Below are 72,089 nucleotides of genomic sequence, written 5' to 3' on the forward strand. Positions count from 1 at the left end.
GGCTCCGTTGTCCTCCACTATCTGAATTTGCTCAGATTCACGTCCATTCAATCAATGATACCATCCAACCACCTTATCCTCTGCTTCTCCCTTCTCTTTTGCCTTCAGTCTTTCCCAGCATCAGGGTCTTTTCCAATAAGTCAACTCTTCACATCAGGTGGCCAAAGTTTTGGAGTTTCAGCTTCAGCATCAGTCCTACCAATGAATATTCAGGACTGATTTTCTTTAGGATTGACTGATTTGCTCTCCTTGCAGTCCAAGGGACTCACAAGTGTCTTCTCCAATACCACAGTTCAAAAGCATCAATTCTTCGGCACTCAACCTTCTTTATGGTCCAACTCTCACATCTGTACATGAGTACTGGAAAAATCATAGCTTTGACTATACAGACCTTTGTCAGTAAAGTGATGTTTCTGCTTTTTAATATGCTGTCTAGGTTGGTCATAGCTTTTCTTCCAAGGAGCAAGCATCTTTTAATTTCATGGTTGTAGTCACTGTCAACAATGATTTTGGAGCCCAATAAAATAAAATGCATCACTGCTTCCACTTGTTCCCCTTTTATTTCCCATGAAGTGATGGGACCAGATACCATGATCTTAGTTTTTTGAATGTTGTATTTCAAACCAGCTTCTTCACTCTCCTCTTTCACCCACATCAAGACCCTTTATTTACTCTTCATTTTCTACCACTGAAGTGGTATCATCTGCATACCTGAGGCTGTTGATATTTCTTCCAGAAATCTTGATTCCAGCTTGTGATTTATCCCACCCAGCATTCTGCATGATGTACTCAGCACAGAAGCTAAATAAGCAAGGTGACAATGCACAGCCTCATCATACTCCTTTCCTAATTTTGAACCAGTCCACTGTTCCATGTCCAGTTCTGACTATTGCTTCTTGACCTACACATAGATTTCTCAGTAGACAGCTAAGGTGGTCTGGTATTCCCGCCTCTTAAGAATTTTTCAGTTTGTTGTGTCCACACCATCAATGAAGCACAAGTAGATGTGGGCTTTTTTTTTTTTTTTTTTTTTAATTTCCTTGCTTTCTCCACGACACAATGAATATTGGCAGTTTGATTTCTGGTTCCCCTGCCTTTTCTAAATCCAGCTTGTACATGTGGAAACTTTCAGTTCACATATTGCTGATGCCTAACTTGAAGGATTTTGAGCATAACCTTGCTAGCATGTGAAATGAGGGCAACGGTACAGTCGTTTGAACATTCTTCGGTATTGCTCTTCTTCAGGACTGGAAAGAAAACTGAACTTTTCCATTCCTGTGGCCATTGCTAAGTTTTCCAAATTTGCTGACATATTGAGTGCAGCACTGTAACAGCATCATCTTTTAGGATTTTTCAATAGTTCAGCTGGAATTCCATCACCTCCACTAGCTTTATTCCTAGTAATGCTTCCTAAGGTTCACTTGACTTCACTCTCCAAGATTTTTGACTCTAGGTAAGTGACTACACCATTGTCGTCATTCAGGTCATTAAGAACTTTTCTGTGTTCCCATCTGTATTCTTGTCACCTCTTCCTAATCTCTTCTGCTCCTGTTAGGTCCTTACCATTTCTGTCCTTTGCTGCACCCATCTTTTTCCCATTCTATTGTTTTCCTCAATTTCTTTACATTGTTCACTTAAGAAGGCTTTCTTAACCATCCCTGCTCATTCTGCATTCAGTTGGGTATATCTTTCCCTTTCTCCCTTGCCTTTTGCTTCTCTTTCCTCAGCTTTTGTAAAGCCTCCTCAGACAACCACTTCACCTTCTTGCTTTTTTTTTTTTTTAATTTGGGATGGTTTTGGTCACTACATCCTTGACAATGTTACAAACCTCTGTTCACAGTTCTTCAAGCACTCTGTCTACCAGATTTAATCATTTAAATCTATTCATCACTTCCACTGTATTATCATAAGGAATTTTATTTAGGTCATACCTGAATGGCCAAGTGGTTTTCCCTACTTTCTTCAATTTAAGTCTGAATTTTGCAATAAGGAGTTCATGATCTGAGCCACAGTCAGCTCAAGGTCTTGTTTTTGCTAACTGTATTGAGCTTCTCCATCTTCGACTATGAAGCACAAAATCAATTTGAATTTGCTATTGATCATCTGGTGATGTCCATGTCTAGAGTTGTCTCTTGTACTGTTGGGAAAAGTTGTGTTTTTGATGACCAGTGTGTTCTCTTGACAAAACTGTTAACCTTGGCTCTGCTTCATTTTGTACTCCAAGTACAAACTTGCCTGTTATTCTGGTATCTCTTCACTTCCTATTTTTGCATTCCAATCCCCTACGAGGAAAAGACATCATTTTGGGTGTTAGTACTAGAAGATCTTCATAGAACCAGTCAACTGCTCCTTCTTCACCATCAATGATTGGGGCAAAGACTTGGGTTATTGTGATGTTGAATGGTTTATGTTGGAAACAAACTGAGATCATTCTGTCATTTTTGAGGTTGCACCCAAGTACTGCATTTCAGACTCTTTTGCTGACTATGAGGGCTACCCCATTTCTTCTAAGGGATTCTTGCCCACAGTAGTTGATATAATGGTCATTTTAATTAAATTCATCCATTTCCATCCATTTTACTTCACTGATTCTTATAATGTTGGTGTTCACTTTTCCCATCTTCTGCTTGACCATGTCCAATTTACATTGATTCATGAATCTAACATTTCCAGTTTCTATGCAATATTGGTCTTTATAGTATCAAATTTTACTTTCATCAGCAGACACTTCCACAACTGAACACTGTTTCCTCTTTGACCTAGCCACTTCATTCTTTCTGGAGGTATTAGTAATTGCCCTCTACTCAAATTTTGTCATTTTGGTCCTCATTAATAAAAAATAATTAAATATTCTGTTTTTTAAATAATAATCAAAATATTAGGGTAAATTTTGCAAGTGAAAGTGTGAAAGTGAAAGTTGCTCAGTTGGGCCCAAGTTTTTGCAACCCCATGGACTATACCCTGCCAGGCTTCTCTGTCCATGGACTTCTCCAGGCAAGAATACTGGAGTGAGTTGCCATTCCCTTCTCCAGGAGATCTTCCTAACTCAGGGACTGAATCTGGGTCTCCTACATTGCAGGAAGTCTTTACAGTCTGAGCCATCAGGGAAGCCCCAATTCTGTAAAATATGCTATTAATATCCAATAAATTAATCAATCAAATAAATACATGTATCTATTTATAGCCCTAAAGTAAGGAGTTGAATCTAGAAAAATAGAATGGATAAGACCCAAAGGTCTAATAAGGGAGAAAAATAAGAAAATATATCATTATAATACATTGTGTTAAATGCTTAAATAATGGTACATACAGTGAGATAATGAATTATTCACTGGAGAATTCTTGATTTTCTTTGTCATGACAAACGACTATGCTTGCAATTCATCGAAAAACTGAGTTATATTATTTGAGAACATGTTAATATATTAGGAATTTGAAGGAAAATCTCTACTATATTACTTTGTGTGTACATTCTGTATATATATAATCAATGCACTATTTCTTCTCAGTCTGGTTCTGGAAGTTATATAAATATACAATTGCTAAAACCCATGTTATATACTATTCCTTGAGTCTGACTTCAAGATATTCTTTCAATAACTAATATACAGACATACATATCAGGCAAATATAGTATATATATTATTATAGTGAGAATATTGATTATTTATTGAATGACCTTTATATACTATTTGGATATTCATTATAGGTTTCTACTAGTTTTGTTTTCAATTCACCTTCAAGTACATACAAGGAACACTGTGACAATCAAAAACTCATTAAGCAATTGAATATGGATTATGTAAGTTACAAAGCAGAATATTAATTAGATGGGTGTTGTAATTTTTTTTAACAGATTTGCCTTTTTAAAAAATTGAATCACTTAGAGGATTCTGTGTGATATCTGTTAACTTTCAAAATGTCCTTCTAGAGCAGTGAAAAGTAAGACTTGGAAAATTAGCAATGTACAGAGTTACACCATTCTTCTGGCTTGCTCCAAAGATTTATACTTCAAATTTATTATAGGGTATTTCACTTCAACTGATAGCATTTATCAACTAAAACAGGGCATCATTATCCCCATGCAATCCACAATCCTCCTACATTACTATGAGGAGTATAGGGTCACTGAGGAGCAAAGTCCAGACCCACAACTTTGGCATCACCATTAGTTTTAAATTCAGGGCAAGCATTTGATGTCTTCCTGGTCTTATGCTAACCAGGGAGCTGAGTGAGAGATGATATCACACTTATTTCAATGGAGCTTAAATTCTTATTTTTTTTTACCCACTCTAACCTTAATCACTACAGTTCATTAAATAATGGCCTTAAACTTTCTTCTATAAAGGAACTCTACCCCTGAAACTTGTTTCTCACAACATTGTCCACATGAAATATGTTTAATCAACATTATTGAGTAGCTGTATCAGTGAAAGTGGAGGATTGATATCAGCCCTGTGATACATTGGCACGCTGATTCTCCTCAGTTTCCCACATTGTGGATGCCCCTTACCTTGACAGTTGTAACCTTCCAAATACAGGATCTACTTAAGTATTCAAATTATCTGGAATCAAGATTGCCAGAAGAAATACCAATAACTTCAGATATGCAGATGACACTACCCATAGGGCAGAAAGTGAAGAAGAACTAAAGAGCCTCTTGATGAAAGTGAAAGAGAAGAGTGAAAAAGTTGACTTAAAGCTCAACGTTCAGAAAACTAAGATCATGGCATCTGGTCCCATCACTTCATGGCAACTAGATAGGGAAACAGTGGAAACAGAAGCTGACTTTATTTTTTTGGGCTCCAAAATCACTGCAGATGGTGATTGCAGCCATGAAATTCAAAGATGCCTACTCCTTGGAAGGAAAGTTATGACCAACCTAGACGGCATATTGAAAAGCAGAGACATTACTTTGCCAACAAAGGTCCATCTAGTCAAGACTATGGTTTTTCCGGTAATCATATATAGATGTGAGAGTTGGACTATAAAGAAAGTTAAGCGCCGAAGAATTGATGTTTCTGAACTGCAGTGTTGGAGAAGACTCTTAAGAGTCCCTTGGACTGCAAGGAGATCCAACCAGTGCATCCTAAAGGAAATCAATCCTGGGTGTTCATTGGAAGGGCTGATGTTGAAGCTGAAACTCCAATACTTTGGCCACCTGATGCAAAGAGCTGACTCATTTGAAAAGACCCTGATGCTGGGAAAGATTGAGGGCAGGAGGAGAAGGGGACGACAGAGGATGAGATGGTTGGATGGCATCACCAACTCAATGGACATGAGTTTGAGTGAACTCTGAGAGTTGGTGATGGACAAGGAGACCTGGCATGCTGTGGTTTATAGGGTCACAAAGAGTCAAACACAACTGAGTGACTGAACCGAACTGAAATTGTTCATTAATTTACCAAGCTAATATCAGTCTATGCTGGTCTTCAGCCAAAAAACACTTGCCAGTAGGTGGTTATAAAGTAAGATTTCTTAGGTCCAAATGACATCTATATTCTATTAAGGGCTTAGAGCTGCTCTGATGTGCCTGTAAACAAGACTATCGCCCCCAGGATCTGAGATGCAACACATGATGAGTTAAAGCTCTGCTCCATCCCCACATTCAATTTGGGGATCTTTCTGGATAAAAAGGCTATTAAGCCCAGAGATGTCATAGCCATCAAAGCATCAATATAAAAGTCATTTATTTTTAAGAAGCTTTACTTTATATGTTAACCTTTTCAGAGTTAGGTTCTAAATTCTCTAGGATCAATTAGAATTAATCCAAAGCATAATATTAGATTATGCTTCCCTTTTATTATTTATTTTTAATTCTCTTGCCAGAAACCGACAGGCATACCAAGTTTGCTGATGAACAGCCCTCCATAAAGAAAAACATTTTCTGCCTGTGATCATTACACAATGCAAATATTTTCCCTGAAAATCCTATAATGCATCATGCTAAACAGGAAAATGATATGGCCTTAGTGCGGTCAACAGTAAGTCCCAGGAAGAAAGCTCACCCTTTTCTTGATGACAGAACCACCAAGCTGGGTAAGAGGGACACCCTCCAATTCCATCTGCTGTGGCTTCTTTTCACTAGGGATTAATTGACTCAAACTGAATTAGCAGATACTCTCTGTGTAATTGCTTGGTGAGTTGACGATGATTTCAGGTCAACCACTGATCAACTTGTCAGAATGCCAAGGGAAGGTGATCACTGTTTTAGAAAACTGAATTGAAATTTTAAAACTAAATTTTACTGGTAACATAGAAGAAATGGAACTTAATCAAGGAAAACCTAAAATCATGGTATCCAGTCCCATCACTTCATGGTAAATAGAAGGGGAAACACTGGAAACAGTGACAGGCTTTATTTTTGGGGGGGCTCCAAAGTCACTGTAGATGGTGACTGTAGCCATGAAATTAAAAGACACTTACTCCTTGAAAGGAAAGTTATGAACAACCTAGACAGCATATTAAAAAACAGAGACGTTACTTTACCAACAAAGGTCCGTCTAGCCAAAGCTATGCTTTTTCCAGTAGTCATGTATAGATGTGAGAGTTGGACTATAAAGAAAGCTGAGTGCCGAAGAATTGACATTTTTGAACTGTGGTGTTGGAGAAGACTCTTGAGAGTCCCTTGGACAGCAAGGAGATCCAACCAGTCCATCTTAACGGAAATCGGTCCTGAATATTCATTGGAAGGACTGAAGCTGAAGCTGAAATTCCAATACATTGGCCACCTGATGTGAAGAACTGACTCACTGGAAAAGACCCTGATGCTGGGAAAGATTGAAGGCGGGAGGAGAAGGGGATGACAGAGGATGAGATGAGATGAGTTGGATGGCATCACCGATGCAATGGACATGAGTTTGAGTAGGCTCCAGGAGTTGGTGATGGACAGGGAAGCCTGACCTACTGCAGTCCACGGGGTCACAAAGAGTCAGACACGACTGAATGACTGAACTGAACTGAAGAAGCAAGCTCTAGGCCAGATCTAGCTCTGATGCAAGTATTTAAACACCAATGGCATTTCTGTCATCCATTTTTCATCCTCAGCAAGACAGGGATGGTTAAAAATATTATGTAAAGACTGTATGGCAGATTTTTGAATCAACAATTGTGAAGAAACAATGTGAATAATGAAATTAAAGATGTGACAGTTGATAAATTGGAAACAAGTTATTATGGAGCATGTGTACATTCAGGGTTCCTAAAGGGTTCTTAAAATAGAATTAATCCTTACAAGTCACTAATGTTTCTGTACTAGATTAATGTTACTATTCACAGAGGCTGATCATCCCCAAGGAAGTTCACAGTACATCAAACTAACACTGTTCACTAAAGGGCAATTATATTTGGTAGAAATAATCCCCTTGAAAGTAGAAAAAGAAAAGAAAATCAATCACTTCATGATTTAATGGACTACCCAACAGAAATACCAGCCATTACCAAATATGAACTATGGTAGTAATGATTAGAACACACTTTACTATGGAAAAAAACATTCACTTTGGATCACCTTCAATTCAAGCCTATTAAAATTTAATTCAAGCTCACTATACAATTAACAAATAGCAATTTTCAAAATTTAACACCAATTCTAGATATCCATTAATTATTTGATTATTGTCATTTAAGAAGTATTTATTTATTGCCTTTAATATGCTAGACACTTAGTCTCTTTTATATATACATTATAAAGTTGTTCTTGCTAAATCCAGATAGACTTTCTTCTGATCAATATCTGTCTTAATAAATAATGGCAGTCAAATCTTATGTTAACCAATTCAGGATATGCTGAGTGGAATGAAGAAATTGCATCAAATACATTCTTTTGTACCTATTAAGATCCTATCCTTATCTTTCATTTCACTGTTTCCCTATTCCCAAATCTTTACCTAATGTGCCCTATGCTGAAACATGGTCTTCACTTGCAGCTTTTACACCTTGCTTTACGCTACCCTTTTGCCTGTAAGATTAAGCATTTCCATGTCTACTAGTCAAAGTCTGTTCCTCCATCTAAGAACAACTGTTCTTCCACCTGTGTCAAATTCAAGTAAAATTAGTAGATGGTCTCAGTCAGATCCAATCTCTCCTTTTGGGAGCCTCTCATGTCACGTATTTCTATTATAGCACTTTTCATGGTCTCACATAGCTGAAAACTTATAAACATTTCTTCCTCATAGACACTGAGACTCTTTAATATTTTTTAATATTTATTTTATATTGGTGTAAAACTGATTGGCACTATTGTATTAGCTTTCAGTGTACCAAAAAGTGATTTGCACATGTATGAATACATGTACACATTCTTTTTCAAATTCTTTTCCCATTTAGGTTATGACAGAACATTGAGCAGAGTTCTTCTGCTATACAGTAGATTTTTGCTGGTTATCTATTTTAAAGATAGCAATCTGTACATATTGATTCTAAAGTTCCAATCTATCCCTCCCCTCACTCTCTTTTCCCCCTGGTAACCATAAGTTGATTCTCTAAGTCTATGAATCTGGAGATTCTTGAAAGAAGGGAATATATCTTTCTCTAGCCCAGGGACAGAAACCTATGTAGAAATTCTGAATTATAGAAATTAGTACAGAAATTTGCAAATCCATCTGGAAAGGACTTTATCATTCCTCATTATGATTTAAATTAGTGGCAATTTTGTCAGCCATATTCTATTTTTATGAAGGTTGTTACAGCATAATTAGTGGTTAATTAGAGAATGTGGAGTGCAAGACCCAGCTATGCCACTTATCCACATGAATGCCTGTGGAGAAATTCTTTAAGCTCCTTAAGGCTCTAGTTCCTCATGGGAAAATCGTAATGTTAACAATATGTATTTAATAGGACTTTTGTAAGAATTAAATGAGTTAAGTGTATAAAGAGCAAATTGTAGGTAGAATAGTTTTATATACACATATACTGTTACTAGACTGGAGTTCATGAGCATACATGAATGGAACTAGCACGGAAATCATGAGTACCCTCCAAAGAATAATTAACAATATGAAGACATTTCAGTGGATTTTGAACCTATCAATAAATAAATCTTTGAGAATTATCTGTACTACTTAAGACATCTGCAAAACTCTCGTTTCCCTTCTCTTTCACAAGGGAAAATCCAAAAATGAAAGTCCAGTTGGAGATTACATATTCCATATCAGGGTTTCTCTCTTCCTTTCTATGGGTGATAGAGATGTCTCTATCTCAAGTTAGAGATGTTCCAAGCAGTAACCTTTTAAGCTACAGTTGCAAATCAAAGGCAGGACTGTATTCACAGTTCTAGACAACACACCCATGGTATCTAGTGATAATGGAAACTCACACCCTCTTCCTCAGGCATTGGCAGATTGATTCTGATTCTGATTCTCATAGCTAGGCACCCTAGCTTCTCTCTGCAATATGATCAAATTTCAGTCAACAAAAAGGATATTTATTATTCATGTGCGTGCATGCATGCTAAGTTGTTTCAGTCATGTATGACTCTTTGCGACCCCATGGAGTGTAGCCCACCAGGCTCCTCTGTCTACAGGATTCTCCAGGTAAAAATATTGGAGAAAGTTGCCATGCCCTCCTCCAGGGGATCTTCTTGACCCAGGGATCGAACTGACATCTCTTGCGTCTCCTGCATTGGCAGGTGGGTTTTTTACCACTAGAGTCACCTGGGAACCCATTTATTATACAAAATGAGCAATAAAATTAGAGCAATTTTTATTTATTTCCATAATTCCTAGATGTATCATCGATGTGCATAAACTGCAAGGACACTTCAACAACATGGTGGTGAAGAAAGTCCAAATAATTTCAGAATTAGACACAAAAGACATAATGTTTCCATGTGCAAATAAGTCTCCCTCCTTCAATATTAAATCGTGTTTCAACATTTCCATAGTTACAGAAAGCTTGAGTGTTCTTGGAAAGGATTCTATGCACAGAAAGTTTTAAATGTTGTTTCTTTTAAACTGGGGGTCATTTGTCTTATTCTAGCAATACACAACTCTTTTCAGTGTTAAGAACCTTGATTTATGCCTGTGCATAAATCCCCTCCCTCATTTTCCTAATGAGTAAAGCCTGCTAGGAAATAGAACACATTTTGATTAATAGCGCTTTGATAGTTATCTCTTCTCCTATAGGAAGAAGCTTGCTAGTTGCCTCTTAGTTGCAAATCAGAAAAGGATACTTCAGTCATCAGGCCTCTCTGTGGTCTCTGAGGCAATTCAGTTCCAGTTAATTAGCATTTAATGAACCTCTACTCTCTTCCTGGCACTGTATCCAGTGAGGATAAGAACAGGAACAAGCATGGTACCTGACCTCAAAGGGCTTACAGCATGGTATTTCCTCAGTATCTACAAGGAATTGGCTCCAGGAGCCAGACAGATACTTAAATTTTCAGACGCTCAAGTCCCTTATATAAAATGGCATAGTTCTTGCTTACAACTAATGTACATCTGCCATATACTTAATTAATTAATTTTTTTTGCTTATAATTTTTATTGGAATATAATTGCTTCACAATGCTGTGTTCGTTTCTGTTGCATGATGAAGTCAATCAGCCCTACGCATACATACATCCCCTCCCTCTTGGGTCCCCCTTCCCCCATCCCCCTCCCACCTCTCTAGGTCATCACAGAGCATTGCGCTGAGCTTCCTATGCTTTATAGCAGGTTCCCACTAGCTACGTATTTCACACATGGTAGGGCCATATATTTTAAATCATCATCAGATTAGTTACAATCTTTAATGCATTGTAAATGTCATATAAATTTGCATGTGGCAATTTCAGGTTTTGCTTTTTTGGAACTTTCTGGAATTATTTGGGATATGTTCAATTTGTGGTTAGTTGAATCCCCAGAGGTGAAACCTACAGATATGGAGTGCCAACTGTATAGTCAAGGAGACAGACATACAGACACATAATTGAAGCAACACATAAAGTATTGCTTCTATGGCTTGTAGAGAGGATAGGGAAAGATGAGGCACAGGAGAGAAAGAAACACATTCTGCTGGGAAAGGGGATGTATAAAAGGATGAACTTCCATACCTGGAAATTTGTAGATGTAAATGTTGTCATGTTGGGGGGCGGGGGGAAGATGGGAGGGAGGTCTGAGAGGATATATCTATACATACAGCTGATTCACTTCATTGTACAGAAGAAACTAGCACAACATTATAAAGCAATTATACTCCAAGAAAAAGTGAAAATTAAAAAACGTGATCATATTAAACACAACATATTCCATATAGTCAAAGCTATGGTTTTTCCCGTAGTCATGTATGAATGTGAGGGTTGGACCATAAAGAAGACTGAGTGCCAAAGAACTGATGCTTTCGAACTGTGGTGCTGGAGGAGACTCTTGAGAGTCCCTTGGACTGCAAGGAGATCAAATCTGATGCTGGGAAAGACTGAGGGCAGGAGAAGAAAGATGTCAGAAAATGAGATGGTTGAATGGCATCACTGACTCAATGGACTCAATGGACATGAATTTGAGCAAACTCTGGGAAATAGTGAAGGACAGAGACGCCTGGCATGCTGCAGTCCATGGGGTCACAAAGAGTCAGGCAGGACTTGGTAACAACAATCTGTTGATGTCATATCTCCCCATAAAGTCTGCTCAAGTGTTTTCCAGGAGATCCCAGGTGACATCTCTTATATGCTCCCAATGTTTTTCTTTTATTAATTCTTGTCCTGCTTTCCTGTTCATGCTTGCTCTTAGTAAACCAGTTGAAGGATGTCCTCTTCAACCACCTGGAGCCTTCTGCCTCCCTCCCAACAGGCTAACCCTGATGCAACTGACATGCCCACCAGCAATGTGCTTCTTTCAGACCCCACTCTGGGGGAGACACACCATGTTCTGTGACCTTTTCCAATCTCCATATTGCAATTTCTTAGCTGCTTCTGATGCACTATTGCTTGTGCACAATTCTCCCAACATCCTACCTGATTTTTTCCCCTTTATAGTCTATCTGCAGCCTCTCCCTCTAATGGATTCAATAGTAGACACTGGCTGTGACATGCACTCTCTAATTTCTAGACATCTGAACATCACATTTTTTCCCTGTTGAGTGTCCTCTGCAACCGTCCTATCCCATGATTGTGTATGACAGTAACTAGATGTTATGCAGGGAATATTAGCTCACCAGTTCATGAAAAAGAGCCACGTAGGCTTCATCCCTGCTATAATTCCTAGAAGAGATAATGCCTGAATTTGAACTGACTAGACAGGAAAGGTAGAAAAGCCATTCCCTGTAGAGAGAACCACCTGGGCACAGCACAGAATGTGAGTTGGACAATGTAGTTTAGGTCAGTGAGAAGAGCAGTGTGGCTGGAGAGGGAGTAGGACCAGGTCACAGAAAGCCTTGAGTGCTCTGAATAGAGACAGCAACTTACTTGGGCTGACATTAGGGAACCATTAGCCCATGTTACCTGAAGGAAACAACATAGTCTTAACTGTACACAATGATTACTGTGATTTACAGGGGAAAGAAATGGAGGCTAAGACTACTAGAGAGACGGCTAGTATTTGGGAGATAACTGTGATCATTTACAGGAGAGGAAATACTAAAATGTAGTATGGGCTCTGGAGCAGAAGTTAGATTCCTAAAAGGTTATAGGCAATTAGAGGACAGTCAAAATTGCCAGATTTTGAGTTTGTCTAACATTGAAGGTGTTGGGTCCATTAGCCAAAACAGGAAATTGAGCTGTAAATGCAGGTTTGAGGGTAAAACTGAGAAATGGGGAGAATAAGAAGCCTGTGCAGATATGTTAAGCTTACGAAGCTCATGATACATTGTAAAGGGAAAACCTAAATTTGAATATTATTCCTTGAGCTTGATCCCAGGAGGCAGCTGCATCGAAGATTTAGATCTGAATCAGCAACATGTAGATGGTGGTTTAAATAAGATCAGTAGGTGATACTGCAAAGCTATTCAAAGCGTGAGTGAGAAGAGATGAAGGCCAAAGAGGAAAACTCAGGAACAAAAAGTAATTTCTTACACATATTTGCTAGACTAGTATATGGTCCTAAAACTCATTTGTCCTGTGTTCTCTGTCTTACTCATAAGATTAACTATTAGATTTATAGATATATTCTTTTGGTATGTTTTCTAATTTTTGTAAATATCATTTTTTCTATTTTTTGCCTTTTTGTCCCACAAAGAGGCCTGGTAAGTGCTGTGTTCTTACTTGTTCTAAAGATGAATGTTCTGTTCAGAAATGAAGCTGAAAACACTGTCCACAAGATTGGCTTTCTGGCAAACAAGAGCATGGTACCCTAGTGCCTGGTTCTTTTTTGCTTTATAAAAGCAGTGCCATGGGGGTAAATTTCAGCAGGCATGGCATTGGCCCAAGTTGTTTTACTGAAGTAAGAAATGGTCCTTCAGGGCACTTACCTTTGATCAAGGTATAAAATGTACTGATTAATGGTGTCAATTTGCAACAGTGGGTCGGGGGTGTTTGTACCAGCTTGATGACATGGGATTAATGATGACACTGAGATTAATGATTTAAGAAGCCCTTGCCAAAATCTGCCTTGAGGTCCCTGGTTCTGAAGTCCCTGATCCAAGAGAGCAAGTATGGCCTGAAGGAAGAAGCACATTTGAAACTCAAGGCAGGTTCTTCCCAGAACCTTTGCTTTGGGGTAACCTTTGACTGCAATGTATATCCTTATTTTAATGCTATTTCTAAATTATGTCATTTTCCTCCAATAAATCATAGATTTGTAAGCACTGTCATTTTGGGTCCTGAGAGTCTTCTAAAAAAGACTAAGTCTTCAAGAGACTTTAGAAATTGAACCCTGTCTACCATCATTAGAGCAGTGCCTCTAAGCCAAATTAATTAAGTAGTTGGATCCAAATAAGCATAGCACTTATCAGCAACTTAGTGGTCACTTAAAAAGATACAAACATTGAAAGTACAAATAAAATGTTCATTTCATTTTTCAATAACTACAATCAGTCACTAATGGTGCTATGTTATCAGATTGGACACTGTCACTCTCATTTCCTGTTTGGTGATGATATTCACACCATATTTTCTGGTTATCATAACAACCTCCTGAAGTCCAGTCACATAAGACATGACATCATCTAGAGGACAGTAGCTCAATCTAATGTTGAAACTGTGAACGACTTTGAGGTAGTAGTTTGGATCATGTCCAACAAATACTATTATTACACTCAAACATTGAAACTATCATGCAATGTTCATGTGAATTTGCTACAGTACTCTGGGGCGCTTCAGCACACATTATGGGAGCCACAATACAGAAGGATGATACTAAATGAATCCCTTGTTCATAGACAATCTTTCTATGATAGTCGACAGTTCTAGTATGGTGGTACCAATGTGATGGGGTTAGGATAAAAGAAAGACAGTATTTATTTTTTAAAAGGTCCTACTATTCATTTCCTAGAAAAAAAAATTAAAAGGTGGATGAAAACAGAAACTTAGATACACCTGAAAAAGAGCTTTTCTCATCAATAAGAAATCTTGCCACCTAAATAAAACAATGTTATTTCCATGCACTTTCTGCTCTGAAAAGCCTGTGGGTAGTCTCTCTACAATGCCTCGGTAGGATAAAGAAGCCAGATTTATCAGGAACAGGTGTTTTCAGCAGGAGAGAGGCATATCTCAACAGACTGGGGTTTCTCTTTGTGAAAATTTACCTTTGAAGATGGAGAAGGTAATTTTAGGTCTATAGATAGCTGATCTTTGAAAAGCCAATAGAGAAACTTTCTGAATGAGATTCTTTATTACATATTGCATGTCTGGTTCTTGCTCTTTGCTGTTCCTAAGGACAGCTATCAACTTTTTCTATTTATTCATTCATTCACTCGTTCAGTCATCAAACATTCATTGACTATCAGTTCTGTGCCAGGTGGACTGTTCCAGACACTGTAGAAAATTAAAGAATGGAATGTTGAAATGTAATACCCACAGGAATTTAGAAATTGGGTCATCCTCTACTTTTTAAATGTTATTTTTGATTTTGCAAGCCAGAAGGCATTTAAAAGACTAGTTGTCTCCAACAGAAGCTGAGAAAAGGAATATCCCAGTTCAGATGTTCTTTGTTCACTGAGGTGTTTCTGGACATAAATTCCCATTGTTTTGTTTCCAGCGGAGTCATATTTTCCTGTGGTCTTAAAAATGTATACAAGCCATATGTTCTGAGGATATCAGAGGTGACACAGTGAAAGAAGAGAAAACACTGAACTGTGGACTATTTCCCAATTTATCTATGGCAACATCATATTTATCTGTTCTACATATTAGACCTAAAAGAAGTTTTCAGACAAAGGCATTCTCTTAATAAAAGAAAAAAAAAAAAGTGTAAACTATCAACCCTTTTTTCTACTACCTTCTCTTCACAAAAAAAAAAAAAAAAAAAAAATTAGTCCCTAGCAGGGAAATTCCAAATAAATCAAATGACTCTAGACTTCCATGGTCTTGTTCATGTTTGTCAGCTGTTATGGATATACTGGGCTTCCCTGGTCATTTTATGGTAAAGAATCCACCTACTAATGCAGGAGCTACAGGAGACACAGGTTCAATCCCTGGGTTGGAAAGATCCCATGAGGTAGGACATGACAACCCACTCCAGTATTCTTGCTGGGATAATACCACCTACAGAAGAGCTTGGCAGGCTACAGTCCATGGGATCGCAGAGAGTCAAACATGACTGAAGTGAATGAGCATGCACATGGTTATGCTATTTATCATTTTGTATGTCTAAGCCAAAACACTTTTCTTTCTAGTTATTTGGAGGGAATTAATGTGAGCTTATTAACTGAAGCAACAGAGGATATAGTGAGATTACTTTCATCTCACAGGAGGGCATTCAGAGGAGTCTAACAACAAATTAATAGAGGAAAACTTCAGTCATAGTTGTTGGAGTTGAGGACTAATCAGTTGTCATTGCCTCTCTATCCCAGTTTTTAGCTCATTGAAAGAAATTAATCAGGAAGATAAAGACGAGTGTATCACTTCTATCACTCTCTAAAGCTAGCTTGGAGAATATGGATTTAAGTCTGTTAACTAGGTAGACTGTATGCTGCAGTCCATTGGGTCGCAAAGAGTCAGACACAACTGAACAACTAAACTGAACTGAATTGAACTAGGTAGACTTGTTAATACTACATCATTGAATGTTAATCACCCACCTCATTACAAGCACTGCTAGGAAACCACAGGCATCACCTGAAGGTCAGTTTACCACACAGCTAAAGGCAGACCAAAGCTCAAGCTCTCAGCATACAAGCATATTCCAAATTGAAAAGGGGGAGTGTCTGTGTTTCCAGTCTTTAATTTGAGCTCCCAGATGTACCGGGATGGCCAAAAAGTTTGTTCAGCTTCCCGTACCATCTTACAACAAACATACTTTTTGGCCAATCCAATATTAATCAGAAAGTGCTCCTTTTCTCCTAGATAGAGGTGAGTTAGGGAATAGGTTAAGAATCTAGTCGTGTATAGGAAAAATATTTTCCTGGGGGAAACCACAGGAGTGGAAATAAACAATCCAAACTGTGATTGAGGACTCAGAATGAGTACTTCCGAGTTTGTAGAGGAAGGAGTGTGTGTGTATGGAATGTGGGGACTGCTGGGTGAATTTACATTATCTATATCTGGATGTTCAGTTGGTCAGTGCCTGTGTGTGTATGGGCCCACACACAGTTGCTCAATCATATCTGACTCTGCGACCCCATGAACGGTAGCCTGCCTGGCTCTTCTGTCCATGGAAATTTCCTGGCAAGAATACTGGGCTGGGTTGGAGAATTTCATTCTCCAAGATGGTCTGTACTATGACATTAAAACCATCTCATTGAATGCCCCAGTTTTAACTCTTTAACAACTACAGGTAACTGGATCAGTTCACCAAGTAACATCTTTAGAAATGTGACCATGAATTTATTTCACAACAAAATTCTGAAAGATAGAGGGGAGGCAGGTTAATACCAGTATTAATGGATTCCAGTGCTTCCCCAAAGTATCTCCAGAATAAATTTGTGTCTGAATACACTGAATGAGAAAACATCCTGGGCATATCCATTTGATTAAAATAAAAAAGGGTAACCAAGGCTGTGTGAAATGTTAAAGCAAACTCTAGGGGAGGCAACAGAGGAGGAGGAAAGAAGGCTAGAATAATAATAGGAAGGGCCAGAGCTTATTCTTTCCCCACATCTTTGATAAAACTCAGGAATTTACCTCCTCATTTCTTATTTACAAAGAGCTCTTTTTTGAGAGAGAGGTTGTTTTTCTGTTTTTTGAATCATCATTGTATCTTTCTCACTACCTTGTCCCTCAGTATAATCTTTCTATTGATCCAGATAAACAACAATCTATAAAGAAATTCAAACCAGATTTACATTTTCTCTAATTCCAGCAAGATTTGTCTTCAGTCTCTAGAATAATGGATTCCAAAACCATATGCTATCCTCATAGAAATCCAAAGCCTGCTCTCCAGCTTGATTGCAAAGGCTGTCTAGGATTCTGAAGGTAGGTCCAGAGGTATCCTTGCATTCTCTGGAGTCCTCTATATGGTGAAGTGTGGGGCTGGGTACACCTTATATTAGAGAATGATACAAATTCAGACTCGGCCTTTGGCCCTAATGGTTAAGTCGTCTTAAGGGAAAATATGCTTCCTGCTGTTTAAGGTCCTGGTGACCCAGGAGGTGCTCAGCTTAAAGCATTAAATTGCCAAGAAATATAAAACTGGCAGCCAAGGGCCTTGGGGAAAAGAACCCACATGTCAGATACTGGAAGTATTAAGGGTTCTCCCAAACTTCACTGAAACCATCTCTTATTTGAATTGTTACATTTTTCACTGGGAGTAATTTCTCAGAAATCTGAATAAATGCACAGAGTCTCTACCAAACAGTCACTTAAATGATCAAAATGTCACCTTTCTTTTTAAATGTGGGAGATCTGTAAAGGGGATTCTAACACCCAAGACCCCATCTCACATAGTTTCTGTGGGAATCAACTATAATGAAATGATGTACACACAAAAAAATTATTTATAAATAGGAAATTTTAAATGTGAAGATGTAAGTGCTAGCATCATTATCCTTATACCAATCATAACAAGATGTAAGCAAATGACATAATAAGAGTCTTTAGTCTTGTCAAGGCTATGCTTGCTTCAGTAGTCATACATGGATGTGAGAGTTGGACTATAAAGAAAGCTGAGCACCGAAGAATTGATGCTTTTGAAATGTGGTGTTGGAGAAAACTCTTGAGAGTTCCTTGGACTGCAAGGAGATCCAACGAGTCCATCCTAAAGGAGATCAGTCCTGAATGTTCATTGGAAGGACTGATATTGAAGCTGAAACTGCAATAGTTTGGCCACCTGATGCGAAGAGCTGACTCATTGAAAAAGACCCTGATGCTGGGAAAGATTGAGGGCAGGAGGAGAAGGGGATGACAGAGGATGAGATGGTTGGATGGCATTACTGACTCAATGGACATGAGTTTGAGTGAACTCCAGGAGTTGGTGATGGACAGGGAGGCCTGGCGTGCTGTGGCCCATGGGGTCGCAAGGAGTTGGACGTGACTGAGCAACTGAACTGAACTGAACTGAGTCCAAGTACCAAAATTTAGAAATAAGAAAAATAAGCAAAATGTCAATACTTATTAAATACTTATGTATTTAACACATAAGTATTTCACACAAGTTAAATACTTATGATATAATTAAAATAACTTACAAAGGCAACTTACATTTAATTATGTAAAAATAAGAAAACGATTTCCTTAGAATATGTCTTTTGGTCTAAAATAAATAAATGAGGTCATGTGATCTCTACACATAGCTTTCCTTGGGAAAGAATTAGTTGGAAAAGATCTCACAATGGTACATTTTTCTCCATCATGGCTTTCACAGTTTGTACACAGAGTTCATCACCAATAGCTCACACTGATGGCCAAGATGCCCTGCCAGAGCATCCTCACATTCATTTAGCTTTCTGAACAGTCTGGTACTTGATGACCTCATTCACTCAACAACCAAGTATTCGGCCTTCTTAGATTAATTGAGTGCATAGTAGGTATTCTAGGCACCTATAGGACCTAGCAAGGAAGAAAACTGCTATGACTTTATAGAGTCCAAATGGTCCATTTTAGATCTATACAGAAAAAGCTCATCAACAAGCCTGTGATGTTATCTTACTTCAACTTTTTCAACTCTCCGCTGCTTAAAGAACAAATACTATGGCATACAAGCTCCTCCTTACACATTTTCAGCTTCATTCCTCATTACTCCTCTACAGACAACCCATACTATCAGCCCCATTGAAGTACTAGCTCTTCCTCAAACTCATCATGTAATGTCAATGCTTTAATTCGTTGCATAGGGTGTTTCCTCTACCTGGAATACCAGTCGTTTATTCTCTTTCAGAAAATGCTGATTCATTATTCAAAATTTCTGAGTGAAAGGGAAAAAAAGAGAGAGAGAAATAGGTGGAAGAGAGCAAGGGAAAGAGGAAGGAAAGGAAATGCTTATGTTCTCTTTGCAGTATTTGATTCTCCTCAGGTCCGGTTGTATCTGGACTGGATTTTCCCTCATTATTCAACAAATATTTACTAAAAACTAATCAAGTAACTAAGTTTGCTCTTTCATTTTCACTTGAATCAGGGTTAGCTTTGTGACTTTCTTTGATGAATAGAATATAGCAGATGTAGCACTATGACAGTCCAGGGTCCAGCGTTTAAGGGACTTGGCAGCTTGAGCTTCTTTCTCTTGGAACCCAATTACCATACACTAGGGAAGCTGGTCTAGACTAATAGAAGAAGAGAGACCATGTGGAGGGGAACTCAGCTGCTCAGCCAACAACCAGCTTGCCTGAAAAACATGTGAATGAGGCCACCTTGGACTTTTCAGCCACAGCTCAGCTGCCAACTGAATGCAGAGGACTGGCCATAAACTCACAGAACTGGAAGAAAAAAAAAAGAAGCTTCTGTTATATTAAGTCACTAAGTTTGGGGGTATTTTGTTATCCAGCCATAGATAAATGAAACAATATGCAACTGATGCTATGCCAGTCACTAAGGACAAAAGGTAAAAGTATACATTCCAGAAGAACTCAGTTATGGGTAGAAGAAATGGCTATATAAATATTTAATGACATATTGCAAAAACATGTATAAATAAGTATGATGAAATCTGTCTTATCACTAACCTATTTTTTGGTGCAGAACCTGGAGATACATCTTCCTTTACAGTGGTAATAAATTAAAACAAAACAAATAAGTAGTGAGATGGTCCACAGACCAGCAGAGAGGTTTCTTGGCAGAATCCCATAGATTTTCAGATCTGTCCTTTCCTTAGTCATTAAATAATCATGAAGCATGGGTCTGAAAATTCCTTGCTAATTTCCACTTGGCAACGTGAGAAGGAGAAACGAATTGTGAGAGAAGTTCTAATTTTTGTCTCTCCAGTTCTTTTCAGAGTCCTCCAAATTAGTTTTTCATTAAAGGAGTATTAATAATTTCCAATCAAGTTGTCTAGTGCCAGAAGGAGGCTTACTTTTTGATTCAGTACATGTATGAAAATTGAGAATGTGCAGAGCAGAGAAACATTATTTCTTAGCTGGCATTACCATCCTCAAAGAATGTGTTGGCCTCAAAGTTAGTCCATTATATTAAGCACCTTCTTTGTGTTCAGCTCTCTGCTGGTCATGATGATAGAAAAGAGGCAAGATACGTATGCTAGAGAAAACATGTGCAAACATATTAGCAAACTTGTCTGCCAGGAAGTGTTTTATTCTGCTTCTGTGAAAGGCCAAGGGTTGTACTAAAAGACCCTGAGGATGGGAGAAGTGGATTCAAAGTGTATTAGGTACAGCTTGGACCCTCTAGAGAGGTGAAGAAAATACCTCTGTTTTAACACTAGTTCCATAGGCTGCTGATACTATTAATAGTACTATTATCACTATTAATTTGATGACAGTGCTACAATAATGGTGTCCCCCATGGCTCAGTGGATAAAAAATCCACCTGCAATGCAGGAAACTCAGGAGACACGGGTTTGATCCCTGGGTCGGGAATATCCCCTGAAGAAAGAAATGGCAACTCATTCCAGTATTCTTGCCTGGAAAACCCCACGGACAGAGGAGCCTCTGTCTACAGTCCATGAGGTCACAAAGAGTCGGACACGACTGACTGACTGCGAACTACTTGCACTACTACAGTAGTGGGAATAATTCCATATAAATGTGCTTCATATTTCAAAATGAAATTAATATTGCAGTAAATTCTGCAGGAAATAAAATTTACACTAAGGCAGACACTTTTTAAGCTGTCTCTAATTTCAGGGAATAGGTTTCTACATTAATGAAATACTACAAACGCTGACATATATTTTCTAAAACGAATCTCATGCGAGTTTTTGTTTCAATGCAAACACACAGCAAATAAGATACTATGGCTGCATCTGTTCTTGTTTAGTCTTGTCTAATGGATTTCTAAATATTGTTATTAGTGAGCATCATCTTGCAACCTCAGAGAGACTGGCCTGCCTAAAATTGGAGCGTACAGTTCTTCAGCCCTCCATGGACTTCTAAGACGTTCAGGAAAAGACTGATTTGATTTCTCAAGGGTAATGAAAGATTGAGCTGTTTAAGTTGGTGCCCCCAGGGGCAGGATCTTCTGAGAGCTCACTGTTAGCATTTTAAACACACATTGAGGGGCTCTGTTTACAGCACGGTCATTCTGCTGCTTTTTTGACACTTTTGGACTTTGCATTGTTTCTGCATGTCAAGATTCTCCTGTGGATTTGCTTTTAATTGTGGCCAGGCTTTAAAAGCCTGACATTACTTTAAAGAAAATCCAATCAAACAGGCTCTCGAAGACCTACTTAAGATGTGAGGTGTCAATATGATACTTCCCTGCATGCCCCATGATTTTATTTATTTTTGTAATACTCCAAAACATAGATGAAGAGAAATCACTGTATACTTCTATTTGAAATGTCTCTTTACTATTTTAAATGCATCAAAATTTAAAATTAAAACTCCAAAGGAATTAAAATTTGTTTCTATCACAAAAATATAGGTAGAAAGCTTGAAAGGTTCTCAAATCTTGCTGACGTGTTTAATAGACTTCATTAAAGCAGGATTTTACACATGTTAGAAAAGAAAGAAAGTGAAGTTACTCAGTCGTGTCCAACTCTTTGTGACCCCAGGGACTGTAGCCTACCAGGCTCCTCCATCCATGGGATTTTTCCAGGCAAGAATACTGGAGTGGGTTGCCATTTCCTTCTCCAGGGGATCTTCCTAACCTAGGGATTGAATCCACCTCTCTTGTGTCTCCTGCATTGACAGGTGGGTTCTTTACCACTGTGCCACATGACAAGAATAATACCTACTCATAGAACTGTTATCATGATAAAATTAGCTGTTGAGGGCAAAGCACTTATCCCAGTGTCTGGTCCATAGTATGTGTTCAATAAATATTTGCCAGTATTGTTTCTATTAGCCTAAATAACCCAGCCAGAGGTAGAGCATAGTGGCTTAAGACAACAATTTTTTAATAGTTGAAAATTATGTCAATCTGCATCTTGGGCTGGGCTCAGCTGGACCAGTCCCCCTGCTTTACTTTCCTGAGCACATTAATCCAGTTGCAGTCAGATGGTGGATCAGCTGAAGGCTAGTATTCTTGGTGGCCTCACATTCATTCCTGGCATTTGGCAAGCTGTTAATATGGGGGTAGTGTTGCTCTCATGTGTCTGATGATTGGCTTGATGTCAGCCGGGATGATGCCTACCTGCTTTTCATCATCTAGTAGTTCATTCACATGATGATGGAAAACTTTTCAAGCTTCTGCTCACATTATGTTTGCTAGTTTCACACTGACCCAAGAAAGCTAAGCTCTTGTCAAGAGGTGGAGAAATAGCGAATTCCTTTTGATGGGAGGAACTTCAAAGAATCTGTGGTCATTTTCTACATTTGAATGAAATACTCATAACCTTTTTTAATAATTTCCATGTCTGATTATAAAATATAAATACCTAAATCTGTTTTGCACCAAGCAACCTTATTATGTGCTAAGCAATTTTATGTGAATTATCTTTTGTCATTTTCACAATGCCATGTGCTAGATAATGTTATTCATTGCTATTTATAAATGATGAAATAACACAAAGTAAGCTGTCTAATATAATACAGCTTCTGTGACATGAAGTCAGTATTCTAACCTATTAAGTCCAAAACTAGAGTTGATTTTCTTATCCAGGACTATACCTACAGAAGTTGAATTATCTCTCCTTTTAGTGAGATAAAATTTTAAGACTAGTACTGATAATTTAGCAGATGAATTGAAGATAATTATATTTAATTAAGGTTCAGATGTGTATTTTTCACATTTTAACATGTCTGAAATAAAATTCATCTTGCATTTGCTGCATATCATCATGTAGTTAGCTGTATTATTTTTTTTTTCTGTCAATCCTACATAAAATAATGGCGTATCTGCTATCTACAGTAACTTGTATTCAATAAACATGATAGTATCATCACAGGTTACTTGGTTAACTTAGAGCATCACTATATTCAGCAACAAAGAAGGTTAAGCAAAAGGATCTCAACCCAAGTTCAGTGGCTTAGATGTTGCTTAATTTACACAAAATGATGAACAAAACTTACTCTATGCCGAAGTGTTGGCATTTCTTTGCCAACATCTATGCATGCATGCTAAGTCGCTTCAGTTGTATTCAACTCTTTGCATTCCCATGGGCTGTAGCCCGTCAGGCTCCTCTGTCCATGGGATTCTCTAGGCAAGAATACTGGAGTGGATTACCACGCCCTTCTCCAGGGAATCTTTCTGACTCAGGGATTGAACCCCCATCTCTTACATCTCCTGTATTGGCAGGCGAGTTCTTTATCTCTAGCGCCATCTGGGAAGCCTGCCAACATCTGTATCTATACATAAGTGATATCATCTGTGTCTAAATGATATCATTTCGAATGAAAATGTTAGTTTTGATGATATGTTGTTACATGAAGCCAAGAGAGGCTCTTGAAAAGACAGTTTCTGAACACATTATAGGTAATTTGTCTCTGTTATGTACACATCAGTGGTTTATCCACTAAGCATTTTGTTCATTTGAACTATTCTGCAAAAACTCAATATATAAAACTAATGAACTCAGAACTGTACTATTTAATTAGGTCTTGAGGAGTATTAGAGTCAAGCAGGCATTCAGAGAGAGACAGTAGTGACTGGGAGCAGGGGCTCTGGAATTTGATTTCCTGAGTTTGTATCTAATGGTAGTTGAGTCATTGTTATTATCATGGTGAAATCACTTCACATATATGTAAGATTGGAAGCTACTAGTATCTGCCCCTTGGGTATAAGACCTGGTAAATAGTCAGCAGATAGTGTAAACTACTGTTATTATTGGCACATCTCCTCCCATAGGAGAGCTCTTAGGGTGGTGGGGTGCTGAATAAGGGTGGAGTTTCTAAACTATGGAGTGGCACCTTTACAGGGCAGAAATAGAAATGCAGATGTAGAGAAATGACACGCGGACACAGAGAGGGAAGGAGAAGGTGGGACATTTTGGGAGAGTGGCATTGACACTTACACTACTGTGCATAAAATAGCTAGCTATTGGAGAGCCGCCACATAGCACAGGGAACTCAGCTCAGTGCTCTGTGCTGACCTAGATGGGGGGGATGGGAGATGAGTGGGAGGGAGGCTCAAGAGGGAAGGGCTATATGTATATATATATAGCTGCTTCACACTTTTTTATAGTAGAAATAAGCAACATTTAAAAGCAATTATATTCCAATTTAAAAAAATAAAATCATAAAAAATAAGGTGTTTAAATCACAAAACCATAACCAAGCAAACAATAGTAACAATATTTATTAAGTGAATGCTACATACTTACTAAGCAGATAATGGCTCTATACTACGCAGGGAAAAAACAAAAATAGAACATCAAATTTGCCCCTTCAAAAGACTTATAGTAACTTGAATTTTAGGCACAGTGTCCTAGAAGAAACGGATTTATGCTCATATAGTCAGACTTACATGTCCTGAACTATTCATTTAGGGCAAATTATAGTGGTGATGATAGTAAAAGGGTGTTGGAATCAACATATTGATGTCATTTTTCCTTTTCCTATGAATTCTCTCAAGATTTCTTTGAAATAAATGAATGGAGCTGTGCCTATTTTACAGATGGAAAAATAGGGCTCCATGTAGATCATGGATTCTCTCCAAGTGAAGAGCAAAGAAATGAGAACCAAGTATTCAGACTTCTATGTCTCTGTCTTACAAGATACAGGATGCTTCTTTGTAGGGGGAAAAGAAGGCAACACCATCAATTTCTTTTTGCTGAAACTTTCAATTTGAGAGTCAAACAGGGCTTACCAAGTAAAAATCCTTGTCTGTTTTACACAATATATTCATTACAAAGGTCGTGGTAGAGTCAGTCAGCAGGGGATGAGATTAAGATTTAGGGGTTAATCCCAGGGAATGGTCTCTCCTAAAATGTTATTTTGTTCTTAGTGACAATTAACTTTGCAGAGTACTTGAATCAAAGAACAAGCAAGGTCAGCTTGCAGTTGGTGCTTTCTCCTCCATTAAGTGACACATGTGCCTTTATTTTTAAATTATGCATAGGAGGTAGCAGGCTTCTGAATGCATTCCAAAATACATCACAGACCAGGTGTTAAAGCACATTGCTATAAAGATCAAAACAAGCTGAAATCCATAGTAATAAAGTTGGAGACTTTTCTACAGATGTGTAATATACAGTGTCATTTTTTATTTTTTAATATTACACAGACCAAAGGAACCACCCTCTTGTGAGTGACAGCTGGCGGGAATAACAAATAAGAGTAAATGTTTAAAAAGTAAATAAAACAACTTCTATAATCATAGGGGGTGTGAAGCCTGTAACGTCAGGGAAAGGTGTTGAAGGTGGACCTGTGAGGAAGCAGAAAGCTGAGAAAACACCTCTTCTTGGTATAACTACTGTCTATCATGTATACCTCTGCTATAGTCATGTTTCTAGAAGAAACTCTTTCAAGTTGGACTAGGTCGTCTCACCTGCAAAGGGTTTTGCTTTTAGTACAAGGGGGCAGAGTGGATGAGATGGTTGGATGGTATCACTGACTCAATGGACATGAGTGTGAGCAAACTCCGGGAGGTAGTGAAGGACAGGGAAGCCTGGCGTACTGCAGTTCAGAGGTCGCAAAGTCGGATAGGACATAGTGACTGAACAATAACAACAGAATTTTGGGTCCCGCCTTGGAAGGTTTTATTTCAGTAGACCTGGAACTGGGGTAAGAAATCTTGGTTTATGTGAAATATCTAGTAAAGTGTAGTCATTTGTCTTTTCTCTTATGCTCTCCAAAGGATTCTTTTCTCCATTCCCTTAATGTTCTGGATCAGGAATTAAATATTGGGAAGAAGACTGAGGGAGTTAGAGAGCATGGAATATCAAGTACATCAAGGAGGACGTAACCATCAGCTAGAACACAGGGAAAACCGGGCTGAGAATCAGCTTTTACCACTGCCTATCAGATTCCACTCCTTAAGTTGGAGTCTCCCTGGTCCCTCATATATACACAAAGTAGCTCAAATCTGGGTACCATTTCCTGTCTTGGCAGCTATGAGAGAGACTCTCTGAGTGGCATCATTTCTCTGCTTCTGCATGTCTCTCCCGGTCCTGATCTCATCATGGTTACACATAGTGACATACTCGTCTTTAGGGGAATAAGAAGGAAAGAAAGACTTTGAGAAACAAAGACAGATAAAATCAGTTGGCATTAAAGTTTCCTTGCCAAGTTGACTGACTTCTATCTGGTCCCGGTCTCAGAACTCCATAAAGGTTGTCAATAATTCTGGCTACATTGTCTTAAAAAGAGTTTCTTTAAGGCATGATAGATTTTTCTTTAAAAAATTGTAAAGTATGTGTGTGAAATTACAGATATATGGAAAAATAAAATGAAATTGTTAAAATGTACGTCCTAAATTTTGTATTTAATTCATGATGCTTGTCACTGATGGAGTCTGCCACAGCGGGAGTCTCAGATTCACTGCTGACAGAAATAACAAATAAAAGTAAACGGATAGTGTCCGATTGTCAACCCTCTGCATTCCACCTTTCAGATGTTTTAGTAGTTTCTGGCAGTGGAATGCTACCCACATTCAAGTGCATTCATTTCGATTCTTATATACTTCCTTCATATTTATGGCTTCCTATCTTAAGATTCCATTCCAGGATAGAATATTATGTCTTACTCAAGCTACTGACTTCAAATATCCTTCATATATTTCTTAAATTCCAGAAGGGAAAGAGCCTTTTAGAGAGCATATATGAGAATAATAATTAATGACTGAGTTCACATTTTATCCATGGTGACATACTGGATTTATGTAATTTAAAAGATTAAAAAAAAAAAAAGCTCAGTTGTACTAGATGACTTTTAGCTCCTCATTATCCAATAATCCCAGATCTGTAGATTTAAGTAAGATAGGAATCCATTGCCTGAGATTCTGATCTTCCCACAAGCTCAACTTCAGTTCAGGTTAAATATATGTCCAGGGATTAGGGAACAGCCTGAGAAAATGGGAATAAAGGGATTCACAGGCAGTCTCTCACCTGTAAGCTGATGACTATGCTGGGTAGAAATGTCTGCACATAGTCAGCTTAGCCCTTATCTTCTTACAACTCCATCTCTAGGAAAATAGGGACTTCTAATAAGTATATACTTCTGATATATGATTTTAGGTTACTATCCTACCTTGCAATCTCAGACACAGTTGTTTTTCAAATATGACCCTTCCCCGCTTGTAACTCCTCCAAGTTAATTTCTCTCAAATGAACCACATACCAGCCCCCCCCACTACTGTATCAGTGCCTGGCACACAGTCAGTGCCTCTTAATTATTAAGTTGCTACTCAAAAGAAGAGAAATGTTCCAGTGTGAGAAATGAATCATTCAGTCCTCAAATGCTTTTAAGTGCTTATTATGTCCCCAAAGATCTCTGCTTTCATGGAATCTAGTCTTTGGATAAGGGAGTTAAAAGTGGTGGGAACAGACATAGGCAACTAAACAAATAAGCAAACTAGACAAGTTTACAAAGTTCTAAATGATAGAAAGAAAGTGAATATTGATACTGTGATAGTGAGTTGGGAAATGCAGAGTGGTCAAAGTCATCCTCTCAACTCTGAGATGATGTGAGAAAGATGATTTCAAGCCAAGGGGCAAAAATTCATGAAGATTTCCAAGGATAAATGGGTGATATTGGGTCCAAACAAGGAAAGACATAGTCTGTAGCCTCTTAGAGCCTGGGGCTTACTCCGAGCTTCCCCATATAAGAACTATCTGGATTCCCTTTTGCACATGGTTGTATCAAACAGGTCTTTCCTTGTTGATTGACTTCCTCAATTTCTGCTCTATTCTTGTAAAACATTATTTTAAAAATAGCTTCAGATGAAGATCAATCTGATTTTCTCTATGTCTGGCAGTGGGAAGAGGTCATTTCTTACAAGTCAAGGTGGATGGCCATCATGCAGGGCGTTTTGATAGGGCTTGTTCTTTTTCTGCTCCTATGAACAAGTCTGAAAATTATCATTCTAGACTTGCTAGTAGCCGAAGTTGAATGTAAATGATAGGATGTTTTTTCAAGACTGCATTCATGTACTCACTCACTTGTTCATTAATGCATATCTTCACCAGGCATTTGTTCACTGTCTCAAACTCAATTCTGAGCACTGGAAATACAGAGAATACTTCCCTTTCAGAGGTGCACACACAAGTCTAGGGATACATGGATGAATCCAAACACAGTAATGTGATGTGTGCGCCGACAGATTTGTAGGGGTTGGTGCAGAAACACAGAAGCATAAGTGCTGAATTCAGTGTGGGGAGGTTATGGCAGGTTCCCAAAGGAGGTGATGCTTTACCTGACTCTAAAGACTGAAGAGAAGTATGTTGCTGCTGCTGCTAAGTGGCTTCAGTTGTGTCTGACTCTGTGCGACCCCATAGATGGCAGCCCACCAGTCTCCTCCATCCCTGGGTTTCTCCAGGCAAGAATACTGGAGTGGGTTGCCATTTCCTTCTCCAATGCATGCATACTAAGTCACTGCAGTCATGTCTGACTCTGTGTGACCCCATGGACAGCAGCCCACCAGGCTCCTCTCTCCATGGGATTCTCCAGGAAAGAATACTGGAGTGGGTTGCCAGAAGTGTGTTAGGTCGGGGGCAAAGATGTGGGAGAGGATGGGTGTTCTCTAGTAAGAAGGTGTTGTTTAGGTATGCAGGTGTGACATGCATGGTGTGTTCAGGGAACCAGAAGCCTGTCAAGAAGCAGTAAAAAAAATGGGTGAGGGAGGAACAGATTAGGAGTTTGGGATTAGCAGATGAAGCTATCACATATAGAATGGATAAACAACAAGATCCTACTGTATAGCACAGGGGAGTATATTCAATATTCTCTAATAAGCTATAATGGAAAAGAATATGAAAAAGGAAATATGAAAAAATTTCAAATTGTGGTGCTAGAGGAGACTCTTGAGAGTCTCTTGGACAGCAAGGAGATCAAACCAGTCAATCCTAAAGGAAATCAACACTGACTATTCATTAGAAGGGCTGATACAGAAGGTGAACTCCAATACTTTGGCCACCTGATGCAATGAGTCAACCCATTGGAAAAGACCCTGATCCTGGGAAAGATTGAGTGTAGGAGAAGGGGTCAATAGAGGACAAAATGGTTGGATGGCATCATTGACTCCATGGACATGAGTGTGAGCAAACTCCAGGAGATAGTGAAGGACGGGCAAGACTGGCATGCTGCAGTCCATGGGGTCGCAGAGGGTCGGACACAACTGAGCAAGGGAATAACAACATATATAACTGAATCACTCTGCTGGACAGCAGGAGTTAATACAATATTGTAAATCCACTATACTTCAATAATTTTTTCAATTTTTTTGAAAAAAGATAACAATGAATTAGGAGGGAGGTGATTTGATAAAGATGATATCAAGCTAAGGGGCAGAAATTTAGAAAGATTTCCAAGGATAAATGGGTGATGTTGTGTCCAAACATGGAAAGACATAGTCCACACACTCTTAGAGCCTGGGGCTTACTCTGAGCTTCCATGCAGAAGAACTGTCTGGGTTCCCTTTTGCACATGGCTGTATCAAATAAGTCACCTCAAATGCCAGTTTTCTGCAGTCATCAATTTTTCACCCCTTTGTTCTAATAGTATTTTTTTTTTAAGAAAGCCTTGTGTTTACAGACAAGACTTTACAGTCTTTTTTTACAGACTAGTCTTCACTAGTGCTTCTGCCTTGTCTGGTTGTGACAACTGTCTTTTCCCTGGGGTGCTCACCAGAAGCCTTAGCTCTTGTTTGCTGCCCCAGGAGAGAGAGGTGCCTCCAGTGTACCAGGGAACACGGAGGTGCTAAACAACCATCACCTCATGCTCTTGATTGTGCAAAGTGGTTAACATTCTTAGAATGGAGATGAGGAAGGGTTGGGCCACCTTGCTTAAGGTCACACCACTAGGAAGTGGCATGGTTATCATTCAACTCCAAACCCGGTGCTCGCCCTATTACACTGGAGCAGAGCTGGTTGCAAATCAGGCTGGCAGTCCACTGAGCCTGTGGTTTTGGCTGGTGTGAAGACGTTGAAGGAAGGTTTGTATTAAGATGCTCTGCGATTTTGGCACAAGAGCTGTGGAAGCATATGGGCCCCTGGAGAGGTTAGCAATATGAGCAAGAAATAGCAGGATGAGATTCAACTGGAAAAATGCTAACGAATACATCTGGAGACAAACAAGCGGAAACACACACGGTTAATGGGAAGCAGAGCAGCAGGGACCACAAGGGCTTGGAGAAAGTGGACATTTCATCATAAAGACATTGCCAAGAGGAGATGGGAGCAGACATGCAGGAATCACTTGGGCCGTGAACAAAAAAGACTTAATCTAACCTAGGTAAAAGAAAAAAGAAAAACAAAAGAAAAGCCTTCTGCCTGTCTCATGTTTTGGATCTACAATGCCATTTTCACTTTGGGTCTCTGTATTTTAAACAGAGCTCTACTAATGCTGGGGAATTCAGAGAGAGAGAATCACACATATAATTTAATACCAGAGGGGATGAACTCAAGAGGAACAAACAAACAAGAAAAAAAGATCTTGCATCTCTACAATTCTGAAAAAAAAAAAAAAAAAAAAGCGGCTGTAAAAATAGCTAAAATTAGAATGTGTGAGTATGAAGGTTAACATGGCTCTTATCAGTACAACTTTGGGCCCTGGGTATCCTCCATTATTTGATCTTCTGCAAAAGATAACTGGGAAACTGTCTCCTACAATGTGGGCACTCCGTACTTGAAGTCCAGCACTGACCCCATGGAAGCTGATCTCACACCAAACTCCTTAGAGGGCAGGCTCTCAGGACCTCAGAAGGCAGCCTGTTGCCTTTCTGATCATCTCTTAAACGTATTTAATGATTACTCACAAACGATGTCCATGGATGCAGTGTCGTCTCTAGATGTGACTCAATAAACTTTGGTTCCTAAGCTACACCCATGTGGCAGGGAATGACACCACTTCCCAAATTTTACTCTGTTTTTTCTCCTTCTGTCAAAGAACACTGGGTAGATTGGAAATGACCCCAGTGTGCTGTCTCAGTAATTCCTCAACCAAATGTTGCTTTTCAATAACCATCCATCTTAGAAACTGTCTTTCCCATTATCTTTATCCTAACTGCTTGAAACAGATGGCACTTTATACCTTAAATTCATGTCCAAGTCATTTCAACCACTATTGCCCTGTGATTTGGGACTCTAGTCCTGAGAGGGGAAAAAGGAAAGCAAGCACGTTCACATTATAAAGTGTGAAAAAGATACCTTTAATTTTGTAGAGGAACAGAAGGTTGATTTTTGTGTGTCTTGTTATGGGCCTCTAAGAAATAAAGGGTCATGTTCTTGGTGAATAGTCCCCATGTAAACCCTATGTTGTCAATTCAGTCATGTCTGACTCTTTGTGACCCCATAGACTGTAGCCCACCAGCGTCCTATGTCCACGGGATTCTCCAGGCAAGAATACTGGAGTGGGTTGCCATTTCCTCCTCCAGGGGATCTTTCTGACCCAGAGATCAAACCATCTCTTATGTCTCTTGCACTGGCAGGAGGGTCCTTTACCACTAGCACCACCACTCTATGAGTTCTGTGCTATTATAAATTACAAGTCTCCGGAATGGAAATCTGATACACATATGTACCCTAGATGTGACAAGACAAGCATTGAGCTGCCATCCTATCATAATCTTTACTGTCTTCTCATTCATTTAAGATTCTGAAAGTCAAGATTCACCCTTTCAATGTAAGAAGTGCTTCAGAAACATTTCCCAAATACATGGATGGGGGAGACATCGATGGTGGAGCAGAGTCAGGACTTGGTTAGTTTTCGTGAAGTGGGAAGTCCCAAGTTTGGACCTTAAAATCAGACAGATTGCATTCAGATCTTGCCCTCACCACCTAAAAATTGTATGCTTTCAGAATAGTAACTTCAATTTTATGTCCTTGATTTCCTAGTTGTTTGCTATTTTTACTGTTATTAAGGGACAATTTTGCCTAACTCACAGGAAAAAACAAACAAACAAAAACAAAACATGCCTGATGACTCACGTGATTCCTGGAGGATAACAGAGGTTCACCTAAAGTGTTTCTACAATTTTTGTTCCTGTTTTAGGGGCCACCAGTGACAGTTTTCTGTCCAATAGCTCACTTACTCCCTTCTTATCTATGGACCAAAGCTCCCCTCTCTCTATTCTCAAGGCTCTTTCAGCACTCAGCGTCTACACAACGCATCTAGACTCTAGGCATATTTAGCTGGCTACATCCTATTTCTTATTTAATTGTTATTTCACAGGACTTCCCTGGTGGCTCAGACGGTAAAGCGTCTGCCTACAATGTGGGAGACCAGGGTTCAATCTCTGGGTTAGGAAGATCTCCTGGAGAAGGAAATGGCAACCCACTCCAGTAGTCTTGCCTGGAAAATCCCATGGACAGAGAAGCCTGGTAGGCTACAGTCCATGGGGTCACAAAGAGTCAGACACAACTGAACGACTTCACTTCACTTCACTTCACTTCACAGATTACATGTATCGGTTACATGTCCCCAAGTTGAAAACTTGAAAGCAGGAGTTGCAACAGGCTGTGTCCTAACCCAATGCCAACTTCATAGGAGATGAATTTGGATAAGCATTAGATGAACACAGTATGTCACCCTTAAACATTTTGAACCAGAGATCCTTTATTTTTAAAGGATAAAATAGAACCCTATCTACATTTTAGGTGGGTTATAAGGATGAAATAAGGTAACATATGTGAAACATTGTATAATTCTTAAAGTTTTCACAAATGTATATTTCTTCCCTTATGGTTATTTTATCCTTCAACTGCAATATTAAGTATGAAAAGATGGTTTCAGTCTTGACTTTGGAGAAACAAGCCCAGAAAGTGTTGTTAGGTCGGCAACATCAGATCCAGTACTAATATCTGGCTCCCCTGTGTCCAAACACCTTCTTGCTACTGTCTATGATTGTAGTGACCATAATATTTAATTAAAAAATACAGGATATGGGATTTTTAAAGAAGTGTCAGCATAATAGGATATGTATATTTATTCCTTCCCTCTTTATAGCCTCCAATGCATATGTCTAGTAATGGATACTATATTTTATTGAAAAGATTTATGAAGCCCTCTCACATATGGCCCTGATGCAGCATTTATGAAAACACACACCCAAACACAACCAAGTTGAAACATCACTAGAACCTTGAAATTTCCTACTGCTCTGCCAAAACCCTGGAGGAATTCCTACTAACCAAAGCACAGATGAAATTTTCAGCAAATAAAAAAATGACAAGAAAGGGCAGATGTGGAGACATGGGAAACTGATGAATTTTCTGACTTGTAATTTCTGCATGATGGCAAGAGAATAATTGTAGAATGCATCTAATTATTTAGAAATAGATGCTCCTCTGTACCATCAGTTGATCAAAAAATGAAAGAAAGATATAATTTTAAGTAAAGCCCAAGAATGGGAATAAAATAGACCTAGATTTGCAGGCCAACATTGCTACCTAGTAGTGGCAGGGCTATGATAACTTCTTAGTTCTAAAATTCAGAGTTTTTTATTCATATAAATGATGTATAATGTGTAAGTTTAAGAGGTTGACTTGATACAGTTACATATTGCGTTACTGAATACTGCTACAACATTAACTAAACCTCTATCTTATCATATAATTATCATTTCTTCTTTGTGGTAAGTATATTTAAGACTTTATCAACTTTGAAGTATGTAATAAATGAGGATAGTGTTAGTGACTCCTTTATATAGCTCCTATGAAACCATATGTAAAGTTCCTAGTATGGTGAGCAGAACAAGGTGAGGTCCAGTACATATTGGTCTTACTATTTATATTGTTACTATATACTGTTGATTGTCTATTGGTATTCAGGCTCACTCAAAAAACAAAAAAATGATACATACACACACCTCCCTCAGCCTCACAAGGAAGCCTGGAAGGTATGTTTCTCAGATTCTTGGATTCTGACTTATATTCCATCAGTGAAAATCACCTACACAAAACTAGGAAGATAGAAGAGAAAGCAAGCCATTATTCTCATCCTCCAGTGGCAGGGAGGTGAAAGGGCAGAAGCAAAAGTGGAATTCACAGAACTTTCTGGGTCTCTTACCAAGAATCACTCTCCCTGGGCTGTGGGTCTCTGAGATTTCTGTGTAAATTCCTGGAATTCCTACATTTCTTGATTCCTACACAGTCAGCTGTTTTAATTGACCCGGACTCTTGGCTTCCCCAGTTTTTCCAAAAGTTTTAAAAGGAACTAATCTCCTATGTTAAATCCTTCCCACTTGAGATATCTAGAGTGACTTTCTATCCTCCTGACCACATCTTGCATTAACACATATTCTTCCTATAATCACAACTGTTGTTTGATTCAGCTACTTCTGCCAGGTAATTAGCAGGCTGGTATTTGGAGTAGGAATTGGCAACCCATTCCAGTATTCTTGCCTGGAAAATTCCATGGACAGAGGAGCCTGGCGGGCTACAGTTCACGTGCTCACAAAGAGTTGGACACGACTAAACACCACACACATTGACAACTTACACTTGAGCCGGCCTCCATCTCAATCTGTGTGAGAAAATCTTATGCCAAACAGACACAAGCTTGTAAAGATCTTTCCTCATTAAAGGAAAAATAAAGACAAAACAACAAGAACCATAACAATACCAAGAAATCCAGCCAATAAAAGGAGCCGCAATCGAGATAAAAATGAAAATAATAACTTTTCTGATTTTAAAAAAACATTTCACCAACATGCTTGTATTACCTATGCAAATAAAATAGAACATATTTCAAAATTAAATAATAGCCCAGGGGGAAAAATTGTGAAAAACACTTAGCGAATAAGGCTTGTACTCCTCAAAAGCTCTGAGAATTTGAGGCAAAGTGGAAGAAGGAAAAAATCATGTTTAATTGAGATTCATATCCCAAGCACCTTGTGTAGACTCTGACACACATTTGCTGAACTGAAGGGAAGTGGAAAATCAGGATTATCCCGGTAACTTCAGGATACAGGGAGGCCGGTGTGATCCCGTTAGTTCCAGACCAGCTCCTGAACCAGTTTTCTTTCTCCAAGCTTTCGCTCCCTGCCTTCCCCAGCATCCACACCTTGCAGACTGAGGTCCCTCTTTACCCATCGAGCAGCATCAGTTCCAGGCTCCCTCCCCCAGACCTGCTATGTGGGTTTGTCTTTCCCATCCCACATCTGGGCAAGTAGATTTTAATAAGCAAGCTTTTTCAGACTGAATTCCCCTACTGCTGATTCTGTACTTTTGACATTTTGGGTTAGCTAAAATAAAATAATAAAATTTCAGAAAGCTTAATTATTTAAAAGAAGTCTTTTAGCTGGAAACTTACAATAACATGTATTTCCCATTATAACTGACAAAGCAACTAAAAGTTGTGAGAATGTTACAGTGTTTCTGATGAGATAAACCTTTATTCTTAGGGACATAATTAACTTCTCTGAGAAGGCACGCTAAGTCTAAAATTCAAGGACATTTATTTTTTAAAACTTCTGAAGGTCTGATCTTCCACATTGTCAATTCAAGCAATGCATTTGACCTTCTGTTAAAATATGTGAATCCCCGCCTCCTATACAAGAATTTTTGATTCCAGTGGTTGTTTCACCTATCCTTGAAAAGCTGTGGGTTCTTTAAAGCTGATATGCTTCTGGCTACAAGAGCCCAGAGGACCAATCCCCCAAGGAATTTCCTTGACACTTGTATCTGGGAGAGGGGTGAAGTTTTCAGGTTATTAGTAAGGTTTGGTTCATCAAGTTGACTCATTAATGCCTCTGATCCATGGCTCTTTACAAAGCTTCCTGTGTACCTTGGGGAAGCAGTAGCAATTTAACTATTGCGCTGGCCAAAAAGTTCATTCACGTTTTTGTAGGATGTTATAGAAAAACCTCAAATGAAATTTTGGCCAGCCCCCCCCCCCCACCTTTTTTTTTGTTTTTTCCTTAATATTTTTGGAGGGCACAGAAGCCCAGACTCTATTCTTAGGTGCTTATTACTGATGTGGAGCACATTTAGGATGCCCATTCTGCACAAGAGGTAACAGAACACCTACTGCCAAAAGACTGCTTTTTTTATAATTAAAAAAAAAAAAACATATCTTACAGCTGAGTTTACATTAAAGAAGAACCATGAGGACAAGGGTTTCAAGGTGATAGATCATTCAATAATTATGGCAGCCAAAACTACTAGTGACCCACTCCCCTAACAAGCCTGTGGATAGACTACTGGTTTTATGTAATGACACTGAATTCTGGGAAACAAACAAACAAACAAACAAACACACACACAGTTATCATAGTGACTGCTAATGTGGCATTCCTCTGTTTCAGTAACAAAAGCATTGAAGGAATCAGTCAAGAAAGACATGAGGGATATAAAATCGATGCCTCCCAACTGCAGCTTTAGATGCCAGGAGCTCTGAAACAAGGCTACTCTTCATGTGGATGCAAGTCCACCATGAACATAAGCAAATGTACTATCTGTATTCAGGTGAGAGCTGGAATTTTGTACTTTTAATGTTGCCATGATTCATCCCTGCTTGCTATAGATTTGCCACTCCTTTTGTATATGAAGTATAACAACTAGAACTAATAATTTTCATGTTCACAGCTTCAGAATGCTTTCCTGTTTCTAAGTTTGAGAAATAGTTCAATTTTAAATTGAGCAGAATATAAGTTAAACTTTGCATCTTCTAATAAGGGACCCTTGAGTTTTCTTTTTCTCACAAGGTACTATAGATTCCTTCAGTCAGGTACAGAAGTGATGGGAATACCCTTGGCTCAAGAAGTTTAAAACCTAGGTGATATTTTTATGGATTAGAGACCCAAACTCATCAAAAATAAACCCACTGAGCTCAGAGTTCCTTAAAGAAATTTGAGGATGTCTCTGTTTTCCAGGGTGGCCTGATTCCCCCCTAGAGACAACTGTTGAAACCTCCATAATTTCTGCACCCACAGAGCCCTAATAGAGGCTGCACAATAGTGTAGAATCTGAAAGGATATTAAGTCTAGCCTTCATTTTGACATTTCAAACATGGCACATGACCTGGACCCACATGGGGAGTCTGTGGGCTCTGATCACTTGCTCCCTCACTAAGACTGTCCTGTAAGTCCTGACATCCATTTGAGAATTGATCCTGCTCTCCTGTGAATTTTAGCTGAGGTAGATAAGCAAAAATCTGGCAATCACTGGGACAGATTGAAAGAGGCTGGACACACCAATATGTGCCACTACTTATGGATTATAATAAAAACAGCAATATATTCTGCATTTTACATTGCAGTATACCCTGTTCTGGAGAAGGAAATGGCAACCCACTCCAGTACTCTTGCCTGGAAAATCCCATGGATGGAGGAGCCTTGTAGGCTATAGTCCAGGGGGTCTCGAAGAGTCAGACACAACTGAGCAATTTAACTTTCACTTCACTTTCATGAATTGGAGAAGGAAATGGCAACCCACTCCAGTATTCTTGCCTGGAGAATCCCAGGGACAGAGGAGCCTGATGGGCTGCTGTCTATGGGGTCGCACAGAGTCGGACACGACTGAAGCAACTTAGCAGCAGCAGCATACCCTATTCTAGAAGATATTTGCTATTGGTGAAAGCTACATAGGTTATTCAATATCAAACAGTTTATATTACTTCAAACTGTCAATTCCCATTTCTTCAGGCACCAAAATAATAATAATAATAATAACAATCCTCAACTTCCTGCTGAAAATGCAACCTCTACTTATAGTACCATTCATATCAATTCTGAAAATATAGCCAAATCCAAAATTAGTCACCAGACTTATTGCTTCCTATACTTGAAGCTATTGTTTCTAAATTCTATGGCTTCATCTCCCCTTATTACAAGTTATAAGGCACCAGCTAACTGAAATGTGCTATGTGTTTTGGTCATGGTATTAGTCACCAGATTGGCAAAAGGAGTTATTAAGAAGTCAAAGATTGTCATTAAGATCTTAAAGTAACAACCGTTCGGACACTGGCATCTGGAAGTAAACTAAGGTAAATGGAGGAGGAAGTGAGGATCTTAAATATTTAAAACCACACTTAATTTTAAGAACAGGTGATCCCTGGTGGGGAGTGGTGCTGGTAGGAGCCAGAGGAGAACTCATGGCTTGGTGGCCACAAAGAATTTTCCTGGAACCAGAAATTGTATCTGAAGTGTTACCAGGACATCCCAGTGCATCACTCAGGGAGTAAGGAGGTTGTGTGAGTTGAGAGTGTTCATGGTGGGATGACGGCAGCAGGATGGGGGAGAAGGAAGAGTGCAATTAAAGAGAAAGAAAATATGTAATAAGTACACACAAACAGGTTGAAAATATTCATGGTATATGGGTAACAGTGTAAGAAAGGATTTGAATCCCAAATATATAAAGAACTCTGACAACTCCTTAATAAGGCAGCCCTTTTTGTTTAAATTAAAGTAAGATTGGAAGAGACAGGTTAACAAACAGCAGAAAAATATATGAATGGCTAATAAATATAGGTAAATATCTCAACATTATAATCCATCAGGCAAATGCTAATTAACACTGTGTTGAGATATCACTTCACATCCAATGTCTCAATCTGATGATTTCTAATACTAAGTGTCAGCAAGGATGTGGACTCTGGTGCTAGAATCTTCAAGCATTGCTTGCAGAATGTAAAATGCTACAGGTGTATTGGAAAACAGCAAGCAGGTGGTTTTTTTTTAATCAGCTTTACAATGTCCACACTACATGACTTAACTATTTCACCTATAGGTATTTACCCAAAAGAAATGAAATCACATTTCCACAAAAATAAAAGACTTCTAAATGGATGTTCATAACAACTTTATCATAACAGCCCCAAAGCAGAAAACTCAAATGTCCACTGATAGAAAAATGGATAAACAATTTGAGATATTGACTATCTGTACCATGGAAAATTACTCAGCAATAAAAATGAGACATAAAATATTATTCTTGAATCTCATAGACATTATATTGAGTCAAACAATCAGATATAAAAAGCATGTACTCTCAGATTGTAATTTAGGTGAAGTTCCAGACTAGGCAAAATCATTTTACGCAATAGACATCAGATGATTAACGGTTTGGAATGAGGAGTTTTGAGATTAACTACAAGGTGGCATGAAGACATTTTTAAAGTGATGAAAATGTTTTATCTAGAAGATAGTTGTTGAATGGCTGGGTTTATTTGCCAAAACTCATTGAACTGTACACCTAAAATATGTATATTTTATTGTATGTGAATGATACCTCAAAGTTTATTTTTTTAAACAGAAAAGCAAACCAAAAATACTATCAGATATTTCATAGGTCACCATAAACAAAATAAGTAAACATTTAGAGCCAAAGACAAAGAAAAGGGGTTTGAAGTAGAAGAGATGGGGAGCAACACCCCAAGTGTGGGGTCAGTATGTGTGGTTGACATTTCTGTGCTCTCTACACCATGTGCGAGCAATCAGGACACGCATGAAGAGACAAGTCCAAACAGGTGCAATATCCCCTTGCATGTGCAACTAGCAACTTAGAAATTTTCTAAACTGGACTAGGTTCAAACCCTGGCTATGACCGTCTGAGCTATATGATTATAAGACAAATGATTTTAAACTCAAGGAGTCTCTATTTTCTCAATTGTGAAATGAGAATGATATTGGTTCTTTGGGTATAATAAGGATTATACTAAGAGAAGATATGCAAATTACTTGTGTAACTCACTGCACTTAAGTGTTACTTTTATCTGCATACTCAACCTACTGATGGAGCAGAGAGAAGCCCAGACTGAGATGGTCAAGAGCTCCATGGACCCAACAAACAGAATGAAAGGCCATGAGGCAGTCTCCGACCACTGACCTCACTCTTCTTGTTTTCTCTGATCTGTCCAATGATTGCAAGACAATTAGACACAAAGACATGATGTTATTAAAAATATATATATATATGTATAAATCTTACTAGTGTCCCACAAAAGAAAAATGCCAACACATGATAGAACAATTAATATTAAGCTCAATTTCATCTAACTGAAAACAATAAATTCAGATGTAAACATCATCAGATGAGGCATTCTAAAAATAACCACAAATCCATCTGTCATCTACCAATGATTGGCAAATTCTTAGAACCTATTTCACAATACCATGGACACCTTGTTTGCAGTCTTCAGGCCTCTGGTTCCACAGAGCGCTTTATGGTGCACACATTACAGGTCCAAGGCAAAGCTTCTGTAATACCTCCTTTAAAAATGTATTTATTTGGCTGTGTTGGGTCTTAGTTGCATCATGCGGGATCTTTCATTATGGGCTCAGCAGTTGTGGTACACAGGCTTAGTTTCCCCATGGCAAGTGGGATCGTAGTTCCCCGACCAGAGATCAATCCTGTGTCCCCTGCATTGCAAGCTGGATTCATGACCACTGGACCACCAGGGATGGCCCCTATCTATATTATCTCCTTTTAAGACTCTCTTAGAGTGATAGCAAAGATATATCTTCTTTCCTCTGAGTGTTCAGCATTAATGTAGCTATTTACCTCGTATCAGTTTAGTCATCACCAAAGTAAGCAAATATTTAAATCACTTCTACCTGTACTTATTCAACCATGATCAAAACAAATAATCCATATGTGTAATTTCAAAAATACAGGTTGAATTAATTAAAGTCATGTTTTTAAAGAACATGTCTGTAAGGAGGAAAAAAATCAAACTGTTATGAATTTGAAATGTTTGTAAATGTTACTGAGAGTCAAAGTGCTGAGATTTTCCTACAGCCTCAATTACTCAGCCAAACAGTGGTGATCACAGCTCACTAGGTTACAAGAAAGGTGTTCTTTTGCTCCTGGATCACACAGAGGTTTCCTGTGTATTCCTGTGTTGTCCGTGGGACCAAGAAGAGACATGTGAATGAAGACACATGAGTCCTTCAACAATGAAGCCTGTGGACATCACCAGGGAGAACCTGAGACCAGCCCTACTCTGAACACCCTCTTGGAGGGCTTGTGGGCAGTCTGTCCAGCGAATGGAGACAAGAGAGTATGGAGTCACAGAAGAGCCAAACACATGGGGCATTAATTAACATTTAGTGGTTTATCATCTTATTATAAAAGTAATAAGAATGAATTGTAGGAAACTCTAATATAGAAAAACTTAATAAAGGAAATGAAAAACTGGCATGAAAATACCAAACACTGTTAATAGCCTCATATAATATTTTCTACAGATATACAAACATGCTTGCATGTACAGAGTAGTTTTTAAAAGTTGGATTAGGCTATGTATCACATGATTCTGTGAGTAAAAAGCTCTAGAATGTACTAAAAAATAAAATTTAAAAAAATGGCATAGGTTGTAAATATTTTATACAATGATTTTTTTCACTCCTCATACACAATAGAAGTTCTTCCATCTTGTGAATTCAGAGTTTATATCTGGCAAATTGGATGGCATCATCAATTCAATGTACATGAGTATGAGCAAACTCCAGGAGATAGTCAAGGACAGGGAAGCCCAATATGCTGCAATCCATGGGGTTGCAAAGAGTCAGACACAACTGAGCAACTGAACAATAACTGGCCAATTAATCATAAAGATCTGTAAAGCAGATAATCCTTTAAAAAATACAATCAACTGCTTAAACATATTATTTAAACCTAAAATATACAAATGTGCATTTATTAGCTATGCTTATGATGTAGGGCCAAGGTCTTTTCCCTCTGATAAGCATTCCACACAGTTTCTTTCTTTTATTTTCCACAAAAGCCACATTTATGTTGCATGTTCTACAATTCTCTCTTTTGATATCTTTAAGTGAAAATGTGAATGCAAAGTCTCTGGAGAGTCAGTCTGAGCCAAGAATTCTAGAATTTTAGTTTCCCTCATCTTTTTTTTAATATATATATTTGTCTAACCACACCTAGTCCCACACATTTTTTAGCACCTTCCCTCCTAGAAAAAAACAATCTGAAACACTTTTTTTTCTTTGTACTTATGGCCCATTGATTTGCATAATATTTAATTGATTTATGTGATTACAACAGCAAGGGCAACTGGAATAAACATACTTACTGACTTCTGATAAGCTCACCAGCCGTGGTAGGGGCAGATAGGCACGGGCACAGGGGTGAGGGCCTGTAGGCCTTGAGATAAGCATGCCTGGACACTGCTTCATGTGTTTACAGATGAAGTACAGGACTAAATTATTCTGATGAGTGGGTTAGACATCTTCTGTAATTATCAACTCAGATATGTTTCCACAGTGATATAGTTCCCCAGACTCTTGAACAAAATGGCAATATCGTATGGGGGTTGGAAGAGATGAGCAATTCTATACATAGGTTTATACTCTCTCTAAGTGGTCCACCTGTGGATGCGGTGATAGTGAAACCTAGCAGCATCAATCTATGAACTCCATCTCTCAGAAGGAAGAATACAGTTAAAAGTCAGAGAGAGAAGTGAAGCTTAACTCACATGCAGGGATTCATATTTCTGGCAAAAGAAGATCAACAGAGCTGCTTCTATCCCACTGGACTATCAGTAGTCAACTTACATGGATGGCTTTTGCATAATAATTCAGCAAGGAATGTTAATATCATCTTAGATTAGGAGGCTCTATAGGTTTGCTGTTTTCCTGAAAGAAATCTGATGTTTCTACTTTTAACTGCCAATGTATCTTTTCACAAGAGTCTGCAGTGTTCTAAGTAAGGCACCTGGGCAGAGTGCTAATGAGTAATTAACAATGTATTCATTAGTAAGGCAGTAAATGCCACTGATGGCCCTTAATCACATAATTATATGATGTTTTATTGTTTTATGAATGCTTTACTTTGCAATTTTTTCCACTTATTAGTTAGTGAGGAGCCATAAGCATTTGCTGTTGCTGTTTAGTTATTCTTTTTTTATTAGTTGGAGGCTAATTATTTCATATTTCAGTGGGTTTTGTCATACATTGACATGAATCAGCCATGGATTTACATGTATTCCCCATCCCGATCCCCCCTCCCACCTCCCTCTCCATCTGATTCCTCTGGGTCTTCCCAGTGTACCAGGCCTGAGCACTTGTCTCCTGCATTCAACCTGGGCTGGTGATCTGTTCCACTACAGATAATATACATGCTGTTCTTTTGAAACATCGCACCCTCACCTTCTCCCTCAGAGTCCAAAAGTCTGTTCTGTACATCTGTGTCTCTTTTTCTGTTTTGCATATAGGGTTATCATTACCATCTTTCTAAATTCCATATATATGTGTTAGTATGCTGTAATGTTATCTTTCTGGCTTACTTCACTCTGTATAATGGGCTCCAGTTTCATCCATCTCATTAGAACTGATTCAAATGAATTCTTTTTAACGGCTGAGTAATAGTCCATAGTGTATATGTACCACAGCTTCCTTATCCATTCATCTACTGATGGGCATCTAGGTTGCTTCCATGTCCTGGCTATTATAAACAGTGCTGCGATGAACATTCGGGTGCACGTGTCTCTTTCAGATCTGGTTTCCTCAGTGTCTATGCCCAGAAGTGGGATTGCTCAGTCATATGGCAGTTCTATTTCCAGTTTTTTAAGAAATCTCCACACTGTTTTCCATAGTGGCTGTACTAGTTTGCATTCCCACCAACAGTGTAAGAGGGTTCCCTTTTCTCCACACCCTCTCCAGCATTTATTGCTTGTAGACTTTTGGATAGCAGCCATCCTGACTGGCGTGTAATGGTACCTCATTGTGGTTTTGATTTGCATTTCTCTGATAATGAGTGATGTGGAGCATCTTTTCATGTGTTTGTTAGCCATCTGTATGTCTTCTTTGGAGAAATGTCTGTTTAGTTGTTTGGCCCATTTTTTGATTGGGTCATTTATTTTTCTGGAATTGAGCTTCAGGAGTTGCTTGTATATTTTTGAGATTAATCCTTGGCCTGTTTCTTCATTTGCTATTATTTTCTCCCAATCTGAGGGTTGTCTTTTCACCTTACTTATAGTTTCCTTTGTAGTGCAGAAGCTTTTAAGTTTCATTAGGTCCCATTTGTTTATTTTTGCTTTTATTTCCAATAATCTGGGAAGTGGGTCATAGAGGATCCTGCTGAGATTTATGTCAGAGAATGTCTTGCCTATGTCCTCCTCTAGGAGTTTTATAGTTTCTGGTCTTACATTTAGATCTTTAATCCATTTTGAGTTTATTTTTGTGTATGGTGTTAGAAAGTGTTCTAGTTTCATTCTTTTACAAGTGGTTGACCAGTTTTCCCAGCACCACTTATTAAAGAGGTTGTCTTTTTTCCATTGTATATCCTTGCCTCCTTTGTCAAAGATAAGGTGTCCATAGGTTCGTGGATTTATCTCTGGGCTTTCTATTCTGTTCCATTGATCTATATTTCTGTGTTTGTGCCAGTACCATACCATCTTGATGACTGTGGGTTTGTAGTAGAGTCTGAAGTCAGGCAGGTTGATTCCTCCAGTTCCATTCTTCTTTCTCAAGATTACTTTGGCTATTCGAGGTTTTTTGTATTTCCATACAAATTGTGAAATTATTTGTTCTAGTTCTGTGAAAAATACCGTTGGTAGCTTGATAGGGATTGCATTGAATCTATAGATTGCTTTGGGTAGAATAGCTATTTTGACAATATTGATTCTTCCAATCCATGAACATGGTATGTTTCTCCATCTGTTTGTGTCCTCTTTGATTTCTTTCATCAATGTTTTATAGTTTTCTATGTATAGGCCTTTTGTTTCTTTAGGTAGATATACTCCTAAGTATTTTATTCTTTTTGTTGCAATGGTGAATGGTATTGTTTCCTTAATTTCTCTTTCTGTTTTTTCATTGTTAGTGTATAGGAATGCAAGGGATTTCTGTGTGTTAATTTTATATCCTGCAACTTTACTATATTCATTGATTAGTTCTAGTAATTTTCTGGAAGAGTCTTTAGGGTTTTCTATGTAGAGGATCATGTCATCTGCAAACAGCGAGAGTTTCACTTCTTCTTTTCCTATCTGGATTCCCTTTACTTCTTTTTCTGCTCTGATTGCTGTGGCCAAAACTTCCAACACTATGTTGAATAGTAGTGGTGAGAGTGGGCAACCTTGTCTTTTTCCTGATTTCAGGGGCAATGCTTTCAATTTTTCACCATTGAGGGTGATGCTTGCTGTGGGTTTGTCATATATAGCTTTTATTATGTTGAGGTATGTTCCTTCTATTCCTGCTTTCTGGAGAGTTTTAATCATAAATGGGTGTTGAATTTTGTCAAAGGCTTTCTCTGCATCTATTGAGATAATCATGTGGTTTTTATCTTTCAATTCATTAATTTGGTGTATTACATTGATTGATTTGCAGATACTAAAGAATCCTTGCATTCCTGGGATCAAGCCCACTTGGTCATGGTGTATGATTTTTTTAATATGTTGTTGGATTCTGTTTGCTAGAATTTTGTTAAGGATTTTTACATCTATGTTCATCAGTGATATTGGCCTGTAGTTTTCTTTCTTTGTGGCATCTTTGTCTGATTTTGGAATTAGGGTGATGGTGGCCTCATAGAATGAGTTTGGAAGTTTACCTTCTTCTGCAATTTTCTGGAAGAGTTTGAGTAAGATAGGTGTTAGCTCTTCTCTAAATTTTTGGTAGAATTCAGCTGTCAAGTCATCTGATCCTGGGCTTTTGTTTGCTGGAAGATTTCTGATTACAGTTTCGATTTCCTTGCTTGTTATGGGTCTGTTAAGATCTTCTATTTCTTCCTGGTTCAGTTTTGGAAAGTTATACTTTTCTAAGAATTTGTCCATTTCATCCAAGTTATCCATTTTATTGGCATAGAGCTGCTGGTAGTAGTCTCTTATGATCCTTTGTATTTCAGTGTTGTCTGTTGTGATCTCTCCATTTTCATTTCTAATTTTGTTAATTTGGTTCTTCTCTCTTTGTTTCTTAATGAGTCTTGCTAATGGTTAAGTCGTGTGTGACTCTTCTGCGATCCCATGGTCTGTAGTCCACCAAGCTCTTCGGTCCACGGGATTTCCCAGGCAAAAATACTGGAGTGGGTTGTCATTTCTTCTCCAGGGGATCTTCCCAACCCAGGGACTGAACCTATGTCTCCTTCATTGGCAGATGGATCCTTTACCACTGAGCCATCAGGGAAGCCCATCATGAGTATTATCTTTTCATAAAAAGGAATTGTACAGAAGAACTAAAGAATTGTATGATTGGCAATCCTTCAATTTACTACATATACTCTTTAATTATGTGTGTCTGCAACCTTAGCTACATGATTATTTTTCTCAGAACAGGTAATTTTGTCTGAGATTAATGCTATGTGTTTAAATATGGTCCAATTATTGCATTTATCCATTTTCCATTTAAAACAAATGCTCTTGGGCATCATAGCTTGAGGCTATACTTCTGTTAACCATTTAAGAAGTCAAGCTCTGTGCCTGGCCTTCTTTGTAAAAATGCAGACACTCTGCTTAGCAGGCACAGTCTAAAATTTATCATGGGGATATATATGTAAAATATACATTGTAAGTGTGCCTATGTGGTATATATGCATTACACAGGTGTATTTATATGGGTATACACAGATGCATATATATGCCTTTAAATAACTTGTAAAATAACTTCCCCCTTTTACTGGTGCATGCATGCATGCTAAGTAGCTTCAGTTGTTTCCAACTTTATGAGAGACCATAGCCCTGCAGGCTCCTTTGTCCATGGGATTCTCCAGGCAGGAATACTGGAGTGGGTTGCTATGCCCTCCTCCAGGGTATCTTCCCAACCTAGGGATCAAACCCATATCTCTATGTCTCCTTTATTGGTAGGCAGGTTCTTTACCACTAGCACCCCCACCATCCATAGACTTACACACACCAAAGTTCATAGAGGCATTCTGGATGTTCCAGGCATTCGTTTTTACATCCTGTATTTAATAAAAAGTCAATAAGGTAAAATAATTAGAATTTTACCTTAGAAATGTCTCTTATTTTTCTACTCTGTTTTTGTCCTGCCACCATCATTTCTCATTATTTCTCTTAAAGAAAACTATATTTAGCAGCCTCTCCTCCCTTCTAAATAACCTGCATTTATATCTTACCTATTTGCTATTTTTTCCTGATTAAGAGAAGATTTAGAGCAGGTTGTGAATAGGAATGATGAAGAAGGTAGGGAGACATTGGGTCATAAATCAGGAGGTCTTGTCTCTAGTGCCATTTGTTGGGGGAAGATGGTGTTCTCTGGCATATATAAGTGCCTACCAGAGAAAGAAAACAATTTTCTACAAAAGTCTGATTTTTCAGGTCATAGGTGAAACAAGTTCTGGAATCAGAGAATCTTACACTTAAGACATCTAAAATGGGCATCCCCCATCATTCAGTCCAACCCTGAAAACAATTATACTTTGTTATGGACTGAACTGCATGAAGTCCCTCAAAATTCATAGAGCTTCCTAAGACACAGGACCTCAGAATGTTACTATTTGGAGATCGAGCCTTTAAACAAGGTGATCAAAAGACTTCCCTGGCAGTCCAGTGGTTAAAACTTCATCTTCCAATGCAGGTGGTGTGGACTCAATTCCTGGCTGGGGAGCTAAGATCCCACATAACTCAGAGCCAAAAACCAAAAATGTAAAAGACAAGAAATATTGTAACAAATTCAATAAAGACTTTCAAAATGGGCCACATTAAAAAAAAAAAAAAAACTTAAAAAATAAAATGAAATAAAAAATAAAAAAAGATGATCCATTCAAATGAAAGAAGGCTGGGCCCATCTAGTGGCATTATAAGAAAGGGAAATTGGGACACACAAAGAAATGCCAGGGATGAGCATGCAGAGGAATGACCATGTAAGACACAGGGAGAAGGTGGACATCTGAAAACCAAGGAGAGAGACTTCAGAAGAGAGTATAGCTGCCAGTACCTTGAACTTCTGGTCTCTGGAAGTGTGGGAAAATAAATGCCTGTTATGTCAGCCTCCAGTCTCTGTTATTTTGTTATGGCAGCCCTAGTTGACTAATACACTTCTTGACTCCAGTGAAGGAATGTTATCCTTTCTCACATCTGCAGCACACACTATTTTTCAGGCAAAACAATATAGGAAAGAATAAATTTCATACTGGAAAGCATTTGGGGCTGTATAAATCTCATAGGAAAGCATGATAACAAGAGATTTGCAGCAATTAAACTTTAAAAAGCCTCTCAAGATCTCCCAAATTTAATGTGCACATTTCAACAAAGCCAAGTGCTAACAAACACATCCCCTGAAGCAACACCTCTAGAAAAACACCTTCTCTACTCCCTCATGATTATAATTGTTTACTTGATAACCTCTTATCTCAACCAAATTCCCAGTGTGGAATCTCATAGTGGTTGGGTTGAAGCTGTCATGTGCCCTACTGAAGGTATGAATCTAAGAGTGAAAAGGGGAAATACTATGGTTCTAAATGACTTATATCATCAGCACATTTAACACAAAATTTAGGAAGACAATCCTTAGAAACAAAACATATTTCACCCTAAGCTATTCTTTCAAAGATCTGATCTCAAGTTTGAATTATTGTTATACTGAATATTTGTGTAAGAAATTGATCCTATTCTGACCTTGAGTCATCACTATCATTGTCCAAGGCCACCTCTCCTTCCTTGTGGCCAGAGGCTCACAGACAGCAATATGTCTTCCTGTGATACCTATTTCTGATCTCTGGCTCTAGACAGTATATGATTCAAAGTTCCCATCAAGATCTTAGGAGGCTGAAGAGCCACCAAGAGAATGTTGTTGTTCAGTCGCTAAGTCATGTCCAAGTCTGCAACCCCATGGACTGCAGCACGCCAGGCTTCCCTGTCCTTCACTATCTTCCAGAGTTTGCTCAAACTCATGTCCGTTGAGTAGGTGACACCATCCAACCATCTGAACCTCAGACTGTATGATTCATTGATGACTAAATAATCCAAGATAAATTACTTATTGGTGGCTATATCTGATGTTTTCTCTTTCAAATTTGCAATTAGCTTTCTACTCAAAATGCTATTTAGAGGCTTTCAAATGGAAGGCCTTTGGACTTTTTATGGCTATAGAGTTGCTTAGTTTGGAAGGTGTGTTTTTATTTTAAAAAGATATGTATTTATATATAAACATCCATACATATGTGTGGATTATACACATTCTCATTTGCCATAGTCCTCATGGTCCTCATCATACTCTGTCCTCTTCATAAGAAAGTTGAAGGGACTTTAAAGGGACTCTGAGATTGTGTGGCCCTTCAGAGACATTTTGCATTACCTTATCTGTAACCTAATTGGAGAACCCAAGGGTAAAGTGCTATCTAAAATACAAAACTTCCAACAAGCAAAGTGGTGGTAAAATAATAATAAAACACAGGCACTGGTTAGGGCAAACTTCCTGGAGGCTCTACCACCCAGTCACCAAAAACTGAGCAGTCTTCTATAATCTAACTTACATCCTCTCTGCAGCAAACCAACTCCAGTGTGATTCTCCCTAAAATCCCTTTCTGAAAAGTAAACATATACTCTAGAAAGGGTAATAAATTATGAGATCAGAGATCTTATTTTCCAGAGTATGAACCTACAGATCACTTTCTCATAATATTTTGTTTTGTGGTTGTTTACTCACTAAGTCATGTCCAACTCATGGGACCCCATGGATTGTAGCCTGCCAGGCTCCTAAGCTCATGGAATTCTCCACACAAGAATACTGGAGTGGGTTGCCTTTTCCTTCTCCAGTGGATCTTCCCGATCCAGGGATCGAACCTACAGCTCCAGCATTGGCAGGTGGATTCTTTACCACTGGGCCACCAAGGAAAAGGCCATTTGTCCTTTTCATAATATAGGATAGGAAAATACAGATTGAGAATGGGGGAAACCAGAGGAGGAACTTCACTGGAGGGATGATACTGCCCAGGAGGATTCACAGAGCCTCAGTGTACAAAAGGAGAACCAGAGACAAGTCACCTAACCCTCTACTAGTCTTGAAGTTAATCTTTCTATGCAAGGTGACCCTTGACTTCTGCAGATAAAGCAATCCTATAACCTGAATTTCCCTGAGACACCTTGAGCTTGAGGCTTCCTTGGTGTCTCAAATGGTGAAGAATCTGCCTGCAATACAGGAGACCTGGGTTCGATCCCTGGGTCAGGAAGGACCCCTGGAAAAGAGATTGGCTACCCACGCCAGTATTCTTGTCTGGAGAATTCCACGGACAGAAGACCATGGTGGGCTACAGTCCATGGGGTCCCAAAGAGTTGGACATGACTGACTAATACACACACACACACATACACCCCTTAGGTTTAGGTACTTTTATTCTTTTTTTAAAAAAGAAATATATGTTGCTGAAGAAATAAATTATATTAAAGTTGAATTCAATTCTATGTCTGAGACTTTCTATATAAACAGATTATTAAATCAGCGATAATAACTGGTTAAATTAGTTATTTCTATTCAGAAAACGTGCCCCATGTGTTCTTATCTACAACACAGGTAAACTCATAGTTACCTGCTTAGTATCATTGAGATAATGCTAGGGAAGTACTCTGCATTATACAGGCTTAGAAGGTGTTACCTACAGTGCTGTCTTCGTTATGAAATACACTAAGTGACAAGACAAAGATTAATTCACAAGAGAACCTAGTGCTAAGCTTGAGGGAGTACTAGGTGGGATTTTAACCTTTTCTCTCACCCATCCCTGTTTCTAGGATCTACACTGCTCTCTGTTAATAGATCTTCTCATCTCCATTCTGGAATTTCCCTAAATTTCTAATTTCCCTCCTTGTTGTATGTGGAACAACTCATCTCTGTTCAAATTCTGACCAGTAGTTCCTCCTTATCTCCCAGCACTGAGTGAAACTAATGCCATCCAGCTGGCAGTTGCCACTCTCCTTAGAAACCTGTTTCATGATTATCCCTCACTACTTGTGTCCCCTTGTTGAATATCACTTCCCATTTTAAAATGTATATTAAGATCTTTCTCTAAATTCTCACAATGTTCTTCCTAAGAGCAACCAAGGTGCATAAACTATTCTCCTAAATATTTCAGGTGCAGACATCCTCCATCAGAAGGGTGGGCACAGTCCCTGGGAGCAAGATGCAGAGAGCATCGGTAAGAGGGCAAAGTGCTCACTCTCAACACGCCTTGGAGCCCTCACCACAGATTTCCTTTGACAATGTGTGCATACATCAAAACTAAAGTTGTACACCTTAACTATGTACAATTTTTATGTCCCTTGAACCTCAATACCTCTCGAGAAAAGAAACAGCTTAGAAACCTTGACCCTGCTTGGAACTGGAATGAAGTAGGGATCCCTATGGACTGGAAGAAGAAACTGAGTTCATACAGAAATATGAGTGAGAAAGAGGTAGGACCAGCTTTGAGAGCCACCATCACAGGGCAAAGACAAGTTAAAAAGCCAGCTCGGCACCATTACCCAGCATCCCAGAATACATCAGGGCTTCCAAAGATGTGCACGGTCTGAGTTCAAGCTCACTGCTCACAGCCACTAATGCCAGTCCTCTGCCAAAGAGAACCCCTGTTCTGCCCTTTCAGTTTCCAACTCCTCATAAACCAAGATTAAAGTATGTCTTTAAGCTAAAACCAATGGCTTCAAAATGCAATGTCATGTTCTCCCCTTTTACTGGCGAGAGCAGAGAAAGTACTGTCCCTGGGCGGGGGGGGGGGCGGGGGGGGTGGAGGAGTGATCCTTCAGCCTCAGGACTGACTCCCAAAGGCTGCCACCAATTCATTTCCGCAACCACTCACACAGAGTCCTATAGCCAGGTGGTTGTCATGGCAACCAAGAGACAGCCAAGAGCCGGTGGATCTTATCACCCCACAAGTGGTGCTTCAAGTCTCCCATCTCATCACTCTTCCCATCTGACAAACTGTGTCATTAAGAGGCCCCAGATAGTAATTAATTACAAAGTATGTCTCCACGACTCCAAGTTTGGTCATGCCAGAATCACCCTAAGGATGAGGAAAAAGCCAGTTGTAGTTGCAAGGTCTAAAATTTCAGATTGGGATGCAAGGGAGGATGCTATGGAGAGAGTTTCAGGGAGGAAGAATGCTGGAGGTCATGTCCCTCAATGCCCTTGTTGCAGCCCTTTGTCTGAGCATAGCAATGAAAAATCATGCACTGTAACATCTGATTGCCCTTTTCAAACTCCCAGAATGAAGCAATATGAATCAGCAATGTCCCCTGGAGTATAGGGAAAAGCCTCCCAAGGCAGTGGCAGAATATTGGCCAAGGTCTCCAAAAATTTATTTATTCTCTGGTTCAGCCAAGGCAGGATTGTAGTGAAAAAACTTGGATAGCTTAGTCCTCTGAGGACACATTATTTTAATAAGGAATCTACTTTGTATAATTTAATAAATTTTATGTTTTGTCACATGCTTTATTTTTTCTATCTTTCCCCTCGTTGTTCTCATAAAAGAAAGAGTCTCCTTATCTTTAGAGGACAAATAGAAGGTCCCTCTTTCCATGACTCAGCCAGGAAAGCTGGAGAGTTCTCGGTATCATAACAAGTCTGTTATCATGGTCATGGCGTCGGGATGGAGGGCCTGGAGGAGCAGGGTGTTGGGAGAGGGATGCCTACTGCTCCCCATCCTTCCAGGCAGAGGAAGTAACTTATTTGGCATCCTAGAGAGTGGCAAATTGGTGTATCTTCACACATTTCTAAATGGCAAAAACATATGTAATAGCAGTGAAACATTTGACAGCAAAGATAGGCAGAGTCTGGTTATTAAGTTTTATAGAGCTAAAAAAGAGTTAGAAATGTTCTTTGAAAAGTATCAGTAGTCAGCGATCAAATTAGTTTTAGCTCATCCATGCCATCAAGACAAGGAAGGCAAGCAAACCGAGGAGTGGTATTCATGACATCCTAAAAAAAAGGGAGAAGACATGATGGCTTTGAAGAATTTGGACAAAATCATTGTTAAGTATAATTGCTTCTATAATGCTGTCTGAAGCAGTTAAATTCCCCTTTACAGGTGAGACAAGAGTCATTTCCTAACTGTGAAAGGTCAAGTATCTCAAGGAGAGGGGTGAACTGGATTCACTAAAGGTCAGGGTCCTAGGATTGAGCTGACCCTGCGGGGGGGAAGAGGAGTCACAAATGAGAGAGAAATCTGCTCATTTTCTTCTTCCTTGCCCCAAAGCAAAGCAACAGAATTTGGTCCAAAGTCCTAGGCTACAGATGGTGAAATAGCACAGCATATGTTCTGCAAGTACTTCCAAGAACCACCTATATCTTGGCACTTAAATACTTCATAACACAAAAAATGTGCTGATAATTCATATATTCAATATGTGTTCATGTGTATACATGCCCAACACACACACGCACACACTCACAGAGACAACGCTTAGCAGACTGTACTCGTGAAACCAAACTCCCGAGCCCTGCTTCTCTTTCTTATGCTGTCCTTATTCCTAGTGTCCTCACACTCTCTTGTTGCTCCAGTCTTCAGTCCTGCTCTTGGGAAGAGTTCTAAAATCAGCTTCTTATTCCTCCAGAAGACTCCAAGTTTCTGAGGAAGCCCAACTGTTAACCCCTGTCATATGAAAAGTTATTTCCTCTTAGAATTTAATACATAAGTAAGCATGAAATGGAGATCAAGCATGCATTGATCTCATAGAATATAGTCCACTACCTATAGCCAGGAATGCATACCTATGGGTACATGGTGTGTGCATACCCCATAAACACCAGGATCTAGCCAATAAGCATACAGAAATGTTTCCTTATGTTCTCCCTGTGTTTCAGATTTTGGTCTCCTGGGGCTCTGGCAAGGGGGACAATGGTCACTATTGTACCATCAAAGCAAATAAAGTTGATACTGAGAGCTCCCCAGATAGGAACTGCTTACCTTCCAGATGTAGATTTCTGATTCAGATCACAACTCTCAGAACCACCATCACTCAATGGACTTAGCAATGTATTCATTCTATATTTTCAGGGGTAGTTTGTACTGTATCTCCATTATCCACATGACTCTGAGTAGGTCACATCTTCTTGCTATGTCCTCTTCCACAAAACATGCCTAAGATCCCTGGGAAGATTACATTTCTGAAGATTAAGTAGACCACACAGCAACTGCATGAATCTCTGGCTGTGTCAGTCCTTTGTTAGCAAATACTTGCCAGAACAACTGTGCAAATTACAACCCCAACTCCTCTTCACACACTGATGTACACACCCGTTCCACATGCAGCTCCACAGATCCACGCAGCTGCATTCCCCACAAGACCTCCACAACTATGCCCATTCCCATGCAGACACATCTGTGTACATAAATGTAAACAAACACAATCTTCACCTATATTTATGCATGTGTTTTATAAATAGCTAAACCTTGCTAATTCACAAACCCCTTTGACTGGCAGATTACTGGAGTGGGCAGATTAGAACTAAAGCAAATGATTACAAGGATAGCCCATTGCCAAACACATTCTGTTCTTTTGCTCAGCATTGTAGTTTTGCCTTAATTTATGGTAATCCTGCCCATACTCCAAGTTAACGTACTGCTCTTTCATAAATGGAGTGCAATCTACAACCCCATGTTGGCTGAGAAGGAAGAGAAAACCGCCAGGTTTTTAAGCGGTGCTTTCAAAAATGAAAATTACAGTTTTGCCACATATTAATGTGAGAATAGCTGAGATTCCTCACTGTACACATACATGATGTATGTGGACCAATATACAAACTTGTAATGAAGTTTCAGTTCTGCAAAACCTCAGAACAGATGTTGAATTTAATTTCTATCATAACATATGATAGTTTGGTTCAATAAAAAATTATTTACAAGCTTCAGTAACTTCATGTCCAAGGGCTATTTTCTTTGCACAAACTGTCCTTATTCCATCTTTTCTGTCCTCTTCATGCCATGCTGGACTTCAGGTCCCACATTCAGTCCTTCTGGCCTTCTACATTTCCTTCTCCCATATCAGATCTGATCCTACCCTTTCAATGTCTCTGTGTATGTGTGTATATACAAATATAGTGTCCAGTACAAACTCCTTAGAGTTCCACCAAAACCTCATGTCTGCCACCTTTACCTCCTCCAATTTCTAATCAGCCTTGTTTAACATCTAAATCCAGGAACATACCCATAAACATTCTACCTTCTTTAATTTCCTGATTCTTTTTCATTAAGTTCAAATCTATACAAATTTTTCCTAGCATGAACTTCTTGAAACAGGTCACAATTTCTCTTTCCCTTGCATAGAATTTCTGGTAAATAAAATGTATTTCTATCCACTGAAAAGAATGTTCATCACTTCTAAATCCCAAGCCAGCTTATGGGATGGTATTTTTAACTTTTGTATGGAGGTGTAATGTACATACAGAATAATGCATGCAACTATTCAGCTATTTGAATTTTCAGAATTGAAATACATCTTTGTATCCAGCCACCCAGCTCAAGAAAAAGATTAGTAGTATAACATGTCTCCCCACAGCTCCTCATAGTCACTACCTTCCACCCCAGCAGGTAGTGGAAAATTATCCTATCTTCTACTACCCCAATTAATTTTCCTGTTCTGGAATTTTATATGAGTGAAATCATGTGAAATTTATTCTTTTGTGTCTTCCTTCTTTCAGTCAACATTACATACGAAAGTCAACCACACTGTTGCATGTAGTTGCAGTTCATTAATTCTCATTATTGTGTAGTAACCCATTTTGTAAATAAACCACAATTTATTATTCCTCTATTGGTGAACCTTTGAGTAATTATTTATTCTATGAAGAGCTACACTGTGAACATTTTTGCATGAATATATCTATGTCTCTATATATAGATAGATACATACACACACATACATATACATGAATTTCTATTAGGAAATTCCAGAAATGGAATTGTTTAGTGTTAGAGTCTGATATGTTCAGATGTAGTAGATTCTATCAAATATGATCCTGTTTTTTTTTTTTTTTTTGGCTGTGTTGGGTCTTAGTTGTGGTGTGCAGGCTCTCTATTGTGGCATGTGGGCTCAGTTGCCCTCAGGCATGTAGGATCTCAGTTCCCTGACCAGGGCCCAGACCCAGGTACCCTGCATTGTAAGGTGGATTCTTAACTACCAAACTATCAGGGAAGTCCCCAAAATGTTCTTTTAAAGTGACTGTGAAAATTTATACTATCACCAACACTGTAGGAGTGTCCCAGTGGCTCTACATATTCACCAGCATGAGTTTCAATGGTTCTATTTATTATTATTATTGCAATTTTGATGGAAGTGTAGTGGTATCATGTTTTGATTAATTCACATTTCCCTGACTCAGCACATTTTTCTACATTTATCCATCATTTAGACATCTGATTTTGTAAACTGCCTAATGATTAATGAAGTTAAATACCTTTGCATTTGTTTTTTGGCCATTTGGATGTCCTCCTTTGAGGAGTTTTTTGGATATTTTGCTACATTTTTTGGATATTTTGCTACTGCCTGCTTTTTTCATTCAGAGAAGGCAATGGCACCCCACTCCAGTAGTCTTGCCTGGAAAATCTCATGGACGGAGGAGCCTGGTGGCTGCAATCCATAGGGGTCGCTGAGAGTTGGACACGACTGAGCGATTTCACTTTCACTTTTCACTTTCATGCATTGGAGAAGGAAATGGCAAACCACTCCACTGTTCTTGCCTGAAGAATCCCAGGGACGGCAACACCTGGTGGGCTGCCATCTATGGGGCTGCATAGAGTCGGACACAACTGAAGCAACTTTGCAGCAGCAGCAGCCTTTTTCATTGATTTGTGGGAGCTCTGTACATTTTCTGGATAGGAGTCTTTATCAGATAATCGTGGTATGAATTGCTGTTGTTGTTTACTTTTGACGTCATGTCTGACTCTTTGTGACCCCATGAACTGTAGCCTGCCAGACTCCTCTGTCCATGGGATTTCCCAGGCAAGAAGAGTGGAGTGGGCTACCTTTTTTTTCTTTTTTTTATGCTTATAGGGTATTTTTTTCTGCCCCATTTAAGAAAACATTACCTACTTCTGAGACAGAACATTTTTTAAGTTCTTTTATATCCTTTAAGCTGATTCTTCGAACCTACCTGTGAAGTAGGCACAGGGAATATCATGATACCCACCTTAGAGAAAATGAACATAGACTCAAAAAGGAGACCAAGTAAAACAATTCTCAAGGCCAGGTCTTCTGACTCTTGCAGTTTGGCATCTGAAAACCCTGGACACTAAGTTGCATTCAAATCTCTTGAGATTCCTACACTTGGGTCCCTGTTCATGCCAAACCCCCACCTCCCTATGATCTAAAATGAAGCTCCTTAGGAAATATGATGCCAGTAAGAAGGTGATAGTTATGGGTCTTCACAGCAAGTGATTCACAGTAAAATATGACAGTGTTCCTAAACCTGAGGTCTCTTCTCATCTACAAGGGTAGAGTAGACGTTTTTAGGAAAAGTCCAGTCCATTTGTTTCTTATCATTGAACGAGGCAGAGAGGAGAGAGGCTACTTCTGATTTTTGCTCCCATTAAAGGTATTTCTTTGTAGGAAAATAAAGAGATAAAGAAGAAAGAGAGAGGAAAAGAGTGAGAACTACAAGTAGGAAAATGGAGTGACAAAGCACAAAAGAAGAAGCTAAGAAGAGAGAGATGAGGGTTGACAGGTAGAGTGAATCAGAGAAAGACACAGGAAGTGAGTAAAAACAAAAAGAGATAAGGTAGAAAGAGAGAAGAGAGAGAGAAAGTGAAGACTGAGAAAAGAAAAACAAGAAAACGAAAGACAAAGAGTGTTGTTATTTGTTCACACTGTGACCTTGGCCATATTATTTAATCTCTTCAGTTTTCATTTCTTTAAAATTGAGATAATATGGTAATCTAGAACCATGATATAGATGATCTTATTTACAAAGCAGAAATAGAGACACATGTAGAGAATAAATGTATGAATATCAGGGGGAAAGGAGGTGAGATGGGAGGAATTGGATGATTGGGATTGATACACATACACTATCGATACAATGTATAAAATAAATGGACTTCCCAGGTGATGTTAAGTGGTAAAGAATCTGCCTAAAAATGCAGGAGATACAAAGGACCTGGGCTCCATCCCTGGGTGGGGCAGACCCCTTGGAGAAGGAAATGGCACCTCACTCCAGTATTCTTGCCTGGAAAAATACATGGACAGAGGAGCTTGGCAGGCTAGTCCATGAGGTTGCAAAGAGTCGGACATGACTGAGTACAAATATCTCTCTCTCATAAAATAGATACCTAATGAGAACCTACTGTTTAGCACAGGGAACTCTACTTACTGCACTATGACAACATGAATGGGAAGGATATCAAAAAGGGAGGGAGCACATGTATATGGAAGGCTGACTCATTCTGCGGCATGGCAGAAACTAAGAACATTGTGAAGCGACTATGCTGCACTAAAAATTAAGTTTAAAAACTGAGGTAATAATCTCTATCACATGTGGCTGCTATTGGAATAAAATAAGCCAGGTAAACGTATTTACTTAACCACCATTTTTCTTTGAAGGCTAAAATTAAAAAAAAAAAAAAAAAAGTTAAACATAACATTTAAAAAGGCTTCAGGTGTGTGATGAAATCCTGATGTTGATGATAGGCAGTACGTGTATACTCACTGTCAACCAAATAAAATTCTTAGCATTGCCATTAAGATAAATTGATTTGATGATTCATTGCAGATGTGAATTGACTACACCTAGAGGCAAAGAGTCTGACATGACTGAGCGACTGAACTGAACTGAACTGAACTGAAGAGGTACATTGGAAAGGACCCTGATGCTGGGAGGGATTGGGGGCAGGAGGAGAAGGGGACAACAAAGGATGAGATGGTTGGATGGCATCACCGACTCAATGGACATGAGTTTGGGTAAACTCTGGGAGTTGGTGATGGACAGGGAGGCCTGGCATGCTGTGACTCATGGGGTTGCAAAGAGTCGGACATGACTGAGCGACTGAACTGAACTGAACTGAGAGGTACCTGGACTCTCCATCATGCTGAACTTCAGGGATGAACAATTTCAGATTGAGCACTGGAGCTCCATAGACTGCTGAGTTTTCATTAACACTCTTATTAGTGATGAGATCACATGTTAAACAGAAAGAGAATTACTTTGCTTGATGACAAATATGGAGATATCACAATCACCATGTGTAAAAAATAATATCCCACTGCAAAAATAGATAAAAAAGGACCAAAGTGTAGTAATTTCTTAAATTAGGCTATTTGTAGGTAGTTCTAACTCAGCAAAGCTTTGCACATGTGCATGCATGCATGCACACACACACAGATAAAATATATATTATTGTAGAGAAATGCCTTTTATTACAGGTATTTAAAATAATTCTAAAACCTAAGAAGCTTGCCTAGGAAGAAAACGTATTGAATTCTCTATTCTTGAACACAATATCTATTATTCTAAGATTGACATCTCCTCTAACCCTATATGGTTTTACTATCCTGTTCTTTTCTGCAGTTACCATTTATCTCCAGAATTGTGTTATTCATTCAATCACACAAAACACACTTGTTTAAAAAGAATCCTGGACACTGTTGAAACTGGAAATATAAAGAAGGGTGTGGGATAGGAAAACATGATCAGTCTCTTTAATAGAGCTCAGAGCCTAGGTCAAATAGTCATTGTTTTCAGTGATAAACAGATAGAAAAACATACTCAAAGACAAGGCAAAGTGCTGTTGATATTTTGCAGCTATACAAGTGATGAGGGGCATGAAGTGTTTTTGAAAGTTATCTCAGAAGCCTCAAAAATCACATCAAGACTTCTACAAACATTAAAGCCATGGTCCTAGAGCCTGGAGCAATAAAAGTTCCCAGAGATTACTCACTTCCATGCTCAGGGTAAAGTAATGTCAAGTTATTCTGAAGCACAGAAAAACAGAGAAATTTCTCTGTATTGACTTTTTTTCTGATGCTTTTATAGGCTTCTCCTCTTTCTCTGCCGGTTGCATTCTCGGATGATGGAAAGAAGGGCTTTTTTTTTTTTTTTTTTAAATAACATCTCCTTAATATCCCAAGGGAAAGCCTAAAAAACTGGAAGCAAATTGAGGGCAATCTGTTACGATACTACAATAACTACAATATAAAACTACAATGTAAAAAAAAAAAAAAAAAACTACAATGTATGTGTGATACACACACACACACACACACATACATACACATATCCTAATATCATATGATATTATGATATGATATACATATCATATGACATGTATATATCATATATGATATCATATATCATATGATATACAAGGGTATTAGGAAACTTTCAGCACTTCATAACAGATATAACTCTGAAGCAGAGGAGTTTCTGAGATGAGAAAGGAAAAGCTATTCCCTGTGTATATGAGATATATTTGGGGAAAGATAAAGTAATTCCGAGAAGCCCAGGTAGCACAGTGGTAATTTACCTGCCAACGCAGAAGACACAAGAGATCCGGACTGGATCCCTGGGTCGGGAAAATCCCTTTAGTAGGATGGCAACCCACTCCGGTATTCTTACCTGGAAAATTGCATGGATGGAGGAGCCTAGTGGGCTACACCCCATGGTGCTACAAAGAGTTGGATACGACTGAGTGACTGAGCAGTCATATTCAGTTCAGTTGCTCAGTCATGTCCGACTCTTTGCAACTCCACGAACTGCAGCACGCCACGCTTCCCTGTCCAATACCAACTGCTGAAGCCTGCTCAAACTCATGTCCATGGAGTCAGTGAGCAGACACAAAATGTATTAATAACTTCAGATAGTGCTCTATGGCCTTGAATATCTGTGCCCCCCTGCCCCAGATACATGTGCTGAAATCCTAAACTTCAAGGTGATATTAAGATGTGGCATCTTGGGAGGCGATTAGGTCATCAGTTCCCTTATAAAAGAGGTCAGAGAACTCCCTGGCCCTTTCTACCATGTGGGGGCACAGTGAGAAGTCATATCCATGAACCAGAAAGAAAGCCCTTGTCAGACATGATTTTGCACTTGATCAAGTTGCCAGCACCTTGATCTTTGACCAACCAGTCTTCACTATGAGAAATACATTTATTTTGTTTATAAGACATTTAGTATGTGATATCTTGTTATAGAAGCACTAACAGACTTAGACGAGTACTAGGCACAATGAAAAGCAGTGTGTTGAAAAGCAGAAACATTACTGACAAAGGTCTGTACAATAAAGGCTATGATCTTCCCAGTGGTCACGTATGGTTGTGAGAATTGGACCGTACAGAAGGCGGACTGCTGAAGAATTGATGCCTTTGGATTGTAGTGCTGGAGAAGACTCCTAAGAGTCCCTTGGACAGCAAGGAGATCAAACCAGTCAATCTTAAAGGAAATCAACCCTGAGTACTCATTGGAAGAACCGACGCTGAAGCTGAAACTCCAGTATTCTGATCATCTGATGCAAATAGCTGACTCATTGGGAAAGTCCCTGATGCTGGGAAAGATAGAGAGCAAAGGAGAAGGGGGCATCAGAGGATGAGATGCCTGGATGGCATCACCAATGCAATGGATATGAACTTGGGCAAACTATGGGAAATGGCGAAGGACAAAGAGGGCTGGCATGCTACAGTCCATGGGGTCACAAAGAGTCGAACACGACTTGGCAACTGAACAACAATCACAAGACACACTGATCCAAAATATTGATTTTGAGCTGTGATTAGAGGCCTAAAGATCAATGATTTAGTCTGGAGAAAAAGCCAGACAGGGTCATCTGAGGAGTTGCATTCTGTTTTACATCTTGGGAGATGCTTTATGTGGGAGTCTAGTCTAGAATTAGTTCATTTCTATATGGGTCCCAAAGACAAATGATGAAGGTGCACTGCCCAGAGTGAAGCCAGAAGGAGGCTGTGTCCTCCCTATGAGGCTCTTGTTGGTCTCCTGTAGCCATAGCCCACAGAGGACAACCTAAAGTGTTCTTTCTCAGTACTGACTTCTGACAACCTTCCATGCAGACAGAACCAGAGTAGAATGTTGGCTCCTTTCAGCTCTCCCAAGAAATTCCAGAAACTGACCCTCCATTTGCAAAGGCCTATGGGGTTGAGCATTCTTTGGGATTGCCTTTCTTAGGAACTGGAATGAAAACTGACCTTTTCCAGTCCTGTGGCCACTGCTGAGTTTTCCAAATTTGCTGGCATATTAAGTGTAGCACTTTCACAGCATCATCTTTCAGGATTTGAAATAGCTCAGCCAGAATTTCATCACATCCACTAGCTTTGTTTGTAGTGATGCTTTCTAAGGTCCACTTGACTTCACATTCCAGGATGTCTGGCTCTAGATGAGTGATCACACCATTGTGATTATCTGGCTCATAAAGATCTTTTTTGTACAGTTCTTCTGTGTATTTTTGCCACCTCTTCTTAGTATCTTCTGCTTCTGTTAGGTCCATATCATTTCTGTCCTTTATCGAACCCATCTTTGTGTGAAATGTTCCCTTGATATCTCTAATTTTCTTCAAGAGATCTCTAGTCTTTCCTATTCTGTTGTTTTCCTCTATTTCTTTGCATTGATTACTGAGCCATCTGTTCCCATCACTTCATGGGAAATAAATGGGGAGACAGTGGAAACAGTGTCAGACTTTATTTTTTGGGCTCCAAAATCACTGCAGATGGTGATTGCAGCCAGGAAATTAAAAGATGCTTACTCCTTGGAAGGAAAGTTATGACCAACCTAGATAGCATATTAAAAAGCAGAGACATTACTTTGCCAACAAAGGTCCATCTGGTCAAGGCTATGGTTTTTCCAGTGGTCATGTATGGATGTGAGAGTTAGACTGTGAAGAAAGCTGAGCACTGAAAAATTGATGCTTTTGAACTATGGTGTTGGAGAAGACTCCTGAGAGTTCCTTGGACTGCAAGGAGATCCAACCAGTCCATCCTGAAGGAGATCAGTCCTGGGTGTTCATTGGAAGGACTGATGCTGAAGCTGAAACCCCAATACTTTTGCCACCTCATGTGAAGGGTTGACTCACTGGAGAAGACCCTGACACTGGGAGGCATTGGGGACAGGAGGATAAGGGGACGATAGAGGATGAGATGGTTGGATGGCATCACCAACTCGATGGACATGGGTTTGAGTAAACTCCGGGAGTTGGTGATGGACAGGGAGGCCTGGCGTGCTGCAGTTCATGGGGTTGCAAAGAGTCGGACATGACTGAGCAACTGAACTGAACTGAACTGATGGGGTTGAGATTGACGTTACCTTGGAAACGTCTCAGTGATAAATGGAAAGGGCGTGAGTGGAAATCTGGGGAACCGAAGCACAGCACTGCTTAGGTATTGCTCATCTATTTGCTTTGTGCTGTTTTCAAAGCACAGTGCTCTCATTCCCAAATCCCTAGGGGGCCCACACAAATTCACAACTGCACCCCCTTTATGTGCGTGGACACACAGAGCACAACTGCCCACTCCAGACAAAAGGATCATGTTATAAAACTCTCAATTTTGTCTTTTCCTAAATCATGTGGTGAACAAGTCGCTGTAACTTAATTCCTTGTCACGTACTTATCAATAATTTAATGGAATCTAACGATGCTTTTTATTTTTTAAGCAAATACCATGCCTCTCAGTGCAGAATTATGGTCCCTTCTTCTGGTTCCACAATGAAGTGCACAGTGTATCGACTATAAGGAGAACTAACATCCTATTTAAAATATGGGAGCAGGGGGTCCAGAGTAGATTAGTTAGGATGAAATGATCCAGAAACATCTTTTTCCAAGAATGAAAGAAAAAAAATCTAAATTAGGCAGCGAAAATCAGAGTGACAACCCCAGACGCCCTTAAGGGTTTGCCAAGCTAAGATGCTTTTCCAGCACAGTGAGCTTGCAGCCAACTGACCACTGTCTTTCTATCCTTAGGACTGCACCACCTAAGCGATCACATGGTAACAACTGTCTTTGTGAGATGTTAAAACCATCCCTTTTCTTAGGCCTCTCCTCTATTGAGTTTCTCTTTTCCAGAAAATCAAGTCATATTTCTCCTCCTTATCAAAATGGAAGCACTGCCATCTTGTTTATTAACTTTCACCAGCAAAGATGTCAGGCTCTTTCTGGAAACTTACCCTGCAGGTGGTAACAGGTGAAATCTGGAAGCAGTAAAAGGTTTGCAAAGTATAACTGGTGTTGGAGGCAGATTCAGGAGTATCCCAAGATCTTAAATGTATCCAAGGATCATGAATATCTGAGCCTCAGTTGGTCTTCTCTTCACATAGCTGTTATCACAGAAGCCAGATGGCATTAACTTCACTTCCGTCAGCAAATAATGATCCCTAGACCAATATTCTACAACTCAGCATCATTACAGTTTTGATTTGGGGCCCTAGGGTAGTGACTGAGCTAAGGCTTTGTTTCATGTTGAACACTAGTTGGACAACTGGATCCTCATCCAGCAACTTTCACCAGAGGCTGAGTGTGATCCAGAGTCAGGGGCTCCTTTCTCTGAGTGCACTTGCCCTCCTATCCTCCTTCATGATGGAGTATAATTCAGCTAATTGTCATTGGCCTTCTATTTATTCTTCTGTAGTAAATGCTCTATGTGAAGAAATGGTGCTTGTTCGTCTCTATCCTTGGGTCCATATTGTTTCTCAGATAGGATAGCATACTACGAGTCACTTTACATAGTAACTTTTAGTTAATTTGACCTGGCCTACCCACCAGATTTTGAACTAATTAAGAGAAGGAGTTAAATCTTATTCATTTTCATTGAATTTGAATTTAAGTTCACATGAAAATTGAATATACTATCTTATTTAGTAAAACTCTTATCTTATTCTTATTTTGAATATACTATTATCTTATGAAAATGCATACTCTAAAATGCATTTAGAAAATATTTGTGACCAGAAATATGTGTGAAATTAGATCTGTGTTACTTTACTTCTGATTCCTTCATTCTCTAGATAGTTATTTAATCCCCACTACATGGCAGATATTGTGAATATTACTTATCTACTCATTTCTGCACCTTTAAATATTATGATGTAGTTACTGGATATAAAATACATTTTGAAAGAGAAAGAAGCTCTTGAACATTTACAATATTGCATTATCAATGCCAAATATGTCAATTCACTTTGATCAAAATCAAAGTATGAAAACAAATACTATCAAGGAATCTCATTTCTTTTTCAAACCAAACGTATTGTGTTATACTTAGGTACTTCTGAAGTGAGTGCTGTCAGAGTGGTCACAGTTGATGAGTAAAGCTTTTCTTATTCAGATTTCACTGGAATTGGAATTTGCTCCATTATTTCCCAAGGAGGCACTATTATATCAGGGCTGGAGAAAAACACTTGCCATATTGTCTTTAAGTATAAGAGAAAGGCTTGTCTATGTTGGCTCCTTTTCTGGAAGAAGGGATATACACCTACACAGAGTTCAAATGCACAGGATGCATCCTGATTCTCAACCAAGATAGGGTACAGCACAACTCAGTCCTTCCAGTAAAAAAAGGCCAAAATAATCAGTCTCTCAATGGCCATCTCATGGCATGCCAGGCTCAGAGAAACAGTTTCACAGGACACTAGTCTCTCATTGATCATGTCAAATTAAAGCAGGCTAACATGAACTGACAGTGATTCATTCAAAACAAGGTGTTGGGAAAAATCAAAGTCAGAGCTTCTTTTTCTTTCTTCTAAGCAATATAGACTTCCCCACAGTCTGTAATATATTAGAAAGGGAAGGAAAATTGACCTTATCAATAATCAGTGAAAGGATGATGAATGCTTTCCCTCAGGGTTCAGAAACCTTCAATGCCCCCTTGCCATGGAAATGGAACAATCCAAATGCCTGCAAGCTATTCTTAGTCTAGCACTCTCCACAGTCTCCACCTACTCCCCCCAGTTCAGTATGAAGCACATGAGTCATCTCCCTAGAATATGTCTCCCCTCCATTCTTCATGTATTTCTAAGTTCCATTTAGCTTTCAAAGTCCATCTCAAGTCACACCTTCTCCTGGTCGCTGCACTGACCACACAATTCACTGGACTCCCTTCCCCAAAATGGCAGAGCCATGCCTAAACTACCAAGGCAGCCTTTGCCTCGCACTTTTGTACATGTGCTCTCCCCTCAAAGAAAGCACAAGTCTTTCAAGGGTGAAAAATTACACTAGTTTCCTGGGAGTACTATAACAAATGATCTCAAATTAGGTAGTTTAAAATAACAGAGTTACATTCTCTCACAGCTCTGGAGACTAGAAGTCCAAGATTAAGGTGTCAGGAGAGTCATACCCTCTCCAAAGGCTCAAAGGGACGATCGTCTCCATGCCTGTCTCTTAGCCTCAGCTACTGCCGGGAGTCTCTGGAATTCCTTGCCTTGTAGCTGTATTACTCTAATGTCTGCCTCCATCCTCGTATGGCCATTTTCCTTCTATATTAATAACCCAGAGTGTCTTCTCTTTTCTTATAAGGACACCAGCCATATTGGACCTAGGGTCCACCCTAGTATCTGGTGGCTCAGACAGTGAAAATCCACCTGAAATGGGGGAGACCTCGGTTCGATCCCTGGGTTGGGAAGATCCCCTGAAGGAGGGCATGGCAACCCACTCCAGTATTCTTGCCTGGAGAATCCCCATGGATAGAGGAGCCTGGTGGGCTACAGTCCATGGGGTCGCAATGAGTCAGACATGACTGAGAAACAGCATAGCACTAGTACCATATGATTCCATATTAACCATTTGCATCCACAAAGACCCTATGTCCAAATCAGGCCACTTTCTGAGATTCTGGTTAGACATAAATTTGGGGGAACACAATTCAACCCAGGCCAGAGATGAAATCACCCTGTTTGTGGTGCTTGGTGTCCTCCTTTCATTGGGAGAACTACAGAGCTCAGCTGATAATACTGACATTATACTTATGGGGATTGCTCTGTTTGAGATGATATGCTGATCTCTGCAGGGGACCCTTTCTGCACTGACTCAGTCAGAGAAAGGCAGTAAAAGTACTCTTCCCGTAAGTCTTGGTTCTACTAAGAAAAAGCCAATCACTTTGTAATGGTAATTGCTTTTGACCTGTTCTTCTGGGAGGCCGCTGATAGATACAATGGAGTTCACTTAAGCAAAGCTTTAGTATAAGAGATCAGGAATAATTAAGGCAGAGAGGTTGGGGAGAGGAAGCAATCATGGAGAAGCCTCATCATAAAGCATGTAAAATGCCACGTTGGATTCACTCTGTGTAAAGGTCAGCCTTAACACGCCAACCTTTCTGAATTTCATTTGAAGGACTCTGTTTAAAATATCATGCTACAAATTTGCTAAAGAACCATACACTCTGGGAAAACCTTTCATGCAGCTGCAGAAGACAGTGTTACCACATTAGAATTCAAAACTAAATTAAAACAATACAAATTTCCTGAATTCTAGGGAAACAAGTGAAGGAACACACCAAACTTTAAATATCCAGGAGAACACTATGGTAGAAGGGAAGTAAACAAAAAATAAACAAACAAAATCCCACTTGTCTTGAATCAGAAAAATGTGCTTCCAGTTCTAGGTTGCTAGTTGCTGGCTTTGTGACAATTCAGCAAGTTTAGACTTGACACCTTTCTCTAATATGGGGTAATACTTGGCATGCTTACTATAAATGATAATTTTGCAGAATGAAATCTTATGCATGAAATGTTTTGCTACGTCTTTATTCACTCCAGAAATATTCATGATGATTTTGAAACCCTCAGATAAGCAGTTACATGTTATCTTAATGAGGATCAAAGTTACAACCAAATATCATCTGCCATTTTGAAATAAAACAAATTTGTTCTTGAGTAAGGTCCTGAGGGATCAGCCCAAACTGGTTGCCTAGGAGAAGAGACATTTAACTAAAGGTTATGCAGAATTGAAAACTGCAATCTGAAATATAAAATTAGAGTCTTACAAGGTATCTAGTCAGAAAACCAACACACATGCTGATGGAACATCTACTATGTGTAGATGTTCTCTAAGACTGAAGGAGAAACAGACCTTAAAAAATTAGTACCACAAAACCTAAAAAGATGAGAACACAGCCATACACTATTAAAAACAAATACATAAAATGTCAAAGTAGCACAGGAAGAATACAGAGGCATGGCTAAGTAATATCTGAGTGACATCATTGTAAGGACAGATCCCTGTGGATATAAAGGTCAGGGAAACATTATGGAGGAAGAGGTGAAGAGGTTTCTCAGTGGCAATTCTGAGTCTATGTGATGGAACAGACCCTAAAACATCTTGGATGGAGTGGAGGTTGTAAGGTTTGAGAGTGAGGAAGGAGAAGAAACGTTTGTTTTGATCCAGGGCTTTTCCACTTTAAGTATTCTTTTGTCACTGAGGTTATTACCTACAGTATCAGTCTGGACCCTCATGTCAGACTGAAACAAAAAGGATTTTAGCAAATCAGCTAGACTTAGGAGAAGCCTTAGTTAGATATATTATCATCTGTTCTGTTCATTCCAAAAAAAAAAAAAGATGAGGATGTGAAGACTGATCTATTTATCTTCAGGGTGCCATGGACACTTGGCCACAATTTCCTGTATTTACAGACAAATGAATCCATCCACTTGTTTTAATTTCCTTAATGATAAAATATACAGATGTATTAAAATACTTGCAAAAATATACACATACATATACACACTAAGAAGATTTGACTACACTAGTATTTTTGGAAAAGAAGAGAAAAAAAAACTTGATGAGAGATGAAGTATGAAAAAAATCAGAATGGAATTTAAAGTTGCAAAATGGATGTGTTTTTAGCGGACTGAACAGGAGAAAATGATCAAACTGAACTTAGCTGGATTGGAACAATGCTTTCTAAAAAGTGACCTATTCAGAGATGGGAAGATCTTACCCCTTCGAGAAGAGACAATCAGCTTTTGTGTGCAGTGTCAGTGTAAAAGCTGCTTCCAGCTGAGAGGAGAGCAGCCCTGCACTTGCTTTCGAGAGGAGATGGTAAGATGACAGAACGATGAACTTTAATGGGCTATCAGATATTTTTAAATAGCATTTTCCATTTTAAATGTGGATCCAAACCCAATGCTTATAGAATGAGGACTAAAAGCTTCGATTCAAACCAGCAAGGCCATCACCAGTATCTGCGCCAAAAGCTCTCTGACAAAAATACACTTGATTTCCAACCAGCAAGAGACTAGTTATTCCATTTAGGGAAATGACATCGTGATGACCTAAAATTACCCTTGCAGTTTCTGCAGACTATAGCTTCAGCAATGCATCTATTCCAGGTTGCACAGAAAAGCTTTGCTAAGGCTTTTAGAGAACTCTCTCCAGGGGGATCATGCTTTCTTTGCTGCTTTGCTAAAGGTGATATGAACACCTGTCAACATGGTGCTTACCAACTACTCAAGCTGGAGATTCATTCATTTAGGAACAGTTAGAGAATGCTTCCAATGTGCCAGGCTCAGTGCAAGATGCTGGCGACACAAAAATTAAAGACATAATGCCTGCCCTCAAGATCTATTGCCCTTTGGAAGACAACAAAGTAAACTAAATCAAAATGCAGTAAAGAGAGGTGGCCATGTAATTCCTGGAAGAGCAGTTGAATTTTGCAGCCTTCACCATCTGCAATCTGGCCTAGACCCTTTCATGATACTAATCTCCCTAAGATCACCAGGACTACTCAACCTTCCAATCTGATGGCCAGTTTAATCTTTATCCCATCCATTCTCCAACAGCATGTGTCACTGTGTTGTCCACTGATTTTCAGAACCATCTCTTTCATCTGTTTCTAGGGCTGTGCAATATCTTGATATTTCTCCCTATCACCTTGAAAATTCCTTCTAAATTTTTTGAAGTAGTCTTTTTCATGGTTTAGTCCTCAAATGTTAAGGTCAAAAAGAATAGGATTCAATTCTACCCATATGTACCTTCCTTAATACAATTCCATCTTTCAGGCTTCTATACAAAACTAAACCTCCAAATCTGTCCCATATATAATCCATTGTCAATTCTGTTCATTAGATTCTGGAAATGCTTCCAAGTTTCCATTTAAGACAGTAAACAGAGCCCATATATTTGACTACACCATTGCTAAATTTTCATTTATATTTACAATGTTATATAAAAATATGTGTATTTTAGAAAACTGTATCAGTGTGACCAAACAGGGAAGGATGCCATTCACATCCTCAATATTGTTGAGAGCATTTTTCCAAGATATTATATAGGCTTAAATTGCTATATAGAAAAATCATATACTAGGCTTAAATTAAATACATGGAAAGAAAACTCTCCAATCCTTTGAACCACAGGGGTAGGACCTGGAGGGATGGGGAAGGACCTGAACAGTAATCAAGGGAGGCCAAACCATGGGAATTCCCTGGTGGTCCAGTGGTTAAGACTCCACTTTTATCAATGCAAGGGGCACAGGTTCAATTCCTGCTAGGGTCCCAGATGCTGCCCAGCCAAGAAAAGAGGAGGGAGCCTGAATCTTACTATGTGAATGACTTCAAGATGGACATCACGGAAAGCACGGAGTCTGAGGTCACCAGACTTGGAATCCTACTCTAGAGTGCTTTGGCCACCACACAAAAAACACCAAATGAAATAGGTAAATTTCCTCAGAAACACCCTGACAATCACCTGGCCGACCTATACTCTTTTCTGCACTTTTATTTTGCCAGAGAAAGACACAACACATGACAAGTGGGAAGAGAGTTATTACTATAGGCATTTTGTTCAGCAAGAAACTTTTACTCTTCTGACAGAAGCTTGTTTCCCTCTGTCTGTTTGCCATGTATGTTTGTGAAGTAGCTCTGTCTTCGTAGAGATTCAATCCTTATTTACTAGGTGGTGCAAATGTCCAAGTTGTGAGATGGTGTCAAGGCCATACCTTCTAACCAGGTGTATGTCCTCAGTAGGCTCTATGTATCTCTGTCCACAGTACACACCAACTCCATTTCCCAAAATTAAAATTTGCCCCCAGTCCTTCTCCTCTGGTCTCTGCTACCTGCCCTGATGGGTGTCTCTGCCTGGTTGAATTTTAACAATTCATGAGGGCAGTCTACAGTAAACCTTGCTGCTACTAGCAAAAGAGCTGGATTTCCGCCCCCCCCCCCCCTGCCCAAGTTGGTTTTGACACAATGTAGTTAGCTGGACTACTCCTCCTTCTCCCTAAGGGACATGTGGTGGTGGTGGTTTAGACGCTAAGTCATGTCTGACTCGAGACTCCATCGACTCTAGCCTGCCAGGCTCCCCTGTCCATGAGATTTCCCAGGCAAGAATACTGGAGTGGGTTGCCATTTCCTTCCCCAGGAGGTCCTACAGACCCAGAGATCAAACCTGGATATCCCACATTGAGGCAGATTCTTTATGTATGAGCCACCAAGGAAGACTCCTAATGGACATGACTTTGCTCATTAACAATTTCTCTTATCTCACATGCTTTAAATGGCATGTGTGCCCCATGACAAGGATAGGAGGGGAGAACCTATGTCATATCAGTAAATATTGCCATGATAATTTTGTGTGACATTCAACCTCAAAATCTTAGTAGGCTACAATGGCAAGCATTTATTTTGC

Source organism: Muntiacus reevesi, chromosome 3, assembly GCF_963930625.1.
Source record: "Muntiacus reevesi chromosome 3, mMunRee1.1, whole genome shotgun sequence".
NCBI lineage: Eukaryota > Metazoa > Chordata > Mammalia > Artiodactyla > Cervidae > Muntiacus > Muntiacus reevesi.